Source organism: Pelodiscus sinensis, chromosome 22 (genome assembly GCF_052426305.1).
Source record: "Pelodiscus sinensis isolate ZL-2025 chromosome 22, ASM5242630v1, whole genome shotgun sequence".
NCBI lineage: Eukaryota > Metazoa > Chordata > Testudines > Trionychidae > Pelodiscus > Pelodiscus sinensis.
In genome coordinates, this window is record NC_143073.1 from 23126977 (window position 1) to 23195826 (window position 68850).

The 68850-nt window shown below is 55.7% G+C and overlaps 4 protein-coding genes across 5 annotated transcripts; all 4 read left to right on the forward strand.

The window, feature by feature from the left end:
• The first annotated feature begins 6204 nt into the window (after nucleotides 1–6204).
• Nucleotides 6205–7311, forward strand: LOC142819643 (putative G protein-coupled receptor 33). The gene has a single exon (XM_075908035.2). It carries the CDS (start codon nucleotides 6211–6213, stop codon nucleotides 7309–7311), a length of 1101 nt encoding a protein of 366 aa, XP_075764150.2. The 5' UTR covers nucleotides 6205–6210.
• Nucleotides 7312–15338: 8027 nt separating this feature from the next.
• LOC149521860 (putative G protein-coupled receptor 33) lies at nucleotides 15339–21222 on the forward strand. 2 transcript variants are annotated; one of them, XM_089772688.1, is made up of 3 exons: nucleotides 15339–15468; nucleotides 18894–18910; nucleotides 20170–21222. In XM_089772688.1, the coding sequence occupies exons 2-3, from the start codon at nucleotides 18902–18904 to the stop codon at nucleotides 21220–21222; spliced, it is 1062 nt and encodes a 353-aa protein (XP_089628814.1). In that variant the 5' UTR covers nucleotides 15339–15468; nucleotides 18894–18901. The 2 variants fall into 2 exon arrangements, with proteins under 2 accessions (XP_089628814.1, XP_089628813.1); XM_089772687.1 differs by lacking the exon at nucleotides 18894–18910 and having other exon boundaries at nucleotides 15339–15473; nucleotides 20143–21222.
• Nucleotides 21223–44820: 23598 nt separating this feature from the next.
• On the forward strand, nucleotides 44821–46539 carry LOC142819571 (putative G protein-coupled receptor 33). Its single transcript, XM_089772557.1, has one exon. The coding sequence runs from the start codon at nucleotides 44827–44829 to the stop codon at nucleotides 45871–45873; it is 1047 nt and encodes a 348-aa protein (XP_089628683.1). The 5' UTR covers nucleotides 44821–44826; the 3' UTR covers nucleotides 45874–46539.
• A 16728-nt stretch (nucleotides 46540–63267) lies between these two features.
• Nucleotides 63268–64436, forward strand: LOC149521861 (putative G protein-coupled receptor 33). The gene has a single exon (XM_089772443.1). The coding sequence runs from the start codon at nucleotides 63274–63276 to the stop codon at nucleotides 64372–64374; it is 1101 nt and encodes a 366-aa protein (XP_089628569.1). The 5' UTR covers nucleotides 63268–63273; the 3' UTR covers nucleotides 64375–64436.
• The last annotated feature ends 4414 nt before the right edge of the window (nucleotides 64437–68850 follow it).

Genomic DNA, 68850 nt, shown 5'->3' on the forward strand with positions numbered 1-68850 from the left:
GAGTCAACCCCCCCCCAAGTCACTTGATTGACTTTCAGATCCCACACGCCCGAGCCCGTCACGTTGAAGTCTGCTCTCCTGCTCTCTTTGGGGAAGAACGCTCATTATGAAACAGCAGCAGCAGGGCATCCACACTCCCGCTATTCTGAAATAACGACTCCCCAGAGTCATTCTGGGGCGCTAAGTCGAGGGAGCGCAATCACAGTAACGGAACCTGCCCCGGACTCATTTCAAGCCTTCCCATAGCGGGGTCTCGCTATTTCGATTTTGTTATTTTGGGAGCTATGCAGTTGGTTTTAGTTATTTTGAAAGAGCTGCCTAGTGTAGACACACCCTGAATGAAGACCTCAAAGTGAATGGGAGTGGATAAAGGGCTAAGGAAGGCAGCCTGGCTCACACACAGACCATTCATGGAAAGTTATATTTCTCCCGAGCAAGCAGGGAAGGAGGAATCAAAACAAGTGTCTCAATCAACGGAAGCGGGGTGTGCCTGGGCCGTGCCCTGTTACCGTGGTCGCAATTACCCAGAGCCCTTATTTAACTCTCACACACCCCAGCAGACTCCCACAGAGGGGCCTGGCCTAGCTTTAAGGGACAAACGTGGGTATGACGGAGGCAATGTCCAGGGAGCGCATGAGGGGTTGAGCAAAACAGCTCACTCAGCTGTTGGCCACCCTGACTTTTGGCCTGTCACTTGTAATCACTTAAACTCTCGCTTTTGCAGTCAACACTCTTGTTTTGCTGCTTATCTTGACAAGGACGCTTGTGGTAAGCGTCTGGTAAGTCTGCTTTGGATGGCAAGGGCTGGTGCTGTCATACGTGGGTACGGAAAGTTTGCAACCTTAGGTACATGGATTGTTTGGGAGCGGTAACCGCAGGAGTAGCAGGCTAGTCCAAGATTCACCCGCACTAGCACTCCTGGTTTTGGGGCTCTGGCCATCCTGGAAGAAACAAGTGATGATACCTTTGTCAGGTGGCTCTGGCTGTACGTTTACAGGTGCTCTCCACAAGTGAAGTGGCAAAGCCAGGTATAGATTTGTACAGCCCATCGTGAGCAGTGCAAGGTGGCCCGTCCCTGAGGGGCAGTGCTGGGAGCTGGGCGGGTCTAGCTGGGCCTGTGCCTGGTGCGAGTCGTGACTGGCTCTGGCGTGGGGCTCCCCATGTGGTTCTGCTGAGTGACCGCAGGGCCTGCGGGGGTTTGCTGCTGGTCACTAGCAAAGCCCAGGGAGCCAGCTCAGGCCGGAGAGGCAGGGGGGGCTCAGCAGGCCCACAGTCCCAGGCTGCCCCCCAGGCGCCCTGTCCCACTCGTTTTGAAACAGTGGCTGATGCTTGCGTGGTGGTTTGTGTCAGACTGTCCGGTGTTCTTTTCCGTTTATGGTTTGCAGAGTAGCTGGGGGCGGAGTGTGTAGAAGACACAGAGCTAAGGGGAGTGAACTCAACACACAGAGGAGGGCTCGGAACTGCAGGAGACAGACTCTCGGATGCTTTGCTGGGCAAACACTCCCCATCAGAGGCTCTCTCTGTGCTGGCTTCGTGTTTCCACAACCGGCTGCCCAGGTTAGTTGAGACAAAGGGCAGAGGGCCCCTAGTTGGGTCTAAAGGGGGATTTCCATGCTAAGGCCTCCTAGAAGCTATAGATTTTTTCTGTTGTCAAGGAAACCAGTGGAACTCCCTGCCACTGACTTTCACTGGGGTTACTCTGTGCAGCAAGAGTTACACCCTCTCCAGGGAGGGCTGGAGCCGAAAGCATAGAATTGTAGGACTGGGAAGGACCTGGAGAGGTTATCAAAGCCAGTCCCTGTACCCACGGCAGGACAGAGCACCATGCCGACCGTCTGTGACAGGTGTCTGTCCAGCCTGCGCTTAAATCTCTCCAAGGATGGAGTTTCCACAGTGTCTTCAGGCAATTTATTTCAGTGTTCAACACCCCCCGACAGGAAACTCTTCCTAATGTCCAACCTAAACCTCCCTGGCTGCAGTTTAATTCCATTGCTGCTTGTCCGGTCCTCAGAGGCCAAGGGGAACAATTTTTCTCCCTCCTCCCTGTGACCCCCTTGTAGATACTTGAAAGCTGCTCTCGTGTCCCCTCTCCGTCTGCTCCTTCCCAGACTAACGGAGCCCAGTTCGTTCAGTCGCCCTCCCAGGCCGGGTTTTCTCGCCCTTTCCTCGTTTGTGCTGCTCCTCTCTGAACTTTCCCCAGTTTGGTCCCGTCTGTTCTGAAATGAGTCTCCCAGAGCTGGACGCGGTTGGGCAGGAGGAACAGTCGCTGCTCGTGCCTTGCTCACAACGCGCCTGCGACTGCACCCCAGAGCGGGGTTGGTTCTTCGTACAGAAGTGTTACCCTGTTGCCAGGGCAACGTGCGAAGGGGGCGCTGGGGGCACGGGACCCTCCAAACGCCGTGGGTGGGAGGAGCCGGGGGCCAGCGCCTCTGGCCGGCCTGGGAGACCAGCGGGGGCCTGGCGCCCACAGCAGGGGTCGGCCAACACGGGCAGCGGGGGGGGGGGAGCGGAGCAACGCGGCGTCGCTTTCCCGGCTGCCGGCTGCATTACTCGGGGGGGGGGAGGGGCTGTCGGGGGAGGGGCGCCAGTGTGTACGTCCACCGTGTTGTGTTTGTCTGAGGCGCTGGTCAGCCGCCTGTCACCGACCCCGGCCTGGAAAGGGCGGGAAAAGGAAAAAGGCGGGAAAGGGGGGTCACCTGACCCCAATCTGCTGGGCGACAAGAGGGCTGACAAGGGCCCTGACCCCCTCCCCCAGGGCTCTGTGCGACTTGGGGGGCCGGAGCCGGAGCCCATCTGAGCCCCTCAGGCCAAGGGGCAGGGTGTTTGGCTCCACAGGCCACTGGGAGCCTGAAGAAATCTCCCACCAGAGGGTGCGTCTGGGACAGGCTGCTGGGGGTGGGGCAGTCCCGTGTCCTGCGCCTGTCGGTCTCGCCAGGCACAGCGTGTTCGTTTTAGGTTCAGGTGCCTGCAGTGGGACCAGGCAGCCAGACCCCTCCCTCTGTCTGTCTCTGTCTCTGTCTCTCACGCACACACACACACGCACCCACACCCTTCCACCATTTGCCTTTGCATGCACACACCACACGCAGGATGATAAGCCAAGGGAAGAGAGGAGTTGGATGAGAGAGCTTCTGCCTCCCTGGTCCTTTGAATTCTTCCCTCCGTCCTAGGACAACCACCAGCCTTTGTCTCTGAATGAAGGGTGGTGGCGCCATCCCTGTTGTTTGTATGCCCCAGTTGTAGTTACTTGTACACTGGTGTGATGGGGCGGACAGGCCCCGCACTCATGAGCAGGAGATAGCCCAGGCCCAGCTGGCAGAGAAAGCCCCGCCCCTCCGACCCTGCTGGGCATGCTGCCAGCAGTGGCCCAGTATAAAGGCAGAAGGAGCCCGGCAGTCAAGGAGGCCCCAGGGCAAAGAGGAGACCAGGCCGGGCCAGTGTTCCTGCAGCCGCTGGGACCAGAGTCGCCGCCCATGTCGGACCCTGACACGGAGGAAGCAGCCCAGGGCAAAGGATACAAAGTTTGGCTCGGTGTGTATCGGCCGGATCCCCCGCCGAGCTGGCAGGAGCCACAGGCCCTGCCTAAAGGGCCCTGGGCTGGGACCCGGTGGAGAGGGAGGGCCCAGGTCCCCCTACCACCTATTTTCCCTTCCCTGGATAAGCAAACCCCGGGCCAGGGGAGGCTTCTCAGAGCGGCTAAGCCTATAGTACCGTATATGCTCTGATAGAAGGGCCGGGAATTTGCATTGAGACGCTGGGTACCGTATATGCCCTGATAGAGGGGCCAGGACTTATACATTGGGACTTTGGGGTATGGGGTAGGCCCATTAGGAGGGGGCTGAAACCCCGGGCGGGGGCGTACCCCGTGACAACTGGGTTCTGGCTTCATGCCATGATATCATTGTGACAACCGGATTTTGTGTGTTGTTCTTTAAGTTTGCGGTTGTGTTAATAACGTTGTTGTTACTTCAGCCACTTTGGGTTGGCCTTGACTAATGGCTGCTGACCACAGTTATGGTGGGGGCCCTGTGCTCACAGAGAGAACTCGTCCCTGTCTAACAGGGCCTCCCCCCTCCACTGCTACCCCAGAGGCCTCAGCAAGAGATTCCCTCAGACACTGTGACTGCCCCCACTCCTGTCTGGTGCTTCTGTTCACCCAGCGGTTTTCGCAGCCCCCTGCCGGGGTGTAGCCGCGCGGCACGGAGTCCGCACTAGCGGACATTTAAAAATGGTGCCGGCCGGCAATATGCTAATGAAGCCTGGGAAATTCAAATCCTGGGCTTCATTTGCAACTCTGGTTGCCTACATTACCCCCCTATGTCGAACTAGGGTGGTAGTGTAGACATACCCTGAGTCTGTAATGCCGAAATGCTGGCTGTTCCCTCTGGGTGGCCCGTGCTGCATGGGGAGTGCGGGGCCCAAGCGGTCACTTGCTCCACTTGCTCCCCCGCAGCGGCCCAGCTGAGCGATGCAGAAGTCAGCCGAGCGCCATGGCGGGAGGTGAAGGGGGGTGGGGCGGTGACGTGCGGCGTCACAGTGGCTCCAGGCTGTTTGGGCTCTGCGGTCCCACGAGTGAGAGTCAGGAGGGGAGAAGAGAAAGAGAGAGACAGAGAGAGAGATAGGAGGCAGAGGAGAGGGGGGAGAGGCAGTAGAAGGAGGAGAGAGAGAGAGAGAGAGACCGGAGGCTCAGGCGAGAAGACTGACGTTGAAGGGAGACCTGAAAATCCCATCTTATGACGTGCTAGTCATATATATAGTAGCCCAGTGTCTGTGACTCTGTAACGCTGAAACGCTGGCTGTTCCCTCTGGGCAATGCTGTTTCCTCCCACCATGGCGCTCCATTGATTTCTGTGCCACTCAGCTGGGCCGCCACACGAGAGCAAGCGGTGCAAGTGGCCATTCGGGGTCCGCGCGCCCCATGCGGCACAAGGGTCCTGCATGGGGAGCGTGGGGCCCAAACGGCCGTTTGCGCTGTTTGCTCCTGCGTGGCGGCTTGGCAGAGTGATGCAGAAGTCAGCCATGCACCACAGTGGGAGGAAAAAGCACCACCCAGAGGGAACAGCCAGGGGCCTGGCCTGGACGAGCGTGCATCTCTGACGTCAGGAAAGGGCTCCGGATTCAAAGGGAGAAAAGCGGAGCAGACACAGAGGACACGGAGGAGACAGAGAGGGGAATGGAGGAGGCGGAGAGGAGGCAGAGGACAGCAAGAGAGAGCGAGAGAGACGCAGCAGGAGGAGGAGAAGAGAAACACAGAGAGAGGCGGAAGGGAGAGAAGAGAAAGAGAGAGAGACGGAGAGAGAGGCAGGTGGCGGATGAGAGCTGAGAGAGAGAGAGAGAGGGCGAGGCAGTAGGAGGAGAAGAGAGAGAGAGGCTGTTTGCGCCGCTTGCTCCTGCATGGCAGCCCGGCTAAGTGGCGCAGAAGTCAGCCGAGTGCCATGCTGGGAGGTGAAGGGGGGGCAGGGTGGTAACGTATATGCCCAGGGGACAGAGTCTGGACAAGCGTGCATCCCCGAAGGAGACAGAGGAGAGCGGAAAGAGAGTGAGAGGCAGGAGGGGGAGAAGAAAAAGTGAGAGAGGCAGAAGGCAGAAGAGAGCTGAGAGAGAGAGAGGGGGAGGCAGTAGGAGGACAGAGAGAGAGAGAGAGAGAGAGAGAGAGACCGGAGGCTCAGGAGAGACCTGAAAATCTCGTCTTATAATGGGCTAATTGGCTAGTTTTATTAATATCAGCAGAACTGATTTAAAAGGGCCTGTGTGTTGTATAGTCTTGCCTTAATCTTTGTACTCACGCCCATCAGTGTAAAAGAATCTATTTGCATATATTTGCATAGATGTGTATTTGCATGTTTATGCAACCACACTTAAGTTGCGGCCTTCAGCATGTGCCGTGAGTATCATTGTGGCCCCTGGGACTTCCAAAGGTGAGTAGCCCTGAAGTAGACAGTCCCCTTCCTCTGTCCTGCCATGTCTGCTCTTCCTCCTCTGTAGCTCATCGCTCCATCTTGCAGCAGTGAGTTCCACCGGCCATAACTGAATTGCTGAGCATATCCAGCCTGAATGTTCTAGAGGACCAGATGGTGCCCATAAAGGTCCTCTCTGACGGTGCATTCTGAGCCCATTGTGGTATTTCTCCTTTCCTCTTCTTCCACTCTCCTCTCATCCTGTGTTGTCCCTTCCAAGGCTAACTCCTCTTCCGTCTCTCCCCAGGGAACCATGGATCAAGAGATCACAACTCTCCCACCAGCCATGGAGGCAAATTCCAGCCAGAGCCCAGCAGCCGTGAGTGCCATACACCTAGCCTCGGCAGGGTTTCTCTTCCCCACCTTCCTGGTGGGTGTGGTGGCGAACGGGCTGTACCTGTGGGTCCTGGGAATGAAGATGAGGAGGACGGTGACCACGCTCTGGTTCCTCCACCTGGTCTCCTGTTCTGCCTTTGTCACCCTGCTGATCCCCTTCTTTGCTGTCTACGTCCTCCTGGGTTTCCACTGGGTCTTTGGAATGGCCTTGTGCAAAGTCCTCAATACCTGCATCTCCATGCTCTTGTTCTCCTCTGTCTTCCTGCTCACCCTCATCAGCCTGGACCGCTACACCCTCATTCACCATCCCATCTGGTCCCAGAACCACCGCACCGTGCACCGGGCTGGGAAGCTGGCTTTGGGTGTGTGGCTGGTCTCCTTTGCTCTCAGCATTCCAAACCTGGTTTTCCGGGAGACCCACAAGGTGGACGGGGGCAGAATTGCCTGCATCAACAATTTCGCCCTTTCCAAGCACAGGAACAGAGCTGAGATGCTGGATCTGGGGAGACAGATCCATCTGGCTGACTTTGTGATCCGATTCCTGCTGGGCTTCCTGCTCCCCTTCTGTACCATGGCAGGATGCTACACCCGGGTGGTGTTGAAGATGAAGGAGAAGAGGCTGGTTTATTCTGGGAAGCCCTTCAAAGTCATGGTGACTGCAGTGGTTTCCTTCTTCCTCAGCTGGCTGCCCTACCACCTCCACCACGGATTGAAGCTCTACAAGGATGTACCAGAGTCCGTGACAGGTGCCGTCGTGGTCATTTATACCGTCATGGCCTGCTTCAATGCCTGTTTCACCCCCATCCTCTACCTGTTTGTGGGGGAGAAGTTCTGGGAGGTCTTCAGGACGTCTCTTCTCACCCTTGTCAAGGCGGCGTTTGTCGATGAACCAGAGAGCAGTGTGCGTGAATCTAGTGTAAGGAATGTGTCAGAACACTCAAGAGAAGATGGTCTGAATTTGCCTGGACATAGGGAAAGTGGAAGACTTGGCATGCCGCATTCATTGTTAGGTCTCTAATGGTTCTAAGTCCTGGTGGGTTCCAGGTGTTTCACTGTTCATAAACTCTGAGTGTTCCTGGATTCTAGATTCACAGCTATCTCCAGATTCCACTGGATTCTAGATCTATCAATATTTTCAATCTCAGACAGTCATCTGTGACACGTTTTACTGGCACCAGAGCAGTAGCTAGATCTAGAACCTTGTTTGGTAAAACCTCTCACAGAGATCTAACCTGAGTCACTTGGTTTCTCCATCGCAAGTTGGGTCTAGAATCTCATTCATTCTAAGTCTCTCCTTGTATTCAAACTCCACATCATTTGTGGGTCATCCTGTGTTGTGAGCTGGGGATCTCTCCAGCTTGTGGGACACCCCTCCACCCCCATGAAAGGACTTCAGCAAACCACAGGCCCTTCCTATCCCTGGAGTCTGTCTGAATCCGTGAGGTCCTGGTGAAGCATCTGGGGTATTAAAGTGGGAAGTTGGAAGCCAGGATCTTACAGAGCAGGTGGGGCGGAGCATGTAAAAGACAGCCCCCTGTGGCAGTGCTGACAGACGGGGATCAAATCCCACTTCACTGTCTCTGTGTTAAGCCACAGCGCTGGAGTCCCTCAGTCTCAGACCGTGTCCACACGGGGGCGCCGTGTAACGCTCCACGTCTCAGGCCAAAGGAAATTAAAACGCTTCCCTTCCTAGATCCAGTGTCTGTAGGCGTGTGTGATGTGGGGGCACTCCCCTCCCACGAGCACCCCCACTCTGCTGCAGGCAGCCTTCGGCCCCACTTCAGTCAGCAGGAATCTTTAATAAGCCTTGCAGCTACTCACCCCTCTGGCCGAGTCCCACTCTGTGGGGGTGTTCGCAGCCGCCTGCCGGGGTGCACCTCTAACAGGGGCCTGGTCCGGTGCCCTCTGCCGAGTGTCCATGTCCAATCCATGCTCCATCTTTTTCCCTGCTCAGGAGGAGAGCATTGCCCCTTGGGCTTCTCCTTGTGACAGACCAGATCTGGGCATCGCTAAGGGCATCCACTCAGGGCAAATTGCTCAAAACCAGAGCTCCTTACAGCCCCAGACTAGAGACCCTTCCAAACAGGCCACAAACCAGTCACACCAAGTGCTTCATCTGCCAATCCAGCCAGCAGGAAGCCTCAGACACCCCAGCTCTCCCTGTGCCCTAATACCCCCCGTGGGTGCAGCAGTGACCTGTCTGCTCGTTATAAAACCCACTAACATGACACTCCTCATGGAGACAGTGTCCCCATAGCTCCCCACTCTGAGCTGTGCCTGGTTGCACCAGCCCTTTTAACCGTCTCCCTTCAGGACTGGGCTGCAACTGAGCTGCGGCTGAGCCTGCAGCTTCTTTTATGGTCCTCCCCGGCTCCTGTTTGGCCAGTTACTCCAGGGCCTCTCTAGCCTCCCAGGAGGACCTCTCTATGGCTTTAGGGCAGGGGTGGGCAATCATTTGGGACCAGGGGCCACTTCAAAACTTTTTGAAGTGTCCCTGGCCTGCCAGGAAGAGGCGGGGTCTAAGCCAGAAGGGGAAGGGCCAGGATACCTCTGGGCGACCTCACTCTCAGACCATGATTAGTCTGGGGGTGGGAAAGCCCCTTTGCCCAGCCTTCCCACTAGGCTCCCATACACCTGGCAGGGCAGGAAGGGACTTCCCATGCTACCCCATTTCCAAGCCAATCAGGGCCTGGGGGCAGGGGAGCAGCAGGGCCTCTGTGGGCCAGATCAATCCACTTGGTGGGCCAGATCCGGCCCACGGGGGCCTTTTTGCCCACTCCTACCTTAGGGCCTAGCCGCATTACAGCGTGTGGCTGGGTACACTGGGCCCTGAGATCTCTTGCTGGAGGCCTCCTGGCTTTGCCCCAGGAAAGCTCAAGGAAAAGGGTCCTCCAAGCTGCCTAGAGTGGCTGTGAGGGAAGCAGCCAATCAGAGAGCTGCAGAGAGCAGCCAATGGGGGCCAAGCAGTCCCATATAAAAGGGGATGCAGTGCAGAGCACAGGAGGGTTTCTCCCTGGAGTTGGAGGGGTGTGGCTGGAAGTGACAGGACCTTGGACAGAGCAATCCTGCTGGGGATGGTGAGATGCGGGTCCCAGCTGAGGAACATGCTGGGGACCCAGGGAATTTTATCAGTGACTGGGTGTGTTGAAGGGGACAAGGCAGATGGCTGAGGTCTATAGGGCTCTGGGGTGGGGTTTGGCGCAGTGGGGGGACCTGGATTCCACCCTCCATTAGGACTTTGGATGCACCTGAAAAGAGGGAACTGAACTCTGTTAGGGTATGTCTACACTACAGCGCTAATTCGAACTAACTTAGTTCGAATTAGTTAATTAGAACTAAGCTAATTTGAATTAGTGCAGCTAGACCTAAAAACTAGTTTGAATTAGCATTTTGCTAATTCGAACTAGCATGTCCACATTGAGTGGACCCTGAACAGAGGTTAAGGATGGCCGGAAGCAGTGCCGGAAGGGCATCAGAGTAGGACTTAGAGCGTGGAGCTGCTGTCTCAGGCTAGCCAAGGGCTGTGCTTAATGGGACCCGACCCCCACCCCGGACAGACAGTTCGCAAGGGTGCCCCTCTTGCAAAGCAGTCCTGGCTTGGATTGCCCGGAGTACCCACACTGGGCACATTACAGCACTTGGCCATCAGACCAGCTGCACTTGCCGCAGGCTGCCATCTGGGGAGAGGGCCCAATTGGGGGGCTGCAGGAGAGATTCCACCCCCAGAAGCCCGCAGAGTCAGCCCAGTCCTCCCCATTGGGGGCTCGTACCCCATTCCTCCCTCACCTCCTTCCACTTACCCCTCCCTAGCCCCCCTTCCTGCTGTACAAAATAAAGGACAATTGTGTTCAAAAATAGAATCTGTCTTTATTGAACAAAACTGGGGGAGACTGGGAAAAGGAGGTGGGAGAGGGGAAGAGAAAGGCTGGGAGAGGGGAGGGCAACTAACATGATCAGGGGTTGGGAACAGGTCCCAGATGAAGAGAGGCTAAAGAGACTGGGACTTTTCAGCTTAGAAAAGAGGAGATGGAGGGGGGATATGATAGAGGTCTATGAAAGCATGAGTGGGGTGGAGAGGGTGCATCAAGAAAAGTTCTTCATTAGTTCCCATAATAGAAGGACTAGATGACACCAAAGGAAAGGAATGGATAGCAGGCTTCAAACTAAAACCAGAAAGTTCTTCTTCACAAAGCAAATAGTCAACCTGTGGAACTCATTGCCGCAGGAGGCTGTGAAGGCTAGAACGAGAACAGAGTTTAAAGAGAAGTGAGATAAAGTGATGGAGGTTGGGTCCATGGAGTGGTATTAGCCAGGGGGTTGGAGTGGTGTCCCTGCCCGAAGTTTGTGGAAGGCTGGAGAGGGATGGCACGAGACAAATGGCTTGGTCACTGTCTTTGGTCCATCCCCTCCAGGGTTCCTAGGGTTGGATGCTGTTGGCAGACAGGCTACTGGGCTAGATGGACCTTTGGTCTGACCCAGTACGGCCATTGTAAGCTCAGGGCTCAGGGTTGGGGGTCTCAGTGGACCACCTTGATTTTCATGCAAACCTGCTCCTGGGTGGCCAGGCTGGCAGCTCTCCTGCCCTAGACGGCCGCTTTCCTGTGGTAGTGTGGAGGTCGTGGACAAGGTCCATGATGTCTGCACTAGACCAGGTGGGTGTCCGCCTCTTGCGGTCCCGAGAGCCGCCAGCCTGGTCCCAGGAAGAGGGGGAGGGCTGGGGGGCATCGGGTGGCTGGCTTGAGCCGTGCCAGGTGCAGGGTCTGCTGGCTGGGTGCTGGCAGGCTTGCACCTGGCACGGGCACCGTAGCCAGCCCGTGCCCCTTTAAAGGCTCCGGGGCCGGGAGGGGGGCAGTAGAGTTTCCCTGGTGTTGGCCAGAGTGGCCTCCAGGGAAAGCTGGGAAGGGCTAGCTTCCCACTAGTTCGAATTAAGGGGCTACACAGCCCTTAATTCGAACTAGCAGGTTCGAACTAGGCTTAGTCCTCGTACAATGAGGTTTACCTAGTTCGAACTAAGCGCTCCGCTAGTTTGAATTAAGTTCGAACTAGCGGAGCGCTAGTGTAGCGCCTATCAAAGTTAATTTGAACTAACGTCCGTTAGTTCGAATTAACTTTGTAGTGTAGACATACCCTTACTGGCCCCCAGGAGGGCAGAGGCTGGGCAGGCCCAAGAGGGCGAAGGCCTTGCCCCAGGGAGGGAGCCTTGGAGAATTCCAGGGCGGGGCAATCGGAGGGAGCCCAGAGGGGCTGGAGCCTGCTGGACGGACGCTGTGCTGGACCTCGTGGGACGGACTGAGCAGCGAGCCTGGGACTGGGCTGCAGATGGACGTTCCAGAGGGGCTGAGACTCACCCCCGTTGCCTGTGGAAACAGGCCGGGTTCAACAGGCATGGCCCATCCCAGCACACGTGATACAGCCGGGGGGTTGAAGAGTTGCCGCAAGGCAGGAAGCCAGGCCAAGCGTGTGCTCTGCTACGGGGCTGGCGAGAGGCGAGGGCGCCCTGGGACTAGCTCTGAAAGGCCCTTTCAGCCCCGTGGGAGGGACGGACTCAGGCAGGCGGACGCTCCACTGCCGACGCGAGGGCTGGAAGAGGCCACGGAGAGGTGCTGAAAGCCCATCAGGAGGTACCCAAGGACTTAGGGGAGCTGTTCGTCCCTCTGCCAGGGCCCTGGGGCTAATTACACCCAGAGAGCTGGCCGGGCAGCACCCACGCGCTACGTTCCCCTGTAAGCACGGGCAGCACGTACAGCAGGTCTCCCACAGCATCATCATTCCGGTGGCTCGTCTCTGCCCCCTCCCTGATCTACCGCTGCCCCCGGGACTGGGGGCATTGGAACCAGACGCAGGCTCCTGGCAGGGATCTATCAGCAGGGTTCCCAGCTATCTGGTTTTGAGCTTTCTGTTCGGGAAACAAATTGAAAAAAAAGAAACGAGGAAATAGAAATGTCCAGTATTTTCTAAATAAGATGTCATGTAGATTGTGATGTAATGTCAAGTGTGTTTGGTATTTTTGTTGAAACCGTCTGGTAACCCTATCTAACGGGCCGAGCAGTCTAGCTCCCAGCAGGGAGAACCCGGGGGCAGGACTCCTGGGTTCTGCCCCAGCTCTGTGAGGACAGTGGGGTCTATGGGTTAGAGCAAGGGGGCGGGGCTGGCAGCCCGGCTGCGCAGGTTCTGTTCTGTCTTTGGCATGGTGGCACAGGCAACGCTGATCTTCCTTGGAGGGGGCGTAAGGGTCCCTGTACCCCTGTCTGCCCCCTTCTCCAGCCTCTGGGGTCCCTCCCTCCTAGTCCCTGCCCTGGCTACACTGTCGACCCCAAGGCAGTGCAGGGGGAGGGGAAGTCCGTTCCCAGCTCTGGGTTTTCTGCTTTGCCACCATTTGAGGTGGGGAGGAGGAGAGAGGCTGGACCTCCGGGCCAGGACTGCAGGTGAGGAGACCATTGGTCGGCCACTGGTTCCCTACCTGGTTCTCAGCCCCTGTTCTGCTGAACACCGGTGTGTGCGGAGGCTCCCCTGGTCGCGGTGTCCCCTACTGGGCACCAGCCCCACAGCCCATTCCCACCCCCTGAGCCAGCCCATCGTCCAGATCCGAGCCGAGCCATGTCCTCTGCCTGGGTCTGTGTCCTATCCGGTGCAGGATTCCCCCCTTCTCCTCCCCCCTTCACTGGCCTCCTGTCCCTGGCCACCCACCAGACTGGCAGCGCGAGTGCCAGCAACGAGGTAGGCCCTGCGAGTGCCCTCTGGCCCCAAAGTGGCGCTAAGGTAGCAGGCACCCTCGTACAGAGACCCTTGGGCCAACTCTGCTCCAATCCAGTGGTGGAGGGTCCCACGGGTTAACCATGCCCTGTATCCAGTCACGGGGATTGCCAGCGGTTAACCACATGGGTAATCCAATTGAGGGAATTCCAGCGGTTAACCACCCCCTAATATCCAGTTGTGAGGAGTGCCAAGCGTTAACAACCCTGGTATCCAGAGTAGCAGGGAGTGCCAGGGGTTAACAGTGCCTGGTATCTAGTAGCAGAAAGGTGCAGAGGTCAACCACACCTGGTATCCAGTAGCAGGGAGTACCATGGGTTAACTGCCCTTAGGCTCAGCCCTTGCAGTTGCTGATTTGTCGGGAGCAGCAAAAGCTTCTTTTTGCCCCGAGACTTTTCTTTTCTGGTGTTGCACTTTTTGGGGCAGGCGTGGGGCAACCACGCCCCAGGCAGGACAGTCCCACACGGCTACGCCCGTGTTCATAACAACGCCCCTTTGCTCCGCTCCCTCCTGTTTGCACAGCTCCTGCTGGCAGGTTTCAATCAGCAGCAGGACCCCTCTGGTCTGTGCCCGCAGGGCTGGTGCTCACAAAAGGCAGAGTCACACGGCAAACTCAGCCTGGGGTTCTCCAGCTCAGCGGACCCTTTCCATCATTGGGCCAAACTCACAGGATTTGAAATGCAACCCTGTCGGTCGGTTTAGTCCCAGTGGGACTGGTTGCAAAATTCCTGCCTCTTGGCCAGTTAGGCTTCTCCGCCATGTTCTCCAAGGGCTTCGTCTGCACCTGGGGAAACCCAGCTGTTTGCCGTCCCGCGTCTCTGGCGACAGGTGGCCCGGCTCTCCCCATGGCTTTCACTTTCCTGCTTCTCGCTGCCCCAAATGTTCACTAATGCGGAGTCAACCCCCCCCCAAGTCACTTGATTGACTTTCAGATCCCACACGCCCGAGCCCGTCACGTTGAAGTCTGCTCTCCTGCTCTCTTTGGGGAAGAACGCTCATTATGAAACAGCAGCAGCAGGGCATCCACACTCCCGCTATTCTGAAATAACGACTCCCCAGAGTCATTCTGGGGCGCTAAGTTGAGGGAGCGCGTCCATAGTAATGGAACCTGCCCCGGACTCATTTCAAGGCTTCCCATAGCGGGGTCTCGCTATTTCGATTTTGTTATTTTGGGAGCTATGCAGTTGGTTTTAGTTATTTTGAAAGAGCTGCCTAGTGTAGACACACCCTGAATGAAGACCTCAAAGTGAATGGAAGTGGATAAAGGGCTAAGGAAGGCAGCCTGGCTCACACACAGACCATTCATGGAAAGTTATATTTCTCCCGAGCAAGCAGGGAAGGAGGAATCAAAACAAGTGTCTCAATCAACGGAAGCGGGGTGTGCCTGGGCCGTGCCCTGTTACCGTGGTCGCAATTACCCAGAGCCCTTATTTAACTCTCACACACCCCAGCAGACTCCCACAGAGGGGCCTGGCCTAGCTTTAAGGGACAAACGTGGGTATGACGGAGGCAATGTCCAGGGAGCGCATGAGGGGTTGAGCAAAACAGCTCACTCAGCTGTTGGCCACCCTGACTTTTGGCCTGTCACTTGTAATCACTTAAACTCTCGCTTTTGCAGTCAACACTCTTGTTTTGCTGCTTATCTTGACAAGGACGCTTGTGGTAAGCGTCTGGTAAGTCTGCTTTGGATGGCAAGGGCTGGTGCTGTCATACGTGGGTACGGAAAGTTTGCAACCTTAGGTACATGGATTGTTTGGGAGCGGTAACCGCAGGAGTAGCAGGCTAGTCCAAGATTCACCCGCACTAGCACTCCTGGTTTTGGGGCTCTGGCCATCCTGGAAGAAACAAGTGATGATACCTTTGTCAGGTGGCTCTGGCTGTACGTTTACAGGTGCTCTCCACAAGTGAAGTGGCAAAGCCAGGTATAGATTTGTACAGCCCATCGTGAGCAGTGCAAGGTGGCCCGTCCCTGAGGGGCAGTGCTGGGAGCTGGGCGGGTCTAGCTGGGCCTGTGCCTGGTGCGAGTCGTGACTGGCTCTGGCGTGGGGCTCCCCATGTGGTTCTGCTGAGTGACCGCAGGGCCTGCGGGGGTTTGCTGCTGGTCACTAGCAAAGCCCAGGGAGCCAGCTCAGGCCGGAGAGGCAGGGGGGGCTCAGCAGGCCCACAGTCCCAGGCTGCCCCCCTGGGGCCCTGTCCCACTCGTTTTGAAACAGTGGCTGATGCTTGCGTGGTGGTTTGTGTCAGACTGTCCGGTGTTCTTTTCCGTTTATGGTTTGCAGAGTAGCTGGGGGCGGAGTGTGTAGAAGACACAGAGCTAAGGGGAGTGAACTCAACACACAGAGGAGGGCTCGGAACTGCAGGAGACAGACTCTCGGATGCTTTGCTGGGCAAACACTCCCCATCAGAGGCTCTCTCTGTGCTGGCTTCGTGTTTCCACAACCGGCTGCCCAGGTGAGTTGAGACAAAGGGCAGAGGGCCCCTAGTTGGGTCTAAAGGGGGATTTCCATGCTAAGGCCTCCTAGAAGCTATAGATTTTTTCTGTTGTCAAGGAAACCAGTGGAACTCCCTGCCACTGACTTTCACTGGGGTTACTCTGTGCAGCAAGAGTTACACCCTCTCCAGGGAGGGCTGGAGCCGAAAGCATAGAATTGTAGGACTGGGAAGGACCTGGAGAGGTTATCAAAGCCAGTCCCTGTACCCACGGCAGGACAGAGCACCATGCCGACCCTCTGTGACAGGTGTCTGTCCAGCCTGCGCTTAAATCTCTCCAAGGATGGAGTTTCCACAGTGTCTTCAGGCAATTTATTTCAGTGTTTAACACCCCCCGAAAGGAAACTCTTCCTAATGTCCAACCTAAACCTCCCTGGCTGCAGTTGAAGCCCATTGCTGCTTGTCTGGTCCTCAGAGGCCAAGGGGAACAATTTTTCTCCCTCCTCCCTGTGACTCCCTTTTAGATACTTGAAAGCTGCTCTCGTGTCCCCTCTCCGTCTGCTCCTTCCCAGACTAACGGAGCCCAGTTCGTTCAGTCGCCCTCCCAGGCCGGGTTTTCTCGCCCTTTCCTCGTTTGTGCTGCTCCTCTCTGAACTTTCCCCAGTTTGGTCCCGTCTGTTCTGAAATGAGTCTCCCAGAGCTGGACGCGGTCGGGCAGGAGGAACAGTCGCTGCTCGTGCCTTGCTCACAACGCGCCTGCGACTGCACCCCAGAGCGGGGTTGGTTCTTCGTACAGAAGTGTTACCCTGTTGCCAGGGCAACGTGCGAAGGGGGCGCTGGGGGCACGGGACCCTCCAAACGCCGTGGGTGGGAGGAGCCGGGGGCCAGCGCCTCTGGCCGGCCTGGGAGACCAGCGGGGGCCTGGCGCCCACAGCAGGGGCCCCCCCCACGGGCAGCGGGGGGGGGGAAGCGGAGCAACGCGGCGTCGCTTTCCCGGCTGCTGGCTGCATTACTCGGGGGGGGGGAGGGGCTGTCGGGGGAGGGGCGCCAGTGTGTACGTCCACCGTGTTGTGTTTGTCTGAGGCGCTGGTCAGCCGCCTGTCACTGACCCCGGCCTGGAAAGGGCGGGAAAAGGAAAAAGGCGGGAAAGGGGGGTCACCTGACCCCAATCTGCCGGGCGACAAGAGGGCTGACAAGGGCCCTGACCCCCTCCCCCAGGGCTCTGTGCGACTTGGGGGGCCGGAGCCGGAGCCCATCTGAGCCCCTCAGGCCAAGGGGCAGGGTGTTTGGCTCCACAGGCCACTGGGAGCCTGAAGAAATCTCTCACCAGAGAGTGCGTCTGGGACAGGCTGCTGGGGGTGGGGCAGTCCCGCGTCCTGCGCCTGTCGGTCTCGCCAGGCACAGCGTGTTCGTTTTAGGTTCAGGTGCCTGCAGTGGGACCAGGCAGCCAGACCCCTCCCTCTGTCTGTCTCTGTCTCTGTCTCTGTCTCTGTCTCTCACGCACACACACACACGCACCCACACCCTTCCACCATTTGCCTTTGCATGCACACACCACACGCAGGATGATAAGCCAAGGGAAGAGAGGAGTTGGATGAGAGAGCTTCTGCCTCCCTGGTCCTTTGAATTCTTCCCTCCGTCCTAGGACAACCACCAGCCTTTGTCTCCGAATGAAGGGTGGTGGCGCCATCCCTGTTGTTTGTATGCCCCAGTTGTAGTTACTTGTACACTGGTGTGATGGGGCGGACAGGCCCCGCACTCATGAGCAGGAGATAGCCCAGGCCCAGCTGGCAGAGAAAGCCCCGCCCCTCCGACCCTGCTGGGCATGCTGCCAGCAGTGGCCCAGTATAAAGGCAGAAGGAGCCCGGCAGTCAAGGAGGCCCCAGGGCAAAGAGGAGACCAGGCCGGGCCAGTGTTCCTGCAGCCGCTGGGACCAGAGTCGCCGCCCATGTCGGACCCTGACACGGAGGAAGCAGCCCAGGGCAAAGGATACAAAGTTTGGCTCGGCGTGTATCGGCCGGATCCCCCGCCGAGCTGGCAGGAGCCACAGGCCCTGCCTAAAGGGCCCTGGGCTGGGACCCGGTGGAGAGGGAGGGCCCGGGTCCCCCTACCACCTATTTTCCCTTCCCTGGATAAGCAAACCCCGGGCCAGGGGAGGCTTCTCAGAGCGGCTAAGCCTATAGTACCGTATATGCTCTGATAGAAGGGCCGGGAATTTGCATTGAGACGCTGGGTACCGTATATGCCCTGATAGAGGGGCCAGGACTTATACATTGGGACTTTGGGGTATGGGGTAGGCCCATTAGGAGGGGGCTGAAACCCCGGGCGGGGGCGTACCCCGTGACAACTGGGTTCTGGCTTCATGCCATGATATCATTGTGACAACCGGATTTTGTGTGTTGTTCTTTAAGTTTGCGGTTGTGTTAATAACGTTGTTGTTACTTCAGCCACTTTGGGTTGGCCTTGACTAATGGCCGCTGACCACAGTTATGGTGGGGGCCCTGTGCTCACAGAGAGAACTCGTCCCTGTCTAACAGGGCCTCCCCCCTCCACTGCTACCCCAGAGGCCTCAGCAAGAGATTCCCTCAGACACTGGGACTGCCCCCACTCCTGTCTGGTGCTTCTGTTCACCCAGCGGTTTTCGCAGCCCCCTGCCGGGGTGTAGCCGCGCGGCACGGAGTCCGCACTAGCGGACATTTAAAAATGGTGCCGGCCGGCAATATGCTAATGAAGCCTGGGAAATTCAAATCCTGGGCTTCATTTGCAACTCTGGTTGCCTACATTACCACCCTATGTCGAACTAGGGTGGTAGTGTAGACATACCCTGAGTCTGTAATGCCGAAATGCTGGCTGTTCCCTCTGGGTGGCCCGTGCTGCATGGGGAGTGCGGGGCCCAAGCGGTCACTTGCTCCACTTGCTCCCCCGCAGCGTCCCAGCTGAGCGATGCAGAAGTCAGCCGAGCGCCATGGCGGGAGGTGAAGGGGGGTGGGGCGGTGACGTGCGGCGTCACAGTGGCTCCAGGCTGTTTGGGCTCTGCGGTCCCACGAGTGAGAGTCAGGAGGGGAGAAGAGAAAGAGAGAGACAGAGAGAGAGATAGGAGGCAGAGGAGAGGGGGGAGAGGCAGTAGAAGGAGGAGAGAGAGAGAGAGAGAGAGAGAGAGAGAGACCGGAGGCTCAGGCGAGAAGACTGACGTTGAAGGGAGACCTGAAAATCCCATCTTATGACGTGCTAGTCATATATATAGTAGCCCAGTGTCTGTGACTCTGTAACGCTGAAACGCTGGCTGTTCCCTCTGGGCAATGCTGTTTCCTCCCACCATGGCGCTCCATTGATTTCTGTGCCACTCAGCTGGGCCGCCACACGAGAGCAAGCGGTGCAAGTGGCCATTCGGGGTCCGCGCGCCCCATGCGGCACAAGGGTCCTGCATGGGGAGCGTGGGGCCCAAACGGCCGTTTGCGCTGTTTGCTCCTGCGTGGCGGCTTGGCAGAGTGATGCAGAAGTCAGCCATGCACCACAGTGGGAGGAAAAAGCACCACCCAGAGGGAACAGCCAGGGGCCTGGCCTGGACGAGCGTGCATCTCTGACGTCAGGAAAGGGCCCCGGATTCAAAGGGAGAAAAGCGGAGCAGACACAGAGGACACGGAGGAGACAGAGAGGGGAATGGAGGAGGCGGAGAGGAGGCAGAGGACAGCAAGAGAGAGCGAGAGAGACGCAGCAGGAGGAGGAGAAGAGAAACACAGAGAGAGGCGGAAGGGAGAGAAGAGAAAGAGAGAGAGACGGAGAGAGAGGCAGGTGGCGGATGAGAGCTGAGAGAGAGAGAGAGAGGGCGAGGCAGTAGGAGGAGAAGAGAGAGAGAGGCTGTTTGCGCCGCTTGCTCCTGCATGGCAGCCCGGCTAAGTGGCGCAGAAGTCAGCCGAGTGCCATGCTGGGAGGTGAAGGGGGGGCAGGGTGGTAACGTATATGCCCAGGGGACAGAGTCTGGACAAGCGTGCATCCCCGAAGGAGACAGAGGAGAGCGGAAAGAGAGTGAGAGGCAGGAGGGGGAGAAGAAAAAGTGAGAGAGGCAGAAGGCAGAAGAGAGCTGAGAGAGAGAGAGGGGGAGGCAGTAGGAGGACAGAGAGAGAGAGAGAGAGAGAGAGAGAGAGACCGGAGGCTCAGGAGAGACCTGAAAATCTCGTCTTATAATGGGCTAATTGGCTAGTTTTATTAATATCAGCAGAACTGATTTAAAAGGGCCTGTGTGTTGTATAGTCTTGCCTTAATCTTTGTACTCACGCCCATCAGTGTAAAAGAATCTATTTGCATATATTTGCATAGATGTGTATTTGCATGTTTATGCAACCACACTTAAGTTGCGGCCTTCAGCATGTGCCGTGAGTATCATTGTGGCCCCTGGGACTTCCAAAGGTGAGTAGCCCTGAAGTAGACAGTCCCCTTCCTCTGTCCTGCCATGTCTGCTCTTCCTCCTCTGTAGCTCATCGCTCCATCTTGCAGCAGTGAGTTCCACCGGCCATAACTGAATTGCTGAGCATATCCAGCCTGAATGTTCTAGAGGACCAGATGGTGCCCATAAAGGTCCTCTCTGACGGTGCATTCTGAGCCCATTGTGGTATTTCTCCTTTCCTCTTCTTCCACTCTCCTCTCATCCTGTGTTGTCCCTTCCAAGGCTAACTCCTCTTCCGTCTCTCCCCAGGGAACCATGGATCAAGAGATCACAACTCTCCCACCAGCCATGGAGGCAAATTCCAGCCAGAGCCCAGCAGCCGTGAGTGCCATACACCTAGCCTCGGCAGGGTTTCTCTTCCCCACCTTCCTGGTGGGTGTGGTGGCGAACGGGCTGTACCTGTGGGTCCTGGGAATGAAGATGAGGAGGACGGTGACCACGCTCTGGTTCCTCCACCTGGTCTCCTGTTCTGCCTTTGTCACCCTGCTGATCCCCTTCTTTGCTGTCTACGTCCTCCTGGGTTTCCACTGGGTCTTTGGAATGGCCTTGTGCAAAGTCCTCAACACCTGCATCTCCATGCTCTTGTTCTCCTCTGTCTTCCTGCTCACCCTCATCAGCCTGGACCGCTACACCCTCATTCACCATCCCATCTGGTCCCAGAACCACCGCACCGTGCACCGGGCTGGGAAGCTGGCTTTGGGTGTGTGGCTGGTCTCCTTTGCTCTCAGCATTCCAAACCTGGTTTTCCGGGAGACCCACAAGGTGGACGGGGGCAGAATTGCCTGCATCAACAATTTCGCCCTTTCCAAGGACAGGAACAGAGCTGAGATGCTGGATCTGGGGAGACAGATCCATCTGGCTGACTTTGTGATCCAATTCCTGCTGGGCTTCCTGCTGCCCTTCTGCACCATGGCAGGATGCTACAGCCGGGTGGTGTTGAAGATGAAGGAGAAGAGGCTGGTTTATTCTGGGAAGCCCTTCAAAGTCATGGTGACTGCAGTAGTTTCCTTCTTCCTCAGCTGGCTGCCCTACCACCTCCACCATGGATTGAAGCTCTACAAGGATGTACCAGAGTCCGTGACAGGTGCCGTCGTGGTCATTTATACCGTCATGGCCTGCTTCAATGCCTGTTTCACCCCCATCCTCTACCTGTTTGTGGGGGAGAAGTTCTGGGAGGTCTTCAGGACGTCTCTTCTCACCCTTGTCAAGGCGGCGTTTGTCGATGAACTGGAGAGCAGTGCCCGTGAATCTAGTGTAAGGAATGTGTCAGAATTCCAGAACACTCAAGAGAAGATGGTCTGAATTTGCCTGGACTTAGGGAAAGTGGAAGACTTGGCATGCCGCATTCATTGTTAGGTTTCCAATGGTTCTAAGTCCTGGTGGGTTCCAGGTGTTTCACTGTTCATAAACTCTGAGCGTTCCTGGATACTAGATTCACAGATATCTCCAGATTCCACTGGGTTCTAGATCTATCAATATTTTCAATCTCAGACAGTCATCTGTGACACGTTTTACTGGCACCAGAGCAGTAGCTAGATCTAGAACCTTGTTTGGTAAAACCTCTCACAGGGATCTAACCTGAGTCACTTGGTTTCTCTATCGCAAGTTGGGTCTAGAATCTCATTCATTCTAAGTCTCTCCTTGTATTCAAACTCCACATCATTTGTGGGTCATCCTGTGTTGTGAGCTGGGGATCTCTCCAGCTTGTGGGACACCCCTCCACCCCCATGAAAGGACTTCAGCAAACCACAGGCCCTTCCTATTCCTGGAGTCTGTCTGAATCCGTGAGGTGCTGGTGAAGCATCTGGGGTATTAAAGTGGGAAGTTGGAAGCCAGGATCTTACAGAGCAGGTGAGGCGGAGCATGTAAAAGACCAGCCCCCTGCGGCAGTGCTGACAGACGGGGATCAAATCCCACTTCACTGTCTCTGTGTTAAACCACAGCGCTGGAGTCCCTCAGTCTCAGACCGTGTCCACACGGGGGCGCCGTGTAACGCTCCACGTCTCAGGCCAAAGGAAATTAAAACGCTTCCCTTCCTAGATCCAGTGTCTGTAGGCGTGTGTGATGTGGGGGCACTCCCCTCCCACGAGCACCCCCACTCTGCTGCAGGCAGCCTTCGGCCCCACTTCAGTCAGCAGGAATCTTTAATAAGCCTTGCAGCTACTCACCCCTCCGGCCGAGTCCCACGCCGCGGGGTTTTCGCAGCCCCCTGCCGGGGTGCACCTCTAACAGGGGCCTGGCCCGGTGTCCTCTGCCAGTTGTCCATGTCCAATCCATGCTCCATCTTTTTCCCTGCTCAGGAGGAGAGCATTGCCCCTTGGGCTTCTCCTTGTGACAGACTGGACCAGATCTGGGCACCACTGAGGATGTCCGCTCAGGGCAAATTGCTCAAAACCAGAGCTCCTTACAGCCCCAGACTAGAGACCCTTCCAAACAGGCCATAAACCAGTCACACCAAGCACTTCATCTGCCAATCCAGCCAGCAGGAAGCCTCAGACACCCCAGCTCTCCCTGTGCCCTAATCCCCCCCCCCGGCCTGCACACAGGTGAGGGATTATAGAACCCAATCTCACCTACCCCGAACGGGTTCTTCCGGCCCCAAAGAACCAGCCACTGTTCCAGTTCAATTTATACCTTGGATCTTACTCTCAAGTGCAAGCCAGGCCAATCCTTTAGGCTCTAAAATCTAAAGGTTTATTAACAAAAGAAAAGCAGGAGAGTAAGGTTGTTAAGGAGGATACATCACATGCAGCAGTCACCAGGTTCTTGAGGCAGGCTCTTAGCAGAGATGTTACAAACTGCTAGTTGAGAAGTCTCTGGTGTACATCCTATGTCAGGATGGGTCGGCAAACCTTCCCGGCTCCCTGTCCCTCGCAAGGCTGCATCTGGGATCAGTAGCAAGACTGAAGACAAGATGGAGACCTCATGGCACTTTATATCCATTCCTGGTGTCTCCCAAACAGGAGCTGGTCACATGGGTCAAGTGACCTGTCTCTGTTTCACATGTCAACAGACATTATGCCCTGGCTGGTTTTCAGGTTTCCAGAAGGTGTGTATTGACCACTCTGAGAGCCAGTGTCCATGCAGGAGTGCTAATTAGCATAGTCATTGGCTGAACAATCCCTCCTCCCAATAGGCGGTCCAGGCACATTGCTTGCTCCCAGACAGAGAACATTTACAATACAAGCACAGAGCCCATATTCATAACTTCATGTATAGACATCATACAAGGACATTAGTAGCCCGTACAAAATCAGTAGAACACAAGCTTTAGTTTGACACCTCACATGGTCCACTTTGTACAGCATTTTGGGTGAACACCCCCCGTGGGTGCAGCAGTGACCTGTCTGCTCGTTATAAAACCCACTAACATGACACTCCTCATGGAGACGGTGTCCCCATAGCTCCCCACTCTGAGCTGTGCCTGGTTGCACCAGCCCTTTTAACCGTCTCCCTTCAGGTCTGGGCTGCAACTGAGCTGCGGCTGAGCCTGCAGCTTCTTTTATGGTCCTCCCCGGCTCCTGTTTGGCCAGTTACTCCAGGGCCTCTCTAGCCTCCCAGGAGGACCTCTCTATGGCTTTAGGGCAGGGGTGGGCAATCATTTGGGACCAGGGGCCACTTCAAAACTTTTTGAAGTGTCCCTGGCCTGCCAGGAAGAGGCGGGGTCTAAGCCGGAAGGGGAAGGGCCAGGATACCTCTGGGCGACCTCACTCTCAGACCATGATTAGTCTGGGGGTGGGAAAGCCCCTTTGCCCAGCCTTCCCACTAGGCTCCCATACACCTGGCAGGGCAGGAAGGGACTTCCCATGCTACCCCATTTCCAAGCCAATCAGGGCCTGGGGGCAGGGGAGCAGGAGGGCCTCTGTGGGCCAGATCAATCCACTTGGTGGGCCAGATCCGGCCCACGGGGGCCTTTTTGCCCACTCCTACCTTAGGGCCTAGCCGCATTACAGCGTGTGGCTGGGTACACTGGGCCCTGAGATCTCTTGCTGGAGGCCTCCCGGCTTTGCCCCAGGAAAGCTCAAGGAAAAGGGTCCTCCAAGCTGCCTAGAGTGGCTGTGAGGGAAGCAGCCAATCAGAGAGCTGCAGAGAGCAGCCAATGGGGGCCAAGCAGTCCCATATAAAAGGGGATGCAGTGCAGAGCACAGGAGGGTTTCTCCCTGGAGTTGGAGGGGTGTGGCTGGAAGTGACAGGACCTTGGACAGAGCAGTGCTGCTGGGGATGGTGAGATGCGGGTCCCAGCTGAGGAACATGCTGGGGACCCAGGGAATTTTATCAGTGACTGGGTGTGTTGAAGGGGACAAGGCAGATGGCTGAGGTCTATAGGGCCCTGGGGTGGGGTTTGGCGCAGTGGGGGGACCTGGATTCCACCCCCCATTAGGACTTTGGACGCACCTGAAAAGAGGGAACTGAACTCTGTTAGGGTATGTCTACACTACAGCGCTAATTCGAACTAACTTAGTTTGAATTAGTTAATTAGAACTAAGCTAATTTGAATTAGCGCAGCTAGACCTAAAAACTAGTTTGAATTAGCATTTTGCTAATTCGAACTAGCATGTCCACATTGAGTGGACCCTGAACAGAGGTTAAGGATGGCCAGAAGCAGTGCCGGAAGGGCATCAGAGTAGGACTTAGAGCGTGGAGCTGCTGTCTCAGGCTAGCCAAGGGCTGTGCTTAATGGGACCCGACCCCCACCCCGGACAGACAGTTCACAAGGGTACCCCTCTTGCAAAGCAGTCCTGGCTTGGATTGCCCGGAGTACCCACACTGGGCACATTACAGCACTTGGCCATCAGACCGGCTGCACTTGCCGCAGGCTGCCATCTGGGGAGAGGGCCCAATTGGGGGGCTGCAGGAGAGATTCCACCCCCAGAAGCCCGCAGAGCCAGCCCAGTCCTCCCCATCGGGGGCTCGTACCCCATTCCTCCCTCACCTCCTTCCACTTACCCCTCCCTAGCCCCCCTTCCTGCTGTACAAAATAAAGGACAATTGTGTTCAAAAATAGAATCTGTCTTTATTGAACAAAACTGGGGGAGACTGGGAAAAGGAGGTGGGAGAGGGGAAGAGAAAGGCTGGGAGAGGGGAGGGCAACTAACATGATCAGGGGTTGGGAACAGGTCCCAGATGAAGAGAGGCTAAAGAGACTGGGACTTTTCAGCTTAGAAAAGAGGAGATGGAGGGGGGATATGATAGAGGTCTATAAAAGCATGAATGGGGTGGAGAGGGTGTATACAGAAAAGTTCTTCATTAGTTCCCATAATAGAAGGACTAGAGGACACCAAAGGAAAGGAATGGGTAGCAGGCTTCAAACTAAAACCAGAAAGTTCTTCTTCACAAAGCAAATAGTCAACCTGTGGAACTCATTGCTGCAGGAGGCTGTGAAGGCTAGAACTAGAACAGAGTTTAAAGAGAAGTGAGATAAAGTGATGGAGGTTGGGTCCATGGAGTGGTATTAGCCAGGGGGTTGGAGTGGTGTCCCTGCCCGAAGTTTGTGGAAGGCTGGAGAGGGATGGCACGAGACAAATGGCTTGGTCACTGTCTTTGGTCCATCCCCTCCAGGGTTCCTAGGGTTGGATGCTGTCGGGAGACAGGCTACTGGGCTAGATGGACCTTTGGTCTGACCCAGGACGGCCATTGTAAGCTCAGGGCTCAGGGTCGGGGGTCTCAGTGGACCACCTTGATTTTCATGCAAACCTGCTCCTGGGTGGCCAGGCTGGCAGCTCTCCTGCCCTAGACGGCCACTTTCCTGTGCTAGTGTGGAGGTCGTGGATGAGGTCCATGATGTCTGCACTGGACCAGGCGGGTGTCCGCCTCTTGCGGTCCTGGGCAAGCTCCCGAGAGCCTCCAGCCTGGTCCCGGGAAGAGGGGGAGAGCTGGGGGGCATCGGGTGGCTGGCTCGAGCCGTGCCAGGTGCAGGGTCTGCTGGCTGGGTGCTGGCAGGCTTGCACCTGGCACAGGCACCGTAGCCAGCCCGTGCCTCTTTAAGGGCTCCGGGGCCGGGAGGGGGGCAGTAGAGTTTCCCTGGTGTTGGCCAGAGTGGCCACCAGGGAAAGCTGGGGAGGGCTAGCCTCCCACTAGTTCGAATTAAGGGGCTACACAGCTCAGTCCTCGTACAATGAGGTTTACCTAGTTCGAACTAAGCGCTCTGCTAGTTTGAATTAAGTTCGAACTAGCGGAGCGCTAGTGTAGTGCCTATCAAAGTTAATTTGAACTAACATCCATTAGTTCGAATTAACTTTGTAGTGTAGACATACCCTTACTGGCCCTCAGGAGGGCAGAGGCTGGGCAGGCCCAAGAGGGCGAAGGCCTTGCCCCAGGGAGGGAGCCTTGGAGAATTCCAGGGCGGGGCAATCGGAGGGAGCCCAGAGGTGCTGGAGCCTGCTGGACGGACGCTGTGCTGGACCTCGTGGGACGGACTGAGCAGCGAGCCTGGGACTGGGCTGCAGACGGACGTTCCAGAGGGGCTGAGACTCGCCCCCGTTGCCTGTGGAAACAGGCCGGGTTCAACAGGCATGGCCCATCCCAGCACACGTGATACAGCCGGGGGGTTGAAGAGTTGCCGCAAGGCAGGAAGCCAGGCCAAGCGTGTGCTCTGCTACGGGGCTGGCGAGAGGCGAGGGCGCCCTGGGACTAGCTCTGAAAGGCCCTGTCAGCCCCGTGGGAGGGACGGACTCGGGCAGGCGGATGCTCCACTGCCGTCGCGAGGGCTGGAAGAGGCCACGGAGAGGTGCTGAAAGCCCGTCAGGAGGTACCCAAGGGCTTAGGGGAGCCATTCGTCCCTCTGCCAGGGCCCTGGGGCTAATTACACCCAGAGAGCTGGCCGAGCAGCACCCACGCGCTACGTTCCCCTGTAAGCACGGGCAGCACGTACAGCAGGTCTCCCACAGCATCATCATTCCGGTGGCTCGTCTCTGCCCCCTCCCTGATCTACCGCTGCCCCCGGGACTGGGGGCATTGGAACCAGACGCAGGCTCCTGGCAGGGATCTATCAGCAGGGTTCCCAGCTATCTGGTTTTGAGCTTTCTGTTCGGGAAACAAATTGAAAAAAAAGAAACGAGGAAATAGAAATGTCCAGTATTTTCTAAATAAGATGTCATGTAGATTGTGATGTAATGTCAAGTGTGTTTGGTATTTTTGTTGAAACCGTCTGGTAACCCTATCTAACGGGCCGGGCAGTCTAGCTCCCAGCAGGGAGAACCCGGGGGCAGGACTCCTGGGTTCTGCCCCAGCTCTGTGAGGACAGTGGGGTCTATGGGTTAGAGCAAGGGGGCGGGGCTGGCAGCCCGGCTGCGCAGGTTCTGTTCTGTCTTTGGCATGGTGGCACAGGCAACGCTGATCTTCCTTGGAGGGGGCGTAAGGGTCCCTGTACCCCTGTCTGCCCCCTTCTCCAGCCTCTGGGGTCCCTCCCTCCTAGTCCCTGCCCTGGCTACACTGTCGACCCCAAGGCAGTGCAGGGGGAGGGGAAGTCCGTTCCCAGCTCTGGGTTTTCTGCTTTGCCACCATTTGAGGTGGGGAGGAGGGGAGGGGCTGGACCTCGGGGCCAGGACTGCAGGTGAGGAGACCATTGGTCGGCCACTGGTTCCCTACCTGGTTCTCAGCCCCTGTTCTGCTGAACACCGGTGTGTGCGGAGGCTCCCCTGGTCGCGGTGTCCCCTACTGGGCACCAGCCCCACAGCCCATTCCCACCCCCTGAGCCAGCCCATCGTCCAGATCCGAGCCAGGCCATGTCCTCTGCCTGGGTCTGTGTCCTATCCGGTGCAGGATTCCGCCCTTCTCCTCCCCCCTTCACTGGCCTCCTGTCCCTGGCCACCCACCAGACTGGCAGCACGAGTGCCAGCAACGAGGTAGGCCCAGCGAGTGCCCTCTGGCCACAAAGTGGCGCTAAGGTAGCAGGCACCCTCGTACAGAGACCCTTGGGCCAACTCTGCTCCAATCCAGTGGTGGAGGGTCCCACGGGTTAACCATGCCCTGTATCCAGTCGCAGGGATTGCCAGCGGTTAACCACATGGGTAATCCAAGTGAGGGAATTCCAGCGGTTAACCACCCCCTAATATCCAGTTGTGAGGAGTGCCAAGCGTTAACAACCCTGGTATCCAGAGTAGCAGGGAGTGCCAGGGGTTAACAGTGCCTGGTATCTAGTAGCAGAAAGGTGCAGAGGTCAACCACACCTGGTATGCAGTAGCAGGGAGTACCATGGGTTAACTGCCCTTAGGCTCAGCCCTTGCAGTTGCTGATTTGTCGGGAGCAGCAAAAGCTTCTTTTTGCCCCGAGACTTTTCTTTTCTGGTGTTGCACTTTTTGGGGCAGGCGTGGGGCAACCACGCCCCAGGCAGGACAGTCCCACACGGCTACGCCCGTGTTCATAACAACGCCCCTTTGCTCCGCTCCCTCCTGTTTGCACAGCTCCTGCTGGCAGGTTTCAATCAGCAGCAGGACCCTTCTGGCCTGTGCCCGCAGGGCTGGTGCTCACAAAAGGCAGAGTCACACGGCAAACTCAGCCTGGGGTTCTCCAGCTCAGCGGATCCTTTCCATCATTGGGCCAAACTCACAGGATTTGAAATCTAACCCTGTCGGTCGGTTTAGTCCCAGTGGGACTGGTTGCAAAATTCCTGCCTTTTGGCCAGTTAGGCTTCTCCGCCATGTTCTCCAAGGGCTTCATCTGCACCTGGGGAAACCCAGCTGTTTGCCGTCCCGCGTCTCTGGCGACAGGTGGCCCGGCTCCCCCCATGGCTTTCACTTTCCTGCTTCTCGCTGCCCAAATGTTCACTAATGCGGAGTCAACCCCCTCCCCCCCCCAAGTCACTTGATTGGCTTTCAGATCCGGAGATGCCCCACTTGATGTGGGGGTCTTTCATTTGCCTTCTCCTTCCAGAGCCTCGAGGGGCTGGGGTCACTTCCAGCTTCCGTCCATGGCTGAAATGAGCCCAGATCCATTAATGACCTTGAGGCTTTGTGGGGAACAATCCTCATTGTGTGACTCGTGGACAAAGCCAGGGCCACTGCCGCTACTGGCCATGCCAGTCGTCCCGTTCTTGTGCGTTCCCCTCTCTTCTTGCTTTTGGTTCGTTCTCATACCACAACAAGTGTTGCAGAGAAAGCCACCGCCCCCTCCAGCCACTGCCTATGTGGTCAGGCTGCGCTTTGTTATTGCTGGATCTCACTTTCACGTATGCCTGCAGCAGGCTCCGGCAATGCCGACCACAGATGGAAGCCACGGCTCAGATGCCGTTTTAGTATCAAAAGCCACTGCAGCTAAGTCAGCTGCTTAAAAACCCTGCACGGCCTGGCTCCATGACCTGGAGCTGCAGCGGCGTTGATTATGCAGGGCTCCCCGGCCGGTGCGTTTGAGTCCTGCCCCTGGCAGGTTTTGCTCTGAGAACATCTTTTTTCCTGCGTGAAGAGCCCATGTTTCAAAGTCCTCGCAGGCCCAGGGGGGTTGTCTTGAAACATGAGACCTACTCGGCACTGGGAGGAAAGTGGCAAGGACCGACTGACCAGGATCGATTGGTGAAAGGGCCCTTCATAAACCTTTCTCCTGCCCCATGTAGCCTGTCTGAATTTTTTTCAGGCGGAAACTCAGATCCCCTTGGACTCCTGCCCAGTAGCACAGGGGCTGTTGGAGAGATTGTGCCCTTTTCTATCCAAGGAGACCACCTGGCAATAGGCTGCTTGTAGAGAGCCAGGCCGGGGAAGATCGCAGATCCGTAGGGCTTGATTCTCCATCCTCCACACTCTGTGTCTATCAGGGAGGGAAAAGTGCAACCGTGTACACAGTCAGCCAACGGGCCTGGGGTCATCAGCCAACATTCACGGCGACATGCAGGCTCCCAGTACGCACGAAACCTCCCAGAGGTTGTTCTGGTCTGTCGACGAGGACTGGCCTGCCCCCCATGGCCTGTGAAATGGAGGGGTCATCTTCCAGGGTAAGTTGTAGACTGATTGTCAATGATGTGCTGGAGGGTGTAAGCTGAGGGCTGTAGGCCCTGGTCTGCACTAGAGAATTAATTCGAAATAACAAGTGGAGCCTCCACACTACCAAGCTCGTTATTTCAAAATCTGTCCTCCTGCTTTCCTCGAGGGATACGGGTTATTTCAAAATAACGGTTGTGTGGATGTTCCACTGCTGCTATTTGAAAATATCTACCACCTCCCCCCTCAGAGTCATTCAAACTAATTACTCCCCAATGCTTCCTGGGGCTCTAAGTTGAAGAAGTGCATCCACGTTAAGGCTATATCTACACAGCAGCACTAGTTCGGGATACCTGTGGTATCCTGAAATAGCTATTCTGCATCTTTTGAGCACACCCGTTATTTCAAAATATAACGGGCTCGCTATTTCGATGTCTCTGCAAATCTCATTCCATGAGGAGTAAGGGACGTTTTGGAATAGCGGGTTATTTTGAAATAAGCTATTTTGAAGTAAGATCAAACTCAAATTTACAATTTGCCTAGCTGAAATGGCGTTTCTTATTTCAAGGTCCAAGTGCAATGTGGATGCACCCTACGGGAGTCTGCCTCAGACTAATTTTGAGGTTTGCTTGTAGTATGGACACGCTATAGTGTAGATGTGCCCTAGGTGATAACCAGTGGTGTTCTGTTATTTTCCTTGTTGGGCCTGTCTTGAAGTAGCTGACTTTTGGGTACTTGTCTGGCTCTGTCATTCTGTTTTCCCACTTCCCCAGGTAGGTATTTTAGTTTTAAGAATGCGCAATAAATATCTTGCAGATGTTTGTCTCCGTCTGTAGGACTGGAGCAAACCCGCTTGTATCTTACCTTTAGGAGGAGTTCTTGAACAAACCGACTCTCAGACAGACGGACAGACGCACATTTCTAAAATATAGAGACAGAAGACTAGCAGATTTACCTGACATTGCTTGGGTCCAATGTATTTTATTATATTTTATTTCTTCATCCCTATGAATGCTAATCATTCGCTATGTTTTAACACAAAAGAGCGCTAGTCAATTTGGTTTCCAAATACGTTTTCTTTTAGTTTTCAAACCTTAAGCTTTGATGTAGCTGTGCCAAAGCTGAGCACTACTCCTAATGTCTCTGTTTCATCTCTTTTCTGTAAGGGTCATTGAGAAGTGGTCCTGTTCCAGGTTCATCTGATTTTTCTGGCTCATCTTTTCTGGCTCACCTTTCAAAATTTGCTCAGTGATGCTTTGTGATGTGTTCTCCAGGCACATGCCCTACGGGAATGAAATCACACCCAGGCGCCCCACCAGGGAGTTATTTCGGAATAAGTCCCCTTCTTTCGAAGGCATAAGTGGAGCATCCACACGCCCGAGCCCGTCACGTCGAAATCTGCTCTCCTGCTCTCTTTGGGGAAGAACGCTCATTTTGAAACAGCAGCAGCAGGGCATCCACACTCCGGCTATTCTGAAATAACGACTCCCCAGAGTCATTCGAACTCTACTCCCCAGAGTCATTCTGGGGTGCTAAGTTGAGGGAGCGCGTCCATAGTAATGGAACCTGCCTAGGACTCATTTCAAGGCTTCCCATAGCGGGGTCTCACTATTTCGATTTTGTTATTTTGGGAGCTATGCAGTTGGTTTTAGTTATTTTGAAAGAGCTGCCTAGTGTAGACACACCCTGAATGAAGACCTCAAAGTGAATGGGAGTGGATAAAGGGCTAAGGAAGGCAGCCTGGCTCACGCACAGACCATTCATGGAAAGTTATATTTCTCCCGAGCAAGCAGGGAAGGAGGAATCAAAACAAGTGTCTCAATCAACGGAAGCGGGGTGTGCCTGGGCCGTGCCCTGTTACCATGGTTGCAAGTACCCGGAGCCCTTATTTAACCCTCACACACCCCAGCAGACTCCCACAGAGGGGCCTGGCCTAGCTTTAAGGGACAAACGTGGGTATGACGGAGGCAATGTCCAGGGAGCCCATGAGGGGTTGAGCAAAACAGCTCACTCAGCTGTTGGCCACCCTGACTTTTGGCCTGTCACTTGTAATCACTTAAACTCTCGCTTTTGCAGTCAACACTCTTGTTTTGCTGCTTATCTTGACAAGGACGCTTGTGGTAAGCGTCTGGTAACTCTGCTTTGGATGGCAAGGGCTGGTGCTGTCATACGTGGGAAGGGTAAGGTTGCAACCTTAGGTACATGGATTGTTTGGGAGCGGTAACCGCAGGAGTAGCAGGCTAGGCCAAGATCCACCCGCACTAGCACTCCTGGTTTTTGGGGCTGTGGCCCTCCTGGAAGAAACAAGTGATGGTCTGTTCGTCAGGTGGCTCTGGCTGTACGTTTACAGGTGCTCTCCACAAGTGAAGTAGAAACCCAGGTATAGATTTGTACAGCCCATCGTGAGCAGTGCAAGGTGGCCCGTCCCCGAGAGGCAGTGCTGGGAGCTGGGTGGGTCTAGCTGGGCCCGTGCCTGGTGCAAGTCGTGACTGGCTCTGGCGTGGGGCTCCCCATGTGGTTGTGCTGAGTGACCACAGGGCCTGCGGGGGTTTGCTGCTGGTCACTAGCAAAGCCCAGGGAGCCAGCTCAGGCCGGAGAGGCAGGGGGGGCTCAGCAGGCCCACAGTCCCAGGCTGCCCCCCAGGCGCCCTGTCCCACTCGTTTTGAAACAGTGGCTGATGCTTGCGTGGTGGTTTGTCTGAGACTGTCCGGTGTTCATTTCCGTTTATGGTTTGCAGAGTAGCTGGGGGCGGAGTGTGTAGGAGACACAGAGCTAAGGGGAGTGAACTCACCACACAGAGGAGGGCTCGGAACTGCAGGAGACAGACTCTCGGATGCTTTGCTGAGCAAACACACCCCATCAGAAGCTCTCTCTGCGCTGGCTTCATGTTTCCACAACCGGCTGCCCAGGTGAGTTGAGTCAAGGACAGAGGGCCCCTAGTTGGGTCTAAAGGGGAATTTCCATGCTAAGGCCTCCTAGAAGCTGCAGATTTTTTCTGTTGTCAAGGAAACCAGTGGAACTCCCTGCCACTGACTTTCATTGGGGTTACTCTGTGCAGGAAGAGTTGCACCCTCTCCAGGGAGGGCTGGAGCCGATACCATAGAATTGTAGGACTGGGAAGAACCTGGAGAGGTTATCAAAGCCAGTCCCTGCACCCACGGCAGGACAGAGCACCATCCAGACCATCCCTGACAAGTGTCTGTCCAGCCTGTGCTTAAGTATCTCTAGGGATGGAGATTCTGCAACCTCCCCAGGCAATTTATTCCAGTGTTTAACCACCCTGAATGAAAATTTTTCCTAATGTCCAACCTAAACCTCCCTGGCTGCAGTTTAAGCCCATTGCTGCTTGTCCGGTCCTCAGAGTCCAAGGAGAAGAATTTTTCTTCCTCCTTTCTGTGACATCCTTTTAGATACTTGAAAGCTGCTCTCGTGTCCCCTCTCCGTCTGCTCTTTACCAGACTAAAGGAGCCCAGTTTGTTCAGTCGCCCTCCCAGGCCGGGTTTTCTCGCCCTTTCCTCGTTTGTGTCACTCTTCTCTGATCTTTCTCCAGTTTGGTCATATCTGTTCTGAAATGAGTCTCCCAGAGCTGGACGCGGTCGGGCAGGAGGAACAATCACTGCTCGTGCCTTGCTCACAACGTGTCTGCGACTGCACCCCAGAGCGGGGTTGTTTCTTCATGCAGCCGTGTCACCCTGTTGCCGGGGAGACGTGCGAAGGGGGCGCTGGGGGCAGGGGACCCTCCAAACGCCGTGGGTGGGAGGAGCCGGGGGCCAGCGCCTCTGGCCGGCCTGGGAGACCAGCGGGGGCCTGGCGCCCACAGCAGGGGTCGCCCCCCACGGGCAGCGGCGGGGGAGCGGAGCAATCCGGCGTCGCTCTCCCGGCTGCCGGCTGCATTACTCGGGGGGGGGGGCTGTCGGGGGAGGGCCAGTGTGTACATCCACCGTGTTGTGTTTGTCTGAGGCGCTGGTCAGCCGCCTGTCACTGACCCCGGCCTGGAAAGGGCGGGAAAAGGAAAAAGGCGGGAAAAGTGGGGTCCCCTGACCTCAATCTGCCTGGTGACAAGAGAGCTGACAAGGGTGCTCACCCCCCTCCAGGGCTCTGCACGACTAGGGGGGCCGGAGCCCGTCTGAGCCCGTCAGGCCATGGGGTCAAGCTTGCGCTTGTCGTGCTCACTGGGCACAGCGTGTTCATTTTAGGTTCAGGTGCCTGCAATCAGACCAGGCAGCCAGATCCCTCCCTCTGTCTGTCTCTGTCTCTCATGCACACACGCATGCACACACATGCACACACATGCATGCACTCACGTACAGATGCACACATGCACTCATGCACAGATGCACACATGCACTCACGCACAGATGCACACATGCACTTTTTCACCATTTGCCTTTGCATCCGCACACCACACGCAGGACAAGGAGCCAAGGGAACGGAGAAGACAGAGGAGAGAGACCTTCCGCCTGCCTGAGCCTTTGACTCCTTCCCTCCATCTCGTCTCATCTCGTCTCATCTGGTTGCTGCAGGACCCAGTACAGCGCCTCAGCTGGGGTGTGTTTGCCCAGAAAAAGGTCGCTGAATCTGACCTGCCCCGTGTGGTGAGTTCACTCCTCGGAGCTGTGACTTCTACACGCTCCACCCCAGCTGCTCTAAGAGCCACAAGCTGCAAACCAGAAATGGAGAGACAATCGTTCAGACACCGTCTCATCAGAGAAACCACCAAGGGAACAGCCGGTGGCCCCTGCTCCCTGCCGAGAGCCAGTGGAGACCTCAGGAGTCCTGAGCCACCCTAGCCTGGTTTAACTGCTACACCGGAGGCCTCAGCAAGAGATTCCCCCAGGCACTGGGACTGCCCCCACTCCTGCCTGCGCTTCTGTCCATCCAGCGGTTCTGTCGGGCCCTTGGGATTCCGGCTGCGGGCAGCCATTTGTTGAGAGCCTGTTGGATAACGCAACACAACCCAGCCCGACTCCTTAGGCTGCTCGGGCCAGGGATGCACAGGAATGTGGAGCTTGGTTCCCCCCCGGGAGATCTCAACACTTCCCACAGGGGGGGTCGCAAGTCCAAAGGGCTCTCAGAGGCCACGTGCCCCAGAGACGCGACGCAGTGGCTGGCAGGGGTTCAGTCAGGTGGATGCCTCAGGGTCGGACGGGAGCGGGCAGAGAGGAAAGGGCTGTTGGACTCGGGGCAGTTCGCAGCCGGGCCTGGCCGACACTGAGCTGAGAACTGCCCACGGCCTCCCGCAGCAGGTGTGCTAAGGTTGCACCAGCATCCGGGCCTGTGGAGAAACCTCCCCCCTACAGAACCGGGGAGTGGCAGGACGCCGACATCCCCGCGTGCACTCAGCTGGGCTTGTGTCTGGCCATCTGAACCCAGGCTGGGGCGGAGTGAACAGGGCAGGCTTGGGGGCTCGTGATCCAGGATGCTCAGCGAAAGCTGCATGAAAAGGAGCCACTCTCAGTGTCTTCACACAGCTCGGAAACCTCCAGTGGCCAAAGCTGCCAGGGCCCTGCTGGAGTCTGCCAGATCAACGGGAGGGTGTTTGGTCAGTGGCATCATAAGATGCAGCCCCCGAGTCCGATCTGCTGTTAATATTCACTCGTTGTACTGATGCCCCCGTGCTTTGGAAACCGGCACTCGGTAATGGAGCAGGAGTGGGGTCTGTGATGCAAAGTTGGGGTGATTTGGCCCAGGTCACCCCATGATGCAGCCCCCGAACCCCACATGCTTGGACTGAACAGCATCGGATGGCTCCAATGTTCTCCGTGCAGAGAGAAAGAAAACGGCAAAGTCACCGACCTCTGCAAAATGTGAAACCCACACGGTCCCTGATCTCAGCTATGCAGCGAGATCAAAGATGGGTGCAGCCACCCTGCAAAAGGGAGCCTGCTCCTCCAGCTGTTCATGCCTGTGCTTGCGAGCGGTTCACACCTCTGTGAGATATGGTCTTCTCTGAAAACCACATGTCAGTAACATGCACACGGAACTGAGTCATGGGAACTTTGACACAGCCACTCAGCCGGTGACAGTAACCAACTCTTCGGGGCCCTGGTTGTTCTGAAAACCTGGGTTTGGGGGGTCCACAGGGAGATGACCCCAAATGATTTTTTTTTGGCAAATGAAAAGGGCCGGGGGAGGGATTGTTTCAGGCCAAACAATTTTCCCCCCTTGCGCATGGTTTTTACACCTTTTAAATACAAATCAGATTTCAATGTAGCACGTGTGAAGACAAAGCTGTTTCAGACAAGAACACGGGATGTTTCATTGCGAATGTGAACGTTCGGCGGCCTCCAAGCCCAGCCCCTCTGTCTCAGGGGCCAGCCCCAGTCTGTATGGGTCATGCCTTGGTGGCAAGATTGGGTGCAAGGTGAAGGGGGGGACCCAGACCTGCCCACTACTCAGGGTCCCATCCCAGGGACCCTCTGGCAGGAGCTTTGTCCTGCCCCCCCCAACTCCCTTTCAACTGCCTTGAATTCATGGGCCACTTCCCCTGAGATCCCAGCACCTTCCTGTCCCTTGTCACAAGGTCACAGCCTGGCAGGGACCAGGCAGGAGCCTCCCTCTCTAGCCCCCTGGCGCCCACCCAGCCCTGCTCTCCCCAAGGTGCCTCTCTGGGAAGCAGCTCTGCCCCCTTCCTGTTCAAGGCCTAACTGCGCCCTCTCTGCGGAGCAGTTCCTTTTATACAGGGCTGCCTCAGCCAGCTACACCCTGATTGGCTCCTTTAAAGCTCCTCTCCAATTGGCCAGGACTCTGCACAGGCTCCCTCCAGCCTACTATAACTCCTTCTGGCCAATGTGGGACAGTTGCTTCCCCCAGTGAGCTAAACAATTTGGCCAATTTGATACTAGTGCATTAAAAGCTTTGGTGTCAGTAAGTCTGCTCTAACTGCTGGACATCACTCCCCTCCCAAAGCTGGGGAATGAATCCAGGAGCCCTGGCTCCCAGTCAAGGCCCACTCCCCTTCCAGAGCCTGGAGCAAAGCCCAGGAACTGAGAATGGAACTGAACAGAGCTCGCAGAACTATACTGGCAGAGGACCTGGCCTGTTTGATCCCTTCCCTAGGACCTTACAGAGTTCATACTCCGGAATACCGCGGGTTTTCTGTCAGGCAGCTATTTTAGGGAGGTTTCCCAGATAAACACCCTTAGGGAGGCCTGGTTTAACAAAGCGGGGGCCTGACTCCATTGTGACTGTTTCTAAAAGGCTCTAGCTTCTGCCGTTTGATGTTTGAAATGGAGCGACCTGGAGCCCAGGAGTGTCTAGAACTACGCACAGAAGTCACAGGATCCTACTCTTTTGTCAAACATCTCGCTACTGGAACTCGTAAGGTGCTAGCGCCTTTCAGATCTGATTGGGTTTCAAGGCAGTGTCACACCTAGAACTCAAGAGGTTCAAAACAACCAAACATCTAGAAACCAGTTGGTACTGTTGGGTGTGTATTATTGATAGATAGATAGATAGATAGATAGATAGATTAGGTAGGAACCAAATAGAACCCCTTGAGTTCTAGACATATGAATGGTACTTGAGCCTCTTGGGTTCTAGACCTAACAATGTAATTTTTTGACTGGAGCGGGCAGGTGGGATCTCCGGGGTGCAGAGCAAAACCCATTCTGGAATGCCAAGGGCTGGGCGGGCTGTGGAATGGAGAGCAGATTCTCCCAAAAGTGGTGGTAGCACAATAGTTACAGTCCCCATTCAGTCACAAATCGAGCTTCTCATCCTCATACACTGGTAGGTTAGAAAGGAAGGAAGGAAGGAGTCAGGCAGCCAATCAGAAAATTGGTCCAGTAAAGTGAGAAGTAAGTTGCAATTCTATTCACAACCCAAAATGTTTTTCTGGTCCCTTGAGGGCCAGCCACGCTACCAGATCAATACTGCGCTGCAGCCAACCCTAAACTCGAGGGATTCTTAGTAATGACAGAAAAAGAAAGAGCTGTCAAATGGCCAGAGCAATGAGAGACGTATGTAGGACTTGGGAGTTCCTAGCAGCACCAGTGAGTTTGCTGGCTGGTGACCCCCTCTGGACCATGGCTTTGGCTCGAATGGTCTTCCAGCCCTTTGCTCCGAGCATCAGTTTGCAGAAATGTTGCTCCAAATGGGAGAAGCAGGATGAGGAATTGGCACTGGGGTCTCCATCACTTGGTAGTGTAGAGCAGTAATCGGTCTAGAGCAGGGCTTCTCACCACAAATTTTGGTGGTTCCCGGGTGCAATTTTTCTCAAAGACTTTAGGAAAATCAGATAAATATTCACACCTACATGACCAAAGCATTGACATTTATTTATGTAGAGGCTTTTGGCAGACTCAAACCTTGTCTATACTTACCTAGAACATCGAATCAAGAACCACAACTCCATCTTCGTTAATTGCGTACCATCAGTGCCGTCTTAATTTGACCATCAGTGCCGTCTCCACAGCTGGAGGTTGATGGAAGCAAACACCAGTCGACTTCCCTTACGCCTTGTGAATTGAGGAGTACTGGCGTCAACAGAGGGTTAGAACACAGTGGAAGACCTAAGGCAAGCAGGATCCTGGAAAAGGCTACGGATCTGGTGCCACTGACAACCAACTGAAAAATTGGAGAGACCTAGAATATAAGGAATTCTGGGGTGAGGAGAGACTCTAGAACCCAGGGACACTGCAGGGTTTATAAACAGTGAGATACTTGGAGCTCACCAGGTTTCAGAAACATCGGGAGTCTAGGAACAAATAAATCGCCAAGTTTTCAGCTCTCCCTAAGTCTGGGCAACTTTTTAGTTCTTGACTTCTAACCTGTGTGTTCCACTAGTGCCGGGGCACTGCTGACGAATTAGTCAACAAATGCTGTCTTGACCAGGATGAGAAGAGACATCCTGAAGACCTCCCAGAACTTCTCCCCTCCAGATCCCATCTTGTGGTTCCATTCCAGACCTTCTGGAGATATTGTAATTGTTGAGGCAGGCGACTCTGCCCCCATCCAGCAGGCGGGTCTCCTGGAAAGCCAGGTAGGGAGCACTGAGAGCAAAGGAGACCAGCCACACACTCATAGCCAGCTTCTCAGCCTGGGCCAGAGAGCAGTGGCTCTGGGACCAGACGGGATGGTGAGTGAGGGTGTAGTGGTCCAGGCTGATGGGGGTGAGCAGGAAGACGGAGGTGAACATGCCACGGAGACGCAGGTGTTGAGGAGTTTGCACGTGGCCGTGCTGAAGATCCCGTGGAAACCCAGGAGGATGTAGATGGCAAAGAAGGGGATCGGCAGGGTGAAGAGGAAGGAGCAGGAGACCAGGATGAGGTTGGGATGGCCCAGGAGGGAAAGGTGCTGTGAGGAGTCAGGCTGATGGGAAGGGGTAGGGGCTGTGAGGGGCTGGGACACGTGAGAAGGGGGGGTTGTAATGGGCTGTGAGAAGAGTGGAAAAATACAGGGGAGACTGGAGACGAGGGAGAGTCAGCTGTGCAGAGCCCAGGCCTGGCAAACCCCGTGTTCCAGTCTCCTCCCTGCACGAACCAGCAAGTCCCTCAGCTTGCTACAGGGAGAACCGGGCATCCTGGCTCCCAGTCCCCACCCCTGGGCTTTTCCATTCCTGGCTCTCGAGGGTCTGGTTTGCCAAGAATACACACCCAGTCTGGGGAGGGCTTACTGGGGCTGAGGTTTTATGCCGGGCAGGATTTCAAAGGAGTTTTCTCACAGACACACGTCCCCACCACACGTCAATAGCACGAGAGATCTCAGAGCTATTCACCTGCTTTCACCACTGGACTCTTCCCCACTCCCAGAGATGGGTTCAGAACCCAGCAGTCCTGGCTCCCAGCCCCGCCCAAGCTAACCCCTCTTGCTGATCCTTCCCCCACTTGTTGTCCAGATAATGCATCATTTGTGTCTGAGCTTCTCTTGTGAGTTCACAGTTTATTTCTGTGGTTATCTCTGAAGTGCAGCTTGTGTCATGAAAAGGTGCAAAACACAGGCCCTTCCTCCCCACAGGGGCACCTCCCAATAGATGGGCTCCTAGCCCCACATCTGCTGTATTAGTGGGGCTGGGGCCAGGGCACCTGGGTTCTCTCCCTGCCTCTGAGAGGGGAGCAGGGGCTGGCTCTAAGCTGGTGTCTGATGCCGTGGTGGGTTCTTTGCTTCAACTGTGTCCAGTGACCATTTGTTTACGGTTTGCAGCTTGTGGATCTCAGAGAGCAGCTGGGGGCGGAGAGTGCAGAAGACACAGAGTTAAGGGGAGTGAACTCCCCACACGGAGGAGGGCTCAGGAGTGCTGGGACAGACTCACAAATGCTTTGCTGGAGAAACACACCTCATCCAAGTCTCTATCTGCACTGGCTCCTGCGCCGCCCAGGTGAGTCGAGACGACAGGCAGAGGCAGGTTTTAAGGGGAATTTTCTTTCTAAGACCACGTAGAAGCCAAAGAAATGGGCCATTGTCAAGGCAGACCAGTGGAACTCCCTGCCACAAGGTTAAGATGAGGTAGCAGGGGAGGTCTGTCACAGGGGTGAATTTTACTCTTTTTCACATTAATCGGATGAGGTGTTCGCAACTTGGTAAGTTCTAAGACATAGCACTCCCGTTCCCTCCCACAACCCAAGGGAGGTGGTGGAATCTCCCTCTCTGGAGATATTTAAGAACAGGTTAGATAGACATCTGTCAGGGATGGTGTAGACGGAGCTTGCTCCTGCCTTGAGGGCGGGGGGCTGGACTCGATGACCTCTCGAGGTCCCTTCCAGTCCTATGATTCTATGATTCTATGAACCCTGGAGTTCTCACCCCCATCCCCAGAGTCAAGGAGCAAACCCAGGAGTCATGGCTTCCAGCCCCTCCTTCTCTAATCATTAGGTCATTCTAAAGTTCTTGGTGCTTTGCAGAATGTAAGAATGGCCATACTGGGTCAGACCAAAGATCCATCTAGTCCAGTATCCTGTCTTCTGTTAAAGTCATGGCCTTCACAATATCATCTAGCAAGGAGTTCCACAGGTTGACTGTGCATTGTGTGCATAAATACTTCTTTTTGTTTGTTTAAAACCTGCTACCTATTAATTTAATTTGGTGATCCCAGTTCTTGTGTTACGGGAATGAGTAAATAACTTTTTTTCTTAATTTCCTTTCTCCACACCAGTCATGGTTTTATAGACCTCAATCATATCCCCCATAGTGTCCTCTTTTTTTAAGATGAAAAGTCTGAGATTTTATAACCTCTCCTCATATTGCAGCTGTTCCAAATCCCTGATAATTTTTGTTGCCCTTTTCTGAACTTTTTCCAGTGCCAAGATATCTTTTTTCAGATTTGGTGACCACATCTATATGCAAGATGTGGGTGTCCCATGGATTTATACAGAGGCAATAAAGTATTCTCTGTCCGAATCCCTATCCCTTTTTTAATGATTCCTAACATTCTGTTAGCTTTTTTTGGCTGCCGCTGCACGCTAAGCGCATGTTCATAGAGAACTGTCCACAATGACTCCAAGATCTCTCCCAAGAGTGGCAACAGCTAATACAGTCCCCATCAATTTGTACGTATAATTGGGATTATGTTTTCCAATGTGCATTACTTTGCAATTATCAACATTAATATTCATTTGCCATTTTGTTGCCCCATCACCTAGTTTTGTGAGAGCCTTTTGAAGCTCTTCACAATCTGCTTTACTATCCTGATCAGTTTAGTATCATCTGCAAATGTTGTCACCTCAGTGTTTGCCCCTTTCTCCAGACCATTTATAAATAAGTTCAGTGCTTTTTTTCGAAGAAAAAAGGTGCCGGTTCTCCGGGGGAAAATTGTTGAGCAAAAGCAAAACAAACAAACAAAAAAGAGGAAAAAAAGGTGGATTGGGGGCTGAAATGCGGTTGGGGCCCCTTTATGAACTGCATGTCCCAAGTGGGTTTCTGTCGGGAGCCAAGCTGCCCCAGGAAAATACCAGTGAAGTCTCCTCTGACAATAGGTGCCAGCACTCCGCAGGGAAATGCCGTTCATTTCTGGTATGTTGGGAAAATAGGTGCTGGCATGCCATACCGGGGCGTACCGTCACACAAAGTACTGAATCAGTTGAATAGAATTGGTCGTAGTAAAGAGGATTGGGAGACCCCACTAGTTACCTCTCTCCATTCTGAAAACTGGCCATTTATTCCTACCCTTTGTTTCCTGTATTTCAATCAGTTATCAATCCATGAGAGGGCCTTCCCTCTTATCCCATGACAACTTACTTTATTTAAAAGCCTTTGGAGAGGGACCTTGTCCCTGGAAATCTAAGTACACTATATCTACTGGATCCCCCTTGTCCACATGCTCAAAGAACTATAGTAGATTAGTAAGGCACAATTTCCCTTTGAAAAGAACCCTGTTGACTTTCCCCCAACAAATCATGTTCATGAATGTGTCTGACAATTCTGTTTTCTACTATAGTTTCAGCTAATTTGCTTTGTACTGATATTAGACTTACTGGTCTGTAATTGCCAGGGTCACCTCTGGAGCCCTTTGTAAACATCGGCGTGATGTTAGTTAAACTCAAGTCATTACGTGTGGAAGCTGATTTAAAGGACAGATTACAAATGACAGTTAATCGTTCCTCAATTTCATATTTCAGGTCTTTCCGAACTCTTGGGTGAATGCCATCTGGTCCTGGGGACTTGTTACTGTTCAGTTTATCAATTTGTTCCAAAACCTCCTCTAATGACACCTCAATCTGGGACGATTCCTCAGATTTGTCACATCAGAAGACTGGCTCGGGTTTGGGAATCTCCCCAGTATCTTCAGTCATAAAGGCCAAAATAAAGAATTCATTTAGCTTCTCTGCAATGACCTTATCCTCGTTGAGTGCTCCTTTAGAATCTCAATCATCCAGGGCCCCACTGGTTGGTTAGCAGGCTTCCTGTTTTTGACATACTTGAGGCTGGTACACTGTGGCCAAGGCTTGATGGGTGCGAAAGCGATTTGGTATAAAAGATTACAATTTTACAAGGCCATGGGTGGGTTGCAATCTAAGGCAATAATCAAGAGAAGCTGCTTTGTGGACAGAGGCTTCCTGTGTTACAGAGAGGGGAGAAGAATCCTTCCTGTTCCCACGGGCCGGGTGTAGCAGCAGTTCCTGTGACAGGCAGATAACGGCTTGTTCCACCTGTAGCAGAGAGTTCCACTGGTGTCAGGTCCTGCAGGCTAGGAGACAGCAACACCGATCCCACCTTCCTGAGCCGACCTCATACTGGAGACAGATTGGAGCCAGTGCCTCCTACTGGGGAAAGGCCCGATAGTCCATCCCCACCCCTCTGAGCCAGCCTGTCCTCCAGCTCGCAGCCTCATGGTATTCTCAGTGTAGCTGTGTGTTAGACCAACTACACTAGGGTTACTCAACACTCATGCAGCCCACGGCCCATTGGTTTGCGGGCAGCCCACGGTGCAGTTAGGATTTACATGGGGCTTGACACGTTGCCCACAAGTGGGAGCCAAAACAAAAAAGGGGTCACTAGAACGGTCTTCTGTTGAGATGCGTTTTAGTAGTTAAACCCTGGACTGTCATTGCTCATTAAAAGTGCTGTGAGTTGGATAGAAATTGGGTAACTATGGCATCATATATAGAGTATCCCCGTGTCTGAGAGTCTGTAATGCCGAAATGCTGGCTGTTCCCGCTGGGCGGCGCAGTTGCCTGAAATGCTGGCTGTTCCCTTTGGGGGGCGCTGTTGTTGAAATGTTGGCTGTTCCCTCTGGGTGGTGCTGTTGTTGAAATGTTGGCTGTTCCCTCTGGGCGGTGCTGTTGCTGAAATGCTGGCTGTTCCCTCTGGGTGGCCCATGCTGCAGCTGAGCGACGCAGAAGTCAGCCAAGCGCCACAGCGGGAGGGAACAGCGCCACCCAGCGGGAACAGCCAGGGGCCTGGCCTTGATGAGCGTGCATCTCTGACGTCAGGAAAGGGCTCCAGATTCAAAAGCAGGAAAGCGGAGCAGACACAGAGGACACGGAGGAGACAGAGGGGAATGGAGGAGGCGGAGAGGAGGCAGAGGACAGCAAGAGAGAGAGAGTGAGAGAGATTCAGCAGGAGGAGGAGAAGAGAAAAACAGAGAGAGAGGCGGGAGGGGGAGAAGAGAAAGAGAGAGAGACGGAGTGAGAGGCAGAAGGCGGAGGAGAGCTGAGAGAGAGAGGGCGAGGCAGTAGGAGGAGAAGAGAGAGAGAGGCTGTTTGCACCGCTTGCTCCTGCATGGCAGCCCGGCTAAGTGGCGCAGAAGTCAGCCGAGTGCCATGCTGGGAGGTGAAGGGTGGCAGGGTGGTAATGTGTATGCCCAGCGGCAGAGTCTGGATGAGCATGCATTCCCGACGGAGACAGAGGAGAGCGGAAAGAGAGTGAGAGGCAGGAGGGGGAGAATAGAAAGAGAGAGATGGAGAGAGAGGAAGAAGGCGGAGGAGAGCTGACGGGGGGGGGGGGGGCAGTAGGAGGACAGAGAGAGAGAGAGACATGGAGCGAGAGACCGGAGGCTCAGGAGAGAAGACTGATGTGGAGGTGAGACCTGAAAATCCCGTCTTATGATGGGCTAATTGGCTAGTTTTATTAATATCAGCAGAACTGATTTAAAAGGGCCTGTGTGTTTTATAGTCTTGCCTTAATCTTTGTACTCACGCCCATCAGTGTAAAAGATTCGATTTGCATATATTTGCATAGACATGTATTTGCATGTTTATGCAACCACACTTAAGTTGCAGCCTTCAGCATGTGCTGTGAGTATCATTGTGGCCCCTGGGGCTTCCAAAAGTGAGTAGCCCTGAACTAGACTGTCCCCTTCCTCTGTCCTGCCATGTCTGCTCTTCCTCCTCTGTAGCTCATCGCTCCATCTTGCAGCAGTGAGTTCCACCGGCCATAACTGAATTGCTGAGCATATCCAGCCTGGATGTTCTAGAGGACCAGATGGTGCCCATAAAGGTCCTCTCTGACGGTGCATTCTGAGCCCATTGTGGTATTTCTCCTTTCCTCTTCTTCCACTCTCCTCTCATCCTGTGTTGTCCCTTCCAAGGCTAACTCCTCTTCCGTCTCTCCCCAGGGAACCATGGAACAAGAGATCACAACTCTCCCACCAACTATAGAGGCAAATTCCAGCCAGAGCCCAGCAGCCGTGAGTGCCATGTATCTAGCCTCGGCAGGGTTTCTCTTCCCCACCTTCCTGGTGGGTGTGGTAGGGAATGGGCTGTACCTGTGGGTCCTGGGAATGAAGATGAGGAGGACGGTGACCACGCTCTGGTTCCTCCACCTGGTCTCCTGTTCTGCCTGTTTCACCCTGCTGATCCCCTTCTTTGCTGTCTACGTTCTCCTGGGTTTCCACTGGGTCTTTGGAATGGCCTTGTGCAAAGTCCTCAACACCTGCATCTCCATGGTCTTGTTCTCCTCCGTCTTCCTGCTCACCCTCATCAGCCTGGACCGCTACACCCTCATTCACCATCCCATCTGGTCCCAGAACTACCGCACCATGCACCGGGCTGGGAAGCTGGCTGTGGGTGTGTGGCTGGTCTCCTTTGCTCTCAGCATTCCAAACCTGGTTTTCCGGGAGACCCGCAAGGTGGACAGGGGCAGAATTGCCTGCATCTACAATTTCGCCCTTTCCAAGGACAGGAACAGAGCTGAGGTGCTGGATCTGGGGAGACAGATCCGTCTGGCTGTGTTTGTGATCCGATTCCTGCTGGGCTTCCTGCTGCCCTTCTGCACTATGGTAGGATGCTACAGTCGTGTGGTGTTGAAGATGAAGGAGAAGAGGCTGGTTTATTCTGGGAAGCCCTTCAAAGTCATGGTGACTGCAGTGGTTTCCTTCTTCCTCAGCTGGCTGCCCTACCACCTCTACCACGGATTGAAGCTCTACAAGGATGTACCAGAGTCCGTGACAGGTGCCGTCGTGGTCATTTATACCGTCATGTCCTGCTTCAATACCTGTTTCACCCCCATCCTCTATCTGTTTGTGGGGGAGAAGTTCAAGCAGGTCTTCAGGACGTCTCTTCTCACCCTTGTCAAGGCGGCATTTGTTGATGAACTGGAGAGCAGTGCCCGTGAATCTAGTGTAAGGAATGTGTCAGAATTCCAGAACACTCAAGAGAATATGATCTGAATTTGCCTGGACTTAGGGAAAGTGGAAGACTTGGCATGCCCCATTCATTGTTAGGTCTCCAATGGGTCTAAGTCGTGGTGGGTTCCAGGTGTTTCACTGTTCATAATCTCTGAGTGTTCCTGGATTCTAGATTCACAGCTATCTCCAGATTCCACTGGGTTCTAGATCTATCAATATTTTCAATCTCAGACAGTCATCTGTGACACGTTTTACTGGCACCAGAGCAGTAGCTAGATCTAGAACCTTGTTTGGTAAAACCTCTCACAGGGATCTAACCTGAGTCACTTGGTTTCTCTATCGCAAGTTGGGTCTAGAATCTCATTCATTCTAAGTCTCTCCTTGTATTCAAACTCCACATCATTTGTGGTTCATCCTGTGTTGTGAGCTGGGGATCTCTCCAGCTTGTGGGACACCCCTCCACCCCCATGAAAGGACTTCAGCAAACCACAGGCCCTTCCTATCCCTGGAGTCTGTCTGAATCCGTGAGGTGCTGGTGAAGCATCTGGGGTATTAAAGTGGGAAGTTGGAAGCCAGGATCTTACAGAGCAGGTGGGGCGGAGCATGTAAAAGACCAGCCCCCTGCGGCAGTGCTGACAGACGGGGATCAAATCCCACTTCACTGTCTCTGTGTTAAAGCACAGCGCTGGAGTCCCTCAGTCTCAGACCGTGTCCACACGGGGGCGCCGTGTAACGCTCCACGTCTCAGGCCAAAGGAAATTAAAACGCTTCCCTTCCTAGATCCAGTGTCTGTAGGCGTGTGTGATGTGGGGGCACTCCCCTCCCACGAGCACCCCCACTCTGCTGCAGGCAGCCTTCGGCCCCACTTCAGTCAGCAGGAATCTTTAATAAGCCTTGCAGCTACTCACCCCTCCGGCCGAGTCCCACGCCGCGGGGTTTTCGCAGCCCCCTGCCGGGGTGCACCTCTAACAGGGGCCTGGCCCGGTGTCCTCTGCCAGTTGTCCATGTCCAATCCATGCTCCATCTTTTTCCCTGCTCAGGAGGAGAGCATTGCCCCTTGGGCTTCTCCTTGTGACAGACTGGACCAGATCTGGGCACCACTGAGGATGTCCGCTCAGGGCAAATTGCTCAAAACCAGAGCTCCTTACAGCCCCAGACTAGAGACCCTTCCAAACAGGCCATAAACCAGTCACACCAAGCACTTCATCTGCCAATCCAGCCAGCAGGAAGCCTCAGACACCCCAGCTCTCCCTGTGCCCTAATCCCCCCCCCACCGGCCTGCACACAGGTGAGGGATTATAGAACCCAATCTCACCTACCCCGAACGGGTTCTTCCGGCCCCGAAGAACCAGCCACTGTTCCAGTTCAATTTATACCTTGGATCTTACTCTCAAGTGCAAGCCAGACCAATCCTTTAGGCTCTAAAATCTAAAGGTTTATTAAGAAAAGAAAGAAAAGCAGGAGAGTAAGGTTGTTAAGGAGGATACATCACATGCAGCAGTCACCAGGTTCTTGAGGCAGGCTCTTAGCAGAGATGTTACAAACTGCTAGTTGAGAAGTCTCTGGTGCACATCTTATGTCAGGATGGGTCGGCAAACCTTCCCGGCTCCCTGTCCCTCGCAAGGCTGTTTCTAGGATCAGTAGCAAGACTGAAGACAAGATGGAGACCTCATGGCACTTTATATCCATTCCTGGTGTCTCCCAAGCAGGAGCTGGTCACATGGGTCAAGTGACCTGTCTCTGTTTCACATGTCAACAGACATTATGCCCTGGCTGGTTTTCAGGTTTCCAGAAGCCTTCCTCAGGTGTGTATTGACCACTCTGAGAGCCAGTGTCCATGCAGGAGTGCTAATTAGCATAGTCGTTGGCTGAACAATCCCTCCTCCCAATAGGCAGTCCAGGCACATTGCTTGCTCCCAGACAGAGAACATTTACAATACAAGCACAGAGCCCATATTCATAACTTCATATATAGACATCATACAAGGACATTAGTAGCCCGTACAAAATCAGTAGAACACAAGCTTTAGTTTGACACCTCACATGGTCCACTTTGTACAGCATTTTGGGCGAACACCCCCCGTGGGTGCAGCAGTGACCTGTCTGCTCGTTATAAAACCCACTAACATGACACTCCTCATGGAGACGGTGTCCCCATAGCTCCCCACTCTGAGCTGTGCCTGGTTGCACCAGCCCTTTTAACTGTCTCCCTTCAGGACTGGGCTGCAACTGAGCTGCGGCTGAGCCTGTAGCTTCTTTTATGGTCCTCCCCGGCTCCTGTTTGGCCAGTTACTCCAGGGCCTCTCTAGCCTCCCAGGAGGACCTCTCTATGGCTTTAGGGCAGGGGTGGGCAATCATTTGGGACCAGGGGCCACTTCAAAACTTTTTGAAGTGTCCCTGGCCTGCCAGGAAGAGGCGGGGTCTAAGCCGGAAGGGGAAGGGCCAGGATACCTCTGGGCGACCTCACTCCCAGACCATGATTAGTCTGGGGGTGGGAAAGCCCCTTTGCCCAGCCTTCCCACTAGGCACCCATACACCTGGGAGAGCAGGAAGGGACTTCCCATGCTACCCCATTTCCAAGCCAATCAGGGCCTGGGGGCAGGGGAGCAGGAGGGCCTCTGTGGGCCAGATCAATCCACTTGGTGGGCCAGATCCGGCCCACGGGGGCCTTTTTGCCCACTCCTACCTTAGGGCCTAGCCGCATTACAGTGTGTGGCTGGGTACACTGGGCCCTGAGATCTCTTGCTGGAGGCCTCCTGGCTTTGCCCCAGGAAAGCTCAAGGAAAAGGGTCCTCCAAGCTGCCTAGAGTGGCTGTGAGGGAAGCAGCCAATCAGAGAGCTGCAGAGAGCAGCCAATGGGGGCCAAGCAGTCCCATATAAAAGGGGATGCAGTGCAGAGCACAGGAGGGTTTCTCCCTGGAGTTGGAGGGGTGTGGCTGGAAGTGACAGGACCTTGGACAGAGCAATCCTGCTGGGGATGGTGAGATGCGGGTCCCAGCTGAGGAACATGCTGGGGACCCAGGGAATTTTATCAGTGACTGGGTGTGTTGAAGGGGACAAGGCAGATGACTGAGGTCTATAGGGCTCTGGGGTGGGGTTTGGCGCAGTGGGGGGACCTGGATTCCACCCTCCATTAGGACTTTGGATGCACCTGAAAAGAGGGAACTGAACTCTGTTAGGGTATGTCTACACTACAGCGCTAATTCGAACTAACTTAGTTCGAATTAGTTAATTAGAACTAAGCTAATTTGAATTAGTGCAGCTAGACCTAAAAACTAGTTTGAATTAGCATTTTGCTAATTCGAACTAGCATGTCCACATTGAGTGGACCCTGAACAGAGGTTAAGGATGGCCGGAAGCAGTGCCGGAAGGGCATCAGAGTAGGACTTAGAGCGTGGAGCTGCTGTCTCAGGCTAGCCAAGGGCTGTGCTTAATGGGACCCGACCCCCACCCCGGACAGACAGTTCGCAAGGGTGCCCCTCTTGCAAAGCAGTCCTGGCTTGGATTGCCCGGAGTACCCACACTGGGCACATTACAGCACTTGGCCATCAGACCAGCTGCACTTGCCGCAGGCTGCCATCTGGGGAGAGGGCCCAATTGGGGGGCTGCAGGAGAGATTCCACCCCCAGAAGCCCGCAGAGTCAGCCCAGTCCTCCCCATTGGGGGCTCGTACCCCATTCCTCCCTCACCTCCTTCCACTTACCCCTCCCTAGCCCCCCTTCCTGCTGTACAAAATAAAGGACAATTGTGTTCAAAAATAGAATCTGTCTTTATTGAACAAAACTGGGGGAGACTGGGAAAAGGAGGTGGGAGAGGGGAAGAGAAAGGCTGGGAGAGGGGAGGGCAACTAACATGATCAGGGGTTGGGAACAGGTCCCAGATGAAGAGAGGCTAAAGAGACTGGGACTTTTCAGCTTAGAAAAGAGGAGATGGAGGGGGGATATGATAGAGGTCTATGAAAGCATGAGTGGGGTGGAGAGGGTGCATCAAGAAAAGTTCTTCATTAGTTCCCATAATAGAAGGACTAGATGACACCAAAGGAAAGGAATGGATAGCAGGCTTCAAACTAAAACCAGAAAGTTCTTCTTCACAAAGCAAATAGTCAACCTGGGGAACTCATTGCTGCAGGAGGCTGTGAAGGCTAGAACGAGAACAGAGTTTAAAGAGAAGTGAGATAAAGTGATGGAGGTTGGGTCCATGGAGTGGTATTAGCCAGGGGGTTGGAGTGGTGTCCCTGCCCGAAGTTTGTGGAAGGCTGGAGAGGGATGGCACGAGACAAATGGCTTGGTCACTGTCTTTGGTCCATCCCCTCCAGGGTTCCTAGGGTTGGATGCTGTCGGGAGACAGGCTACTGGGCTAGATGGACCTTTGGTCTGACCCAGTACGGCCATTGTAAGCTCAGGGCTCAGGGTTGGGGGTCTCAGTGGACCACCTTGATTTTCATGCAAACCTGCTCCTGGGTGGCCAGGCTGGCAGCTCTCCTGCCCTAGACGGCCGCTTTCCTGTGGTAGTGTGGAGGTCGTGGACAAGGTCCATGATGTCTGCACTAGACCAGGTGGGTGTCCGCCTCTTGCGGTCCCGAGAGCCGCCAGCCTGGTCCCAGGAAGAGGGGGAGGGCTGGGGGGCATCGGGTGGCTGGCTTGAGCCGTGCCAGGTGCAGGGTCTGCTGGCTGGGTGCTGGCAGGCTTGCACCTGGCACGGGCACCGTAGCCAGCCCGTGCCCCTTTAAAGGCTCCGGGGCCGGGAGGGGGGCAGTAGAGTTTCCCTGGTGTTGGCCAGAGTGGCCTCCAGGGAAAGCTGGGAAGGGCTAGCTTCCCACTAGTTCGAATTAAGGGGCTACACAGCCCTTAATTCGAACTAGCAGGTTCGAACTAGGCTTAGTCCTCGTACAATGAGGTTTACCTAGTTCGAACTAAGCGCTCCGCTAGTTTGAATTAAGTTCGAACTAGCGGAGCACTAGTGTAGCGCCTATCAAAGTTAATTTGAACTAACGTCCGTTAGTTCGAATTAACTTTGTAGTGTAGACATACCCTTACTGGCCCCCAGGAGGGCAGAGGCTGGGCAGGCCCAAGAGGGCGAAGGCCTTGCCCCAGGGAGGGAGCCTTGGAGAATTCCAGGGCGGGGCAATCGGAGGGAGCCCAGAGGGGCTGGAGCCTGCTGGACGGACGCTGTGCTGGACCTCGTGGGACGGACTGAGCAGCGAGCCTGGGACTGGGCTGCAGATGGACGTTCCAGAGGGGCTGAGACTCACCCCCGTTGCCTGTGGAAACAGGCCGGGTTCAACAGGCATGGCCCATCCCAGCACACGTGATACAGCCGGGGGGTTGAAGAGTTGCCGCAAGGCAGGAAGCCAGGCCAAGCGTGTGCTCTGCTACGGGGCTGGCGAGAGGCGAGGGCGCCCTGGGACTAGCTCTGAAAGGCCCTTTCAGCCCCGTGGGAGGGACGGACTCAGGCAGGCGGACGCTCCACTGCCGACGCGAGGGCTGGAAGAGGCCACGGAGAGGTGCTGAAAGCCCATCAGGAGGTACCCAAGGGCTTAGGGGAGCCGTTCGTCCCTCTGCCAGGGCCCTGGGGCTAATTACACCCAGAGAGCTGGCCGGGCAGCACCCACGCGCTACGTTCCCCTGTAAGCACGGGCAGCACGTACAGCAGGTCTCCCACAGCATCATCATTCCGGTGGCTCGTCTCTGCCCCCTCCCTGATCTACTGCTGCCCCCGGGACTGGGGGCATTGGAACCAGACGCAGGCTCCTGGCAGGGATCTATCAGCAGGGTTCCCAGCTATCTGGTTTTGAGCTTTCTGTTTGGGAAACAAATTGAAAAAAAAAGAAACGAGGAAATAGAAATGTCCAGTATTTTCTAAATAAGATGTCATGTAGATTGTGATGTAATGTCAAGTGTGTTTGGTATTTTTGTTGAAACCGTCTGGTAACCCTATCTAACGGGCCGGGCAGTCTAGCTCCCAGCAGGGAGAACCCGGGGGCAGGACTCCTGGGTTCTGCCCCAGCTCTGTGAGGACAGTGGGGTCTATGGGTTAGAGCAAGGGGGCGGGGCTGGCAGCCTGGCTGCGCAGGTTCTGTTCTGTCTTTGGCATGGTGGCACAGGCAACGCTGATCTTCCTTGGAGGGGGCGTAAGGGTCCCTGTACCCCTGTCTGCCCCCTTCTCCAGCCTCTGGGGTCCCTCCCTCCTAGTCCCTGCCCTGGCTACACTGTCGACCCCAAGGCAGTGCAGGGGGAGGGGAAGTCCGTTCCCAGCTCTGGGTTTTCTGCTTTGCCACCATTTGAGGTGGGGAGGAGGAGAGAGGCTGGACCTCCGGGCCAGGACTGCAGGTGAGGAGACCATTGGTCGGCCACTGGTTCCCTACCTGGTTCTCAGCCCCTGTTCTGCTGAACACCGGTGTGTGCGGAGGCTCCCCTGGTCGCGGTGTCCCCTACTGGGCACCAGCCCCACAGCCCATTCCCACCCCCTGAGCCAGCCCATCGTCCAGATCCGAGCCGAGCCATGTCCTCTGCCTGGGTCTGTGTCCTATCCGGTGCAGGATTCCCCCCTTCTCCTCCCCCCTTCACTGGCCTCCTGTCCCTGGCCACCCACCAGACTGGCAGCGCGAGTGCCAGCAACGAGGTAGGCCCTGCGAGTGCCCTCTGGCCCCAAAGTGGCGCTAAGGTAGCAGGCACCCTCGTACAGAGACCCTTGGGCCAACTCTGCTCCAATCCAGTGGTGGAGGGTCCCACGGGTTAACCATGCCCTGTATCCAGTCACGGGGATTGCCAGCGGTTAACCACATGGGTAATCCAATTGAGGGAATTCCAGCGGTTAACCACCCCCTAATATCCAGTTGTGAGGAGTGCCAAGCGTTAACAACCCTGGTATCCAGAGTAGCAGGGAGTGCCAGGGGTTAACAGTGCCTGGTATCTAGTAGCAGAAAGGTGCAGAGGTCAACCACACCTGGTATCCAGTAGCAGGGAGTACCATGGGTTAACTGCCCTTAGGCTCAGCCCTTGCAGTTGCTGATTTGTCGGGAGCAGCAAAAGCTTCTTTTTGCCCCGAGACTTTTCTTTTCTGGTGTTGCACTTTTTGGGGCAGGCGTGGGGCAACCACGCCCCAGGCAGGACAGTCCCACACGGCTACGCCCGTGTTCATAACAACGCCCCTTTGCTCCGCTCCCTCCTGTTTGCACAGCTCCTGCTGGCAGGTTTCAATCAGCAGCAGGACCCCTCTGGTCTGTGCCCGCAGGGCTGGTACTCACAAAAGGCAGAGTCACACGGCAAACTCAGCCTGGGGTTCTCCAGCTCAGCGGACCCTTTCCATCATTGGGCCAAACTCACAGGATTTGAAATCCAACCCTGTCGGTCGGTTTAGTCCTAGTGGGACTGGTTGCAAAATTCCTGCCTCTTGGCCAGTTAGGCTTCTCCGCCATGTTCTCCAAGGGCTTCATCTGCACCTGGGGAAACCCAGCTGTTTGCCGTCCCGCGTCTCTGGCGACAGGTGGCCCGGCTCTCCCCATGGCTTTCACTTTCCTGCTTCTCGCTGCCCCAAATGTTCACTAATGCGGAGTCAACCCCCCCCCAAGTCACTTGATTGACTTTCAGATCCCACACGCCCGAGCCCGTCACGTTGAAGTCTGCTCTCCTGCTCGCTTTGGGGAAGAACGCTCATTATGAAACAGCAGCAGCAGGGCATCCACACTCCCGCTATTCTGAAATAATGACTCCCCAGAGTCATTCTGGGGCGCTAAGTCGAGGGAGCGCAATCACAGTAACGGAACCTGCCCCGGACTCATTTCAAGCCTTCCGATAGCGGGGTCTCGCTATTTCGATTTTGTTATTTTGGGAGCTATGCAGTTGGTTTTAGTTATTTTGAAAGAGCTGCCTAGTGTAGACACACCCTGAATGAAGACCTCAAAGTGAATGGAAGTGGATAAAGGGCTAAGGAAGGCAGCCTGGCTCACACACAGACCATTCATGGAAAGTTATATTTCTCCCGAGCAAGCAGGGAAGGAGGAATCAAAACAAGTGTCTCAATCAACGGAAGCGGGGTGTGCCTGGGCCGTGCCCTGTTACCGTGGTCGCAATTACCCAGAGCCCTTATTTAACTCTCACACACCCCAGCAGACTCCCACAGAGGGGCCTGGCCTAGCTTTAAGGGACAAACGTGGGTATGACGGAGGCAATGTCCAGGGAGCGCATGAGGGGTTAAGCAAAACAGCTCACTCAGCTGTTGGCCACCCTGACTTTTGGCCTGTCACTTGTAATCACTTAAACTCTCGCTTTTGCAGTCAACACTCTTGTTTTGCTGCTTATCTTGACAAGGACGCTTGTGGTAAGCGTCTGGTAAGTCTGCTTTGGATGGCAAGGGCTGGTGCTGTCATACGTGGGTACGGAAAGTTTGCAACCTTAGGTACATGGATTGTTTGGGAGCGGTAACCGCAGGAGTAGCAGGCTAGTCCAAGATTCACCCGCACTAGCACTCCTGGTTTTGGGGCTCTGGCCATCCTGGAAGAAACAAGTGATGATACCTTTGTCAGGTGGCTCTGGCTGTACGTTTACAGGTGCTCTCCACAAGTGAAGTGGCAAAGCCAGGTATAGATTTGTACAGCCCATCGTGAGCAGTGCAAGGTGGCCTATCCCTGAGGGGCAGTGCTGGGAGCTGGGCGGGTCTAGCTGGGCCTGTGCCTGGTGCGAGTCGTGACTGGCTCTGGCGTGGGGCTCCCCATGTGGTTGTGCTGAGTGACCGCAGGGCCTGCGGGGGTTTGCTGCTGGTCACTAGCAAAGCCTGGGGAGCCAGCTCAGGCCGGAGAGGCAGGGTCAGCAGGCCCACAGTCCCAGGCTGCCCCCCAGGGGCCTGTCCCACTCGTTTTGAAACAGTGGCTGATGCTTGCGTGGTGGTTTGTGTCAGACTGTCCGGTGTTCTTTTCCGTTTATGGTTTGCAGAGTAGCTGGGGGCGGAGTGTGTAGAAGACACAGAGCTAAGGGGAGTGAACTCAACACACAGAGGAGGGCTCGGAACTGCAGGAGACAGACTCTCGGATGCTTTGCTGAGCAAACACACCCCATCAGAGGCTCTCTCTGCGCTGGCTTCGTGTTTCCACAACCGGCTGCCCAGGTGAGTTGAGACAAAGGGCAGAGGGCCCCTAGTTGGGTCTAAAGGGGGATTTCCATGCTAAGGCCTCCTAGAAGCTATAGATTTTTTCTGTTGTCAAGGAAACCAGTGGAACTCCCTGCCACTGCCTTTCACTGGGGTTACTCTGTGCAGCAAGAGTTACACCCTCTCCAGGGAGGGCTGGAGCCGAAAGCATAGAATTGTAGGACTGGGAAGGACCTGGAGAGGTTATCAAAGCCAGTCCCTGTACCCACGGCAGGACAGAGCACCATGCCGACCGTCTGTGACAGGTATCTGTCCAGCCTGTGCTTAAATCTCTCCAAGGATGGAGTTTCCACAGTGTCTTCAGGCAATTTATTTCAGTGTTTAACACCCCCCGAAAGGAAACTCTTCCTAATGTCCAACCTAAACCTCCCTGGCTGCAGTTTAATTCCATTGCTGCTTGTCCGGTCCTCAGAGGCCAAGGGGAACAATTTTTCTCCCTCCTCCCTGTGACCCCCTTGTAGATACTTGAAAGCTGCTCTCGTGTCCCCTCTCCGTCTGCTCCTTCCCAGACTAAAGGAGCCCAGTTCGTTCAGTCGCCCTCCCAGGCCGGGTTTTCTCGCCCTTTCCTCGTTTGTGCTGCTCCTCTCTGAACTTTCCCCAGTTTGGTCCCGTCTGTTCTGAAATGAGTCTCCCAGAGCTGGACGCGGTTGGGCAGGAGGAACAGTCGCTGCTCGTGCCTTGCTCACAACGCGCCTGCGACTGCACCCCAGAGCGGGGTTGGTTCTTCGTACAGAAGTGTTACCCTGTTGCCAGGGCAACGTGCGAAGGGGGCGCTGGGGGCACGGGACCCTCCAAACGCCGTGGGTGGGAGGAGCCGGGGGCCAGCGCCTCTGGCCGGCCTGGGAGACCAGCGGGGGTCTGGCGCCCACAGCAGGGGTCGCCCCCCCATGGGCAGCGGGGGGGGGAGCAGAGCAACGCGGCGTCGCTTTCCCGGCTGCCGGCTGCATTACTCGGGGGGGGGAGGGGCTGTCGGGGGAGGGGCGCCAGTGTGTACGTCCACCGGTTGTGTTTGTCTGAGGCGCTGGTCAGCCGCCTGTCACCGACCCCGGCCTGGAAAGGGCGGGAAAAGGAAAAAGGCGGGAAAAGTGGGGTCACCTGACCCCAATCTGCCGGGCGACAAGAGGGATGACAAGGGCCCTGACCCCCTCCCCCAGGGCTCTGTGCGACTTGGGGGGCCGGAGCCGGAGCCCATCTGAGCCCCTCAGGCCAAGGGGCAGGGTGTTTGGCTCCACAGGCCACTGGGAGCCTGAAGAAATCTCTCACCAGAGAGTGCGTCTGGGACAGGCTGCTGGGGGTGGGGCAGTCCCACGTCCTGCGCCTGTCGGTCTCGCCTGGCACAGCGTGTTCGTTTTAGGTTCAGGTGCCTGCAGTGGGACTAGGCAGCCAGACCCCTCCCTCTGTCTATCTCTGTCTCTGTCTCTCACGCACACACACACACGCACCCACACCCTTCCACCATTTGCCTTTGCATGCACACACCACACGCAGGATGATAAGCCAAGGGAAGAGAGGAGTTGGATGAGAGAGCTTCTGCCTCCCTGGTCCTTTGAATTCTTCCCTCCGTCCTAGGACAACCACCAGTCTTTGTCTCCGAATGAAGGGTGGTGGCGCCATCCCTGTTGTTTGTATGCCCCAGTTGTAGTTACTTGTACACTGGTGTGATGGGGCGGACAGGCCCCGCACTCATGAGCAGGAGATAGCCCAGGCCCAGCTGGCAGAGAAAGCCCCGCCCCTCCGACCCTGCTGGGCATGCTGCCAGCAGTGGCCCAGTATAAAGGCAGAAGGAGCCCGGCAGTCAAGGAGGCCCCAGGGCAAAGAGGAGACCAGGCCGGGCCAGTGTTCCTGCAGCCGCTGGGACCAGAGTCGCCACCCATGTCGGACCCTGACACGGAGGAAGCAGCCCAGGGCAAAGGATACAAAGTTTGGCTCGGCGTGTATCGGCCGGATCCCCCGCCGAGCTGGCAGGAGCCACAGGCCCTGCCTAAAGGGCCCTGGGCTGGGACCCGGTGGAGAGGGAGGGCCCGGGTCCCCCTACCACCTATTTTCCCTTCCCTGGATAAGCAAACCCCGGGCCAGGGGAGGCTTCTCAGAGCGGCTAAGCCTATAGTACCGTATATGCTCTGATAGAAGGGCCGGGAATTTGCATTGAGACGCTGGGTACCGTATATGCCCTGATAGAGGGGCCAGGACTTATACATTGGGACTTTGGGGTATGGGGTAGGCCCATTAGGAGGGGGCTGAAACCCCGGGCGGGGGCGTACCCCGTGACAACTGGGTTCTGGCTTCATGCCATGATATCATTGTGACAACCGGATTTTGTGTGTTGTTCTTTAAGTTTGCGGTTGTGTTAATAACGTTGTTGTTACTTCAGCCACTTTGGGTTGGCCTTGACTAATGGCCGCTGACCACAGTTATGGTGGGGGCCCTGTGCTCACAGAGAGAACTCGTCCCTGTCTAACAGGGCCTCCCCCCTCCACTGCTACCCCAGAGGCCTCAGCAAGAGATTCCCTCAGACACTGGGACTGCCCCCACTCCTGTCTGGTGCTTCTGTTCACCCAGCGGTTTTCGCAGCCCCCTGCCGGGGTGTAGCCGCGCGGCACGGAGTCCGCACTAGCGGACATTTAAAAATGGTGCCGGCCGGCAATATGCTAATGAAGCCTGGGAAATTCAAATCCTGGGCTTCATTTGCAACTCTGGTTGCCTACATTACCACCCTATGTCGAACTAGGGTGGTAGTGTAGACATACCCTGAGTCTGTAATGCCGAAATGCTGGCTGTTCCCTCTGGGTGGCCCGTGCTGCCTGGGGAGTGCGGGGCCCAAGCGGTCACTTGCTCCACTTGCTCCCCCGCAGCGGCCCAGCTGAGCGATGCAGAAGTCAGCCGAGCGCCATGGCGGGAGGTGAAGGGGGGTGGGGCGGTGACGTGCAGCGTCACAGTGGCTCCAGGCTGTTTGGGCTCTGCGGTCCCACGAGTGAGAGTCAGGAGGGGAGAAGAGAAAGAGAGAGACAGAGAGAGAGATAGGAGGCAGAGGAGACCTAAGAGGCAGAGGGAGAGGGGGGAGAGGCAGTAGAAGGAGGAGAGAGAGAGAGAGAGAGAGAGAGACCGGAGGCTCAGGCGAGAAGACCGACGTTGAAGGGAGACCTGAAAATCCCATCTTATGACGTGCTAGTCATATATATAGTAGCCCAGTGTCTGTGACTCTGTAACGCTGAAACGCTGGCTGTTCCCTCTGGGCAATGCTGTTTCCTCCCACCATGGCGCTCCATTGATTTCTGTGCCACTCAGCTGGGCCGCCACACGAGAGCAAGCGGTGCAAGTGGCCATTCGGGGTCCGCGCGCCCCATGCGGCACAAGGGTCCTGCATGGGGAGCGTGGGGCCCAAACGGCCGTTTGCGCTGTTTGCTCCTGCGTGGCGGCTTGGCAGAGTGATGCAGAAGTCAGCCATGCACCACAGTGGGAGGAAAAAGCACCACCCAGAGGGAACAGCCAGGGGCCTGGCCTGGACGAGCGTGCATCTCTGACGTCAGGAAAGGGCCCCGGATTCAAAGGGAGAAAAGCGGAGCAGACACAGAGGACACGGAGGAGACAGAGAGGGGAATGGAGGAGGCGGAGAGGAGGCAGAGGACAGCAAGAGAGAGCGAGAGAGACGCAGCAGGAGGAGGAGAAGAGAAACACAGAGAGAGGCGGAAGGGAGAGAAGAGAAAGAGAGAGAGACGGAGAGAGAGGCAGGTGGCGGATGAGAGCTGAGAGAGAGAGAGAGAGGGCGAGGCAGTAGGAGGAGAAGAGAGAGAGAGGCTGTTTGCGCCGCTTGCTCCTGCATGGCAGCCCGGCTAAGTGGCGCAGAAGTCAGCCGAGTGCCATGCTGGGAGGTGAAGGGGGGGCAGGGTGGTAACGTATATGCCCAGGGGACAGAGTCTGGACAAGCGTGCATCCCCGAAGGAGACAGAGGAGAGCGGAAAGAGAGTGAGAGGCAGGAGGGGGAGAAGAAAAAGTGAGAGAGGCAGAAGGCAGAAGAGAGCTGAGAGAGAGAGAGGGGGAGGCAGTAGGAGGACAGAGAGAGAGAGAGAGAGAGAGAGAGAGAGAGAGACCGGAGGCTCAGGAGAGACCTGAAAATCTCGTCTTATAATGGGCTAATTGGCTAGTTTTATTAATATCAGCAGAACTGATTTAAAAGGGCCTGCGTGTTGTATAGTCTTGCCTTAATCTTTGTACTCACGCCCATCAGTGTAAAAGAATCTATTTGCATATATTTGCATAGATGTGTATTTGCATGTTTATGCAACCACACTTAAGTTGCGGCCTTCAGCATGTGCCGTGAGTATCATTGTGGCCCCTGGGGGTATGTCTACACTAGAAAGTTAGTTCGAACTAACGGACGTTAGTTCGAACTAACTTTCCTAGGCGCTACACTAGCGCTCCGTTAGTTCGAACTTAATTCGAACTAATGGAGCGCTTAGTTCGAACTAGGTAAACCTCATTTTACGAGGACTAACGCCTAGTTCGAACTAGCTAGTTCGAACTAAGGGCTGTGTAGCCCTTTAGTTCGAACTAGTGGGAGGCTAAGGCTTCCCAGGTTTCCCTGGTGGCCACTCTGGCCAACACCAGGGAAACTCTATTGCCCCCCTCCCGGCCCCGGACCCCTTAAAGGGCCACGGGCTGGCTACTCACTTTGTGCCAGTTGCAAGGCTGCAGGCACCCGTGCCTGCACAGCCTGCACCTGCCACAGGATGAGCCAGCCATCCGAGGGCTCCCAGCCCTCCACTGCTCCCCACGACCAGCCTGGCGGCTCCCAGGAGCCTGCCCGGGGGCGCAAAAGGCGGGTGCCCGCCTGGTCAAGTGCGGAGATCGTGGACCTCATCGAGGTTTGGGGGGAAGCCTCCAATGTCCACGATCTCCGCACTAGCCACCGGAACGCGGCCGTCTACGGACGCATGGCTGCCAGCCTGGCCGCCAGGGGCCACCAGCGCAGCCGGGACCAGGTGCGCTGCAAGATTAAAGACTTGCGGCAGTCCTACTCCCGGGCTTGCCTGCCAGGGGCCGACCCGGAGGCCTGCCCCCACTTCCATGCCCTGGACCGCATCCTGGGGCCTCATGCCGTCCCTGCCCCCCGGGACGTGATTGACCCTGGGGCAGAGGGACTGCTCCTGGAGACGGAGGAGGAGGAAGAGGGCTCTGAGAGCCAGGAGCCTGCCGCCAGCCTGCCCAGGACCCGGGACCCCCGAGGCACGCCACAGACCCGCTCGCCTGCATCGTCAGAGGCCGGGGAGGTGTCCACCTGTGAGTACCCTCGTGTTCCCCTTATGTGTACGGGGGGCTGGGGTGAGAGGGAGCCCCGGGACCGTGCGCCTGGGCCTTGCCCACCACGGAGCAGGGGCCCTGGCCTTGCAGAGGGGAGCTGGGTTTCACACACCTGGGCCCCTGGGAAATTGACCGCTGGTCTTCTTGCACCACAGCTGCAGCACCGGGGCCTGCAGGGCGCACCACACCGCCTGCAGCAGCCGCCCGCGCCTGGGCAAGCAGGACAGCCAGGAACCAGGAGGACTACCAGAGGCGGCATCTCCGGTTCCTGGACCGACAGCTCCGTCTCCAGGACCACTGGGTCCAGGAGGACCTCAGGCTGCGCCGGAGGAGTCTGGAGGCCCTGGAGGAGCAGGGCCGTGCCCTGCGAGGCCACCTCCAGAGCCTGCTGGACCGCTTTCCATTTCCTCCTCCCCCTGCTCCCCCTCTTGCTCCCCCTGCTCCCCCTGCTCCTCCTGCTTCCTCCACACCCCCTGTCCCCTCTGCCCCCCCCCCTCCACAACCATTCCCCACCGACGCCCCCGGACCCGCAGTGTGGCGAGACGGGAGAGGCAGCCGGACTCCCACCCCTGAGCTTTCCTTTCCCTTCCTCCCTTCCCTCCCCTCCCCTTCTAGCTCCCTCGTCCCAGGTTTCCCCCTCCCTTCTCCCACCTTCATTCCTCCCTCCCCCACCCCAGTTCTGTGAAATAAACAGACGTTTTTGTTTGAAAAACAGGTGTCTTTATTTGACAGTAGGTAGGGAGGGGAAACGGGAAGGGGGGAGGGTAGGGTGGAAGAAGGCCCCGGTGGGGCATGCAGGGAGAGGTCAGTCCTCCTCCTCCTCCACCTGGAAGCTCTCCCGCAGGGCTTCCCGGATCCGGATGGCCCCCCGCTGGGCTTCCCGGACGGCGGCGGTGCGGGGCTGACCGTAGTGTCCAGCCATGCGGTCAGCCTCAGCCATCCAGGCTGGCAGTAAAGCCTCCCCCTTCCGCTCACACAAATTGTGGAGCACACAACATGCCGCCACCATGGGAGGGATGTTGTGCTCGGCCAGGTCCAGACGGGTGAGGAGGCATCGAAAGCGGGCTTTCAGTCGCCCGAAGGCCCCCTCCACCACGATGCGGGCCCTGGTCAGCCTGGCATTGAAGGCCTGGCGGGAGGGATTGAGGTGCCCCGTGTAGGGCTTCATGAGCCACGGCTGCAGTGGGTAGGCGGCATCCCCCACCAGGCAGACGGGCATGTCCACGTCCCCGACCCTGATGTGGCGGTCGGGGAAGAAGGTCCCGTCCTGCAGCCGCTGGCACACGGAGGAGTTCCGGTACACCCGTGTGTCGTGTGCTTTGCCGGACCAGCCCACATTTATGTCCGTGAACTGTCCCCGGTGGTCACACACGGCCTGCAGGATGACGGAGAAGTACCCCTTGCGGTTCACGTAATGGGACGCCTGGTGTTCTGGGGCACGGATGGGGATGTGCGTCCCATCGATGGCCCCCCCGCAGTTGGGGAAGCCGAGGGCGCCGAATCCCCGGATGACGGCGTCCGGGTCGGCGAGGCGGACCACCCTGCAGAGCAGCACCTGGTTGATGGCCTTGACCACCTGCGGAGAGAGACACAGCAAAGCGCCAATCAGTGGGGCGCCCGGGTGGCTGGGAGCGTGCGTGCCCTGGCAGTGCCCCGGGCCCCACTCCCGGAAGCAACCCCCCTGGCGGAGTGTAGTACAGCCGGGACAGCCCGACCCCTCCGGTGCGGGGCGCTTTTGCCTCCTCCCGCCCCCCCCTTTGTCCCTGGGGCGGCCCATCCCCTCCTCGCAGCCCCCCTCCCCCCGGCTCGGTGGCCGACGAGCGCCGTACCTGCATGAGCACCGCTCCGACGGTGGATCTCCCCACGCCGAACTGGTTCCCGACGGATCGGTAGCTGTCCGGCGTGGAGAGCTTCCAGAGGGCGATGGCCACCCGCTTCTGGAGGGGGATGGCGGGTCTCATGCGAGTGTCCCTTCTGCGCAGGGCAGGGGCGAGCCACTCACAGAGCTCCAGGAAGGTGTCCCTCCTCATCCTAAAGTTCTGGGTCCACTGTCGGTCCTCCCAGCGCTCCAGGACGATGCGGTCCCACCAGTCGCTGCTGGTGTCCAGACGCCAGATGCGGCGGGGCACGCCGGTGCCGGGGCACCGCCGCGGCTCCTCCACGGCCCCCAGGGTGGCCAGGCGGAGAGGCAGGGGGCTGACGTTCCCCAGGTGGTGCCAGGCAGCCTCGAGCCATTGCTGGCAGGCTTGCAGCAGCAAGTCCAGAACGTGCACCAGAAGGTGCAGGGCGAGCCGTGGCTCCATGTTGTCACCTGCGGCGGTCCCCCCCGAAGGGAAGCACCGACACAGACGGGCACAGAGACCGACGCTTTGCTGTCCCTCTGCGAGGTTGGCAAGCAAGCAGGAAAAGCTGAGAACCGGCTGTCCAGGGGGGTCCCTTTAAGCACGAGCCTCAGATAGCCTCAGACAGCAGCCACACAAAGCAACTGCTGACCTGATGCCCTGCCAGAACCGGTTTTAGCTGCCCTTAAATGCCCCCCTGCGTCCAATCAGTGTGGACGCGCTAGTTCGAACTAGCAAAACGCTAGATCGAACTAGTTTTTAGTTCTAGATGCGTTAGTTCGAACTAGCTTAGTTCGAATTAACTAATTCGAACTAAGTTAGTTCGAACTAGCGCTGTAGTGTAGACGTACCCTGGGACTTCCAAAGGTGAGTAGCCCTGAAGTAGACAGTCCCCTTCCTCTGTCCTGCCATGTCTGCTCTTCCTCCTCTGTAGCTCATCGCTCCATCTTGCAGCAGTGAGTTCCACCGGCCATAACTGAATTGCTGAGCATATCCAGCCTGAATGTTCTAGAGGACCAGATGGTGCCCATAAAGGTCCTCTCTGACGGTGCATTCTGAGCCCATTGTGGTATTTCTCCTTTCCTCTTCTTCCACTCTCCTCTCATCCTGTGTTGTCCCTTCCAAGGCTAACTCCTCTTCCGTCTCTCCCCAGGGAACCATGGATCAAGAGATCACAACTCTCCCACCAGCCATGGAGGCAAATTCCAGCCAGAGCCCAGCAGCCGTGAGTGCCATACACCTAGCCTCGGCAGGGTTTCTCTTCCCCACCTTCCTGGTGGGTGTGGTGGCGAACGGGCTGTACCTGTGGGTCCTGGGAATGAAGATGAGGAGGACGGTGACCACGCTCTGGTTCCTCCACCTGGTCTCCTGTTCTGCCTTTGTCACCCTGCTGATCCCCTTCTTTGCTGTCTACGTCCTCCTGGGTTTCCACTGGGTCTTTGGAATGGCCTTGTGCAAAGTCCTCAATACCTGCATCTCCATGCTCTTGTTCTCCTCTGTCTTCCTGCTCACCCTCATCAGCCTGGACCGCTACATCCTCATTCACCATCCCATCTGGTCCCAGAACCACCGCACCGTGCACCGGGCTGGGAAGCTGGCTTTGGGTGTGTGGCTGGTCTCCTTTGCTCTCAGCATTCCAAACCTGGTTTTCCGGGAGACCCACAAGGTGGACGGGGGCAGAATTGCCTGCATCAACAATTTCGCCCTTTCCAAGGACAGGAACAGAGCTGAGATGCTGGATCTGGGGAGACAGATCCATCTGGCTGACTTTGTGATCCGATTCCTGCTGGGCTTCCTGCTCCCCTTCTGTACCATGGCAGGATGCTACACCCGGGTGGTGTTGAAGATGAAGGAGAAGAGGCTGGTTTATTCTGGGAAGCCCTTCAAAGTCATGGTGACTGCAGTAGTTTCCTTCTTCCTCAGCTGGCTGCCCTACCACCTCCACCACGGATTGAAGCTCTACAAGGATGTACCAGAGTCCGTGACAGGTGCCGTCGTGGTCATTTATACCGTCATGGCCTGCTTCAATGCCTGTTTCACCCCCATCCTCTACCTGTTTGTGGGGGAGAAGTTCTGGGAGGTCTTCAGGACGTCTCTTCTCACCCTTGTCAAGGCGGCGTTTGTCGATGAACCAGAGAGCAGTGTGCGTGAATCTAGTGTAAGGAATGTGTCAGAACACTCAAGAGAAGATGGTCTGAATTTGCCTGGACATAGGGAAAGTGGAAGACTTGGCATGCCGCATTCATTGTTAGGTCTCTAATGGTTCTAAGTCCTGGTGGGTTCCAGGTGTTTCACTGTTCATAAACTCTGAGCGTTCCTGGATTCTAGATTCACAGCTATCTCCAGATTCCACTGGGTTCTAGATCTATCAATATTTTCAATCTCAGACAGTCATCTGTGACACGTTTTACTGGCACCAGAGCAGTAGCTAGATCTAGAACCTTGTTTGGTAAAACCTCTCACAGAGATCTAACCTGAGTCACTTGGTTTCTCCATCGCAAGTTGGGTCTAGAATCTCATTCATTCTAAGTCTCTCCTTGTATTCAAACTCCACATCATTTGTGGGTCATCCTGTGTTGTGAGCTGGGGATCTCTCCAGCTTGTGGGACACCCCTCCACCCCCATGAAAGGACTTCAGCAAACCACAGGCCCTTCCTATCCCTGGAGTCTGTCTGAATCCGTGAGGTCCTGGTGAAGCATCTGGGGTATTAAAGTGGGAAGTTGGAAGTCAGGATCTTACAGAGCAGGTGGGGCGGAGCATGTAAAAGACCAGCCCCCTGCGACAGTGCTGACAGACGGGGATCAAATCCCACTTCACTGTCTCTGTGTTAAGCCACAGCGCTGGAGTCCCTCAGTCTCAGACCGTGTCCACACGGGGGCGCCGTGTAACGCTCCACGTCTCAGGCCAAAGGAAATTAAAACGCTTCCCTTCCTAGATCCAGTGTCTGTAGGCGTGTGTGATGTGGGGGCACTCCCCTCCCACGAGCACCCCCACTCTGCTGCAGGCAGCCTTCGGCCCCACTTCAGTCAGCATGAATCTTTAATAAGCCTTGCAGCTACTCACCCCTCCGGCCGAGTCCCACGCCGCGGGGTTTTCGCAGCATCTCTAACAGGGGCCTGGCCCGGTGTCCTCTGCCAGTTGTCCATGTCCAATCCATGCTCCATCTTTTTCCCTGCTCAGGAGGAGAGCAGTACCCCTTGGGCTTCTCCTTGTGACAGACTGGACCAGATCTGGGCACCACTGAGGATGTCCGCTCAGGGCAAATTGCTCAAAACCAGAGCTCCTTACAGCCCCAGACTAGAGACCCTTCCAAACAGGCCATAAACCAGTCACACCAAGCACTTCATCTGCCAATCCAGCCAGCAGGAAGCCTCAGACACCCCAGCTCTCCCTGTGCCCTAATCCCCCCCCCGGCCTGCACACAGGTGAGGGATTATAGAACCCAATCTCACCTACCCCGAACGGGTTCTTCCGGCCCCGAAGAACCAGCCACTGTTCCAGTTCAATTTATACCTTGGATCTTACTCTCAAGTGCAAGCCAGGCCAATCCTTTAGGCTCTAAAATCTAAAGGTTTATTAACAAAAGAAAAGCAGGAGAGTAAGGTTGTTAAGGAGGATACATCACATGCAGCAGTCACCAGGTTCTTGAGGCAGGCTCTTAGCAGAGATGTTACAAACTGCTAGTTGAGAAGTCTCTGGTGTACATCCTATGTCAGGATGGGTCGGCAAACCTTCCCGGCTCCTTGTCCCTCGCAAGGCTGCATCTGGGATCAGTAGCAAGACTGAAGACAAGATGGAGACCTCATGGCACTTTATATCCATTCCTGGTGTCTCCCAAGCAGGAGCTGGTCACATGGGTCAAGTGACCTGTCTCTGTTTCACATGTCAACAGACATTATGCCCTGGCTGGTTTTCAGGTTTCCAGAAGCCTTCCTCAGGTGTGTATTGACCACTCTGAGAGCCAGTGTCCATGCAGGAGTGCTAATTAGCATAGTCATTGGCTGAACTATCCCTCCTCCCAATAGGCGGTCCAGGCACATTGCTTGCTCCCAGACAGAGAACATTTACAATACAAGCACAGAGCCCATATTCATAACTTCATATATGGACATCATACAAGGACATTAGTAGCCCGTACAAAATCAGTAGAACACAAGCTTTAGTTTGACACCTCACATGGTCCACTTTGTACAGCATTTTGGGTGAACACCCCCCGTGGGTGCAGCAGTGACCTGTCTGCTCGTTATAAAACCCACTAACATGACAGTCCTCATGGAGACGGTGTCCCCATAGCTCCCCACTCTGAGCTGTGCCTGGTTGCACCAGCCCTTTTAACCATCTCCCTTCAGGACTGGGCTGCAACTGAGCTGCAGCTGAGCCTGCAGCTTCTTTTATGGTCCTCCCCGGCTCCTGTTTGGCTAGTTACTCCAGGGCCTCTCTAGCCTCCCAGGAGGACCTCTCTATGGCTTTAGGGCAGGGGTGGGCAATCATTTGGGACCAGGGGCCACTTCAAAACTTTTTGAAGTGTCCCTGGCCTGCCAGGAAGAGGCGGGGTCTAAGCCGGAAGGGGAAGGGCCAGGATACCTCTGGGCGACCTCACTCTCAGACCATGATTAGTCTGGGGGTGGGAAAGCCCCTTTGCCCAGCCTTCCCACTAGGCACCCATACACCTGGCAGGGCAGGAAGGGACTTCCCATGCTACCCCATTTCCAAGCCAATCAGGGCCTGGGGGCAGGGGAGCAGCAGGGCCTCTGTGGGCCAGATCAATCCACTTGGTGGGCCAGATCCGGCCCACGGGGGCCTTTTTGCCCACTCCTACCTTAGGGCCTAGCCGCATTACAGCGTGTGGCTGGGTACACTGGGCCCTGAGATCTCTTGCTGGAGGCCTCCTGGCTTTGCCCCAGGAAAGCTCAAGGAAAAGGGTCCTCCAAGCTGCCTAGAGTGTCTGTGAGGGAAGCAGCCAATCAGAGAGCTGCAGAGAGCAGCCAAATGGGGGCCAAGCAGTCCCATATAAAAGGGGCTGCAGTGCAGAGCACAGGAGGGTTTCTCCCTGGAGTTGGAGGGGTGTGGCTGGAAGTGACAGGACCTTGGACAGAGCAGTGCTGCTGGGGATGGTGACATGCGGGTCCCAGCTGAGGAACATGCTGGGGACCCAGGGAATTTTATCAGTGACGGGGTGTGTTGAAGGGGACAAGGCAGATGGCTGAGGTCCATAGAGCCCTGGGGTGGGGTTTGGCGCAGTGGGGGGACCTGAATTCCACCCCCCATTAGGACTTTGGATGCACCTGAAAAGAGGGAACTGAACTCTGTTAGGATATGTCTACACTACAGCGCTAATTCGAACTAACTTAGTTCGAATTAGTTAATTAGAACTAAGCTAATTTGAATTAGCACAGCTAGACCTAAAAACTAGTTTGAATTAGCGTTTTGCTAATTCGAACTAGCATGTCCACATTGAGTGGACCCTGAACAGAGGTTAAGGATGGCCGGAAGCAGTGCCGGAAGGGCATCAGAGTAGGACTTAGAGCGTGGAGCTGCTGTCTCAGGCTAGCCAAGGGCTGTGCTTAATGGGACCCGACCCCCACCCCGGACAGACAGTTCGCAGGGGTGCCCCTCTTGCAAAGCAGTCCTGGCTTGGAGTGCCCGGAGTACCCACACTGGGCACATCACAGCACTTGGCCATCAGACCGGCTGCACTTGCCGCAGGCTGCCATCTGGGGAGAGGGCCCAATTGGGGGGCTGCAGGAGAGATTCCACCCCCAGAAGCCCGCAGAGCCAGCCCAGTCCTCCCCATCGGGGGCTCGTACCCCATTCCTCCCTCACCTCCTTCCACTTACCCCTCCCTAGCCCCCCTTCCTGCTGTACAAAATAAAGGACAATTGTGTTCAAAAATAGAATCTGTCTTTATTGAACAAAACTGGGGGAGACTGGGAAAAGGAGGTGGGAGAGAGAGGGTGGGAGAGGGGAGGGCAACTACAATGATGAGGGGTTTGGAACAGGTCCCATATGAAGAGAGGCTAAAGAGACTGGGACTTTTCAGCTTAGAAAAGAGGAGATGGAGGGGGGATATGATAGAGTGGTGTGGAGAGGGTGCATACAGAAAAGTTCTTCATTAGTTCCCATAATAGAAGGACTAGAGGACACCAAAGGAAAGGAATGGGTAGCAGGCTTCAAACTAAAAACAGAAAGTTCTTCTTCACAAAGCAAATAGTCAAACTGTGGAACTCATTGCTGCAGGAGGCTGTGAAGGCTAGAACTAGAACAGAGTTTAAAGAGAAGTGAGATAAAGTGATGGAGGTTGGGTCCATGGAGTGGTATTAGCCAGGGGGTTGGAGTGGTGTCCCTGCCCGAAGTTTGTGGAAGGCTGGAGAGGGATGGTACGAGACAAATGGCTTGGTCACTGTCTTCGGTCCATATCCCCCAGAGTCTCTAGGGTTGGATGCTGTCGGCAGACAGGCTACTGGGCTAGATGGACCTTTGGTCTGACCCAGGACGGCCATTGTAAGCTCAGGGCTCAGGGTTGGGGGTCTCAGTGGACCACCTTGATTTTCATGCAAACCTGCTCCTGGGTGGCCAGGCTGGCAGCTCTCCTGCCCTAGACGGCCGCTTTCCTGTGCCTAGCGCGGAGGTCGTGGACAAGGTCCACGATGTCTGCACTGGACCAGGCGGGTGCCCGCCTCTTGCGGTCCTGGGCAAGCTCCCGAGAGCCGCCAGCCTGGTCCCGGGAAGAGGGGG

What these genes read in the sequence shown, in the direction of transcription:
- LOC142819571 (XM_089772557.1), top strand. Translation starts at nt 44,827, where the DNA reads ATGGAACAAGAGATCACAACTCTCCCACCAACTATAGAGGCAAATTCC.
- LOC149521861 (XM_089772443.1), top strand. Translation starts at nt 63,274, where the DNA reads ATGGATCAAGAGATCACAACTCTCCCACCAGCCATGGAGGCAAATTCC.
- LOC142819643 (XM_075908035.2), top strand. Translation starts at nt 6,211, where the DNA reads ATGGATCAAGAGATCACAACTCTCCCACCAGCCATGGAGGCAAATTCC.